Source organism: Bombina bombina, chromosome 2, assembly GCF_027579735.1.
Source record: "Bombina bombina isolate aBomBom1 chromosome 2, aBomBom1.pri, whole genome shotgun sequence".
Taxonomy (NCBI): Eukaryota; Metazoa; Chordata; class Amphibia; order Anura; family Bombinatoridae; genus Bombina; species Bombina bombina.
The window spans coordinates 347,996,167-348,068,255 of NC_069500.1; the positions used below are offsets into that span (position 1 = coordinate 347,996,167).

The following is a 72,089-nucleotide window of genomic DNA, read 5'->3' on the forward strand; positions in this document are numbered from 1 at the left end:
TTATTATTTTAGAATGTTATCTCTTCCACTCCCCAATGGTGGTATCATTTCTTCTGCTGACTGTGTTTACATAGCTTGTCAATGGCCTATAGAAAAATGTCAGTATAGGTAGGGATACCACAGGCAAAATTAGCTATTTAAAATGCTGATATAAAGACAAAGGGGCTATTTGTAAACAATTTAATACACTCCAGCAGGTAAAATAAATCATTGAGCATACATTAAAGGGAAGAAAAATTTAGGATAAACTGACCCTTTATGGACCAGTTGTATATGCACTTCTTGCTAGCTTCAAAATCAAAATAAACAACTTTAACTTAACTTTTTTCTCATGCAAAAAATATTTTTAATATGTTTAGATAATGTTCTTTTGTTAGAGTTTATAGCCCTTTAAACTGAATATAGTAACCCAAGTAAATCCCTTTTTATGTAAAGGCACATTATATAGCTGGGTAAAACTACAGTAGAATGGTTACTATTCACCATGTTTTCTTGTGCCTGCAGCTCACATTAAAGTCATTCTCTTATTTTAACCCTTTAGTAAGTGAAGCTCTGTATCTTCACACTGGGCAATGCCATCTTGAAGTTTAAAGGGACATTGTACTCAATTTTTTTCTTTCTTAAATGTTTTGTAGATGATCCATTTATATAGCCCATCTGGTAGTTTTTTTGTAAAAATGTATAGTTTTCTTATTTTTTTAATAACATTGGGCTGATTCCTAACCAAACCCCACAGTGTCAGATGTATACACACGTTTACAGACTCCTGCTGGTTCCTGTTTATGTTATCTGTATTTTCATATGCAGGGAAGTGGTGGGGGGAGGGTCTTCTCTTCTTAGTTTTCCCAGCCCCTTTACTGGGTGTTTCAGCCAAACCTCATCAACAGTGCTAAACTGGGAGCTTCTAAGTGTGCATATTCTTCATTATAGTAGTGTCTATTACCTGCAGTTATATGAAAATAGGTGTATACTGTCCCTTTAAGCATTCTCGCACCCTGTGACAGAAGTAATGAACATTGACAGATGAGTGATAGTGCTGTCTTTTTTACAAGCTGTCAGTTTAGAGTGTGCAATACGGAGTGGGAGCTGTATATTTTTGCAGTGACTTCATTGTTCTATATTATTCCTGAGTGCTTGTTTGTATATGCCACGTAAATTTTAAACTGTACAGATTCTGCTTTATATTGTGCAAGCTGACCCAAAGTGCAAGGTAACAGCTGTCAAATAGCCGCTAAAATCACTGGTCTGTCAGACATATTTCTTCTGTGACAGGATGCAACAATACGCATGGTACAAGATGGTAGTGCCCTGTATGAAGATGCTTTACCAACTGGCTTTTGTAATGAGTTAAAGGGACAGTGTACACAAAACAAAAATACAATATTTTGATAAAGTATTTTGCATATATAAAATCTGCCATTAACATGTATTAAAAACTCAGCAGCTAAAGTAGTTAAAGGGATACTCAAGTCAAAATAAACTTTTATGATTCATAAAGAGCATGCAGTTTTAAGACACTTTCCAATTTACTTCCATTATCAAATTTTGCATAATCTTTTTAAATTCACACTTCTTTGAGAACAAGATCCTACTGAGCATGGGCACAAGCTCACAGGGTATACATATACTAGTCTGTGATTGGCTGATGTCTGTCACATGATACAGGGGGCTGGAAAATGGGAGAAAAAATAAATTTGTCAGAAAAAAATCTACTGCTTATTTGAAATTCAGAGCAGGTGTTAAATAATTGTCTTTTTATTTTGCACTTGTTAATTATTTAACTCTACTGCATTGAGTGGTCCTTTAAAAAAAAAAAGAGCTACAGGTACAGAGGGAAAACAATAGTATGGTAAGTACTAACCATTTGCACCTGCTAAGCCACATTAGGTTCATTACTTTCCTTTAAAATAATCTTCCCAACTGTTTTTACAAAAATGTTCAAACAGTTAGAGATTGAGTTCTCTGGTAGACATTCCTACATATCTCTTTAGGCAAGGACATTTCAAGAAATAGATATATTTTTAGTTTTACAATTGGAGAGAGTGGTAATTTGTTTGGTGGTTTATTCCACAATAATCATAATTTCCATAACACAGATCCAAAGCCACCATACATTTTTGGGATTTCTAGCTCAAGATTTAAAGGGTAATGTATCTGTATCACAAAGCTACAGTGAAAAAATAAATATATATATATATATATATATATATATATATATATATATTCACTGTAGCTTTTATAGACATGCCTTTTATAATAAAGAATATGTCTATGGAAAATTGAATTCAGTTCAGTGGCAATAGTTACACAGATCAAAACTTAAACTTTTTTAAATCGAATGTTATATGACACCATCAAATATAAGGATTTCACCCTCAAAGTTTAAAGGGGTATCTGTATAACAATGCTACGGTCATTTACCTTTTTATAGTAAATAAGTCAATGGGAAATTGAATTCACGCCACACTAAAAAAGGTATTATAACAGTCAAAGGTTTTTTAAAGTTCCCAGGGACAAAAGTTAAGTAATAAATTGAACCATAATTTCAAAGATTAACATTTTAGCTAAGAGGTTGATCTACTGAAGTCATTCTTGATGCAGCCTTCTATATTAGATGAATATTTACACGATAGTAAATATAATGAGCATTTGAGATTATTAAGCGTTTGTTCTTTACATGGTTTATCTGTGATGCTTTCTAGTGATATTTTCTTGCGATAATCCATCACTTATTTAGCCTTTAACTCCTCTAACACTAGAATTATAATTATCCAACAAATATCTAGTTACTAGTTTTTAGCTAGTGTGAAGTTTAAGTTACACTTGATTAAGTTGAACAGATGTTTGCAGGGCCAGCGTTTTATATAAGGCAGAATAGGCAGCCGCCTTAGAGGGGCGCTGAGAGCGGTGCCAACTGCCGAGGATAAAATCTGCCGCCCTGAAGCGTGATGGATCATGACAGTGAGGGACAGACACAGAAAATGTATTTTTTTAATATGTATTATTATTATTTATGTTTGTATGTTGTTATTTATTTCATTATCGGTGATTCGCCATGCCCGGGGCTCTGGCTGGCTCCCGCCTCCCTGCATGGCAGTACGTACAGTGTATACTTCCTGTCCCCCCTGGGCTGGCCCGGTGTTCTGTCGAGAACTCCAAATCCTTGAAAACTCCAATCTAACGTCACTTCCGGTAAGTCTTCTATGTTAATATCTGTTAATATCTGTTTTGCCTCTGTCTGGGGGGTGCACCGCCGATCCTCTTGCATACACCCCAAGTAAACCTTGGAGAATGATGCTTAAAAAGGGGGCTTCGCCCACCTTGAACCCCCAAGCGGAGGCAAAATAGATAGTGTAGATAGGCGATTACAGTGCCCATCTGATTAGTTGTGAGTCCTATCACTCACTGGATACGGACCAATCAGATGTATGGATTCACCAGAAGTGACGTCAGATTGGAGTTTTCGATGTATTGGAGTTCTCGACAAAACACCGGCTATTGCTTTTTGCTTATAGCCTATTGGAGGGCCGCGGCGCACATCAGAGAGTGGGAGGAGGCGGAGCTCACTTGCCGCTGCCTAATTAGAGTCAGAGTCCCTGTCAGACACTTATGACTCACTTGACGGAGACTGTCTGGAGGGAGAAATCGTGTGGGAAACGATGAGCCGCCTGACTCCACGTGACAGACTGAGACTCACACGTCTGCACCATAAGAGCCACGTGAGGTGAGTTATTGCTGCCCATTTGCCCAAGATGGAGCCAGCCCGGCCCAGCCCAGCCCGCAGATGACCGAGTGAGAGAGACGAGTAAGGTAGGAATGGTGGGGGTCTCTGAGGAGGCAGGAGCGGTCTGCGGGCATATTTATCAGTAATCAGTGATTTGTATAGAAGATCATTTGCTGCACTGCAGCTGCACTTTATAAAGTTTGTAAGCACAGACATCTGAGACAATCTAACTATGCAAGTGTTATTAATAGAGGAAGCCCAGTTCCACCCCAGTTGCCTGGTTGTTATTAATCTTAAGACTTGTCACTTTTGAGAGCTTTGCTTGGTGCGGTGATATTTGCAGAGGGAGCTGTGAAATTGATTCTGCTATAACGTGTATGTATTATATTAACCTCTCGGAATCCAAGAGGTTAATATATAAGGACATGTTATGCTAAGCATCCTAATGTCCAGGGTGGAAAATAACCCAGTTTACCAGGCAAGTTAAAATAAATTAGTCCATCAGAAAATGAATCTAGTGGAGAAAATACTAGTACTGGACTAGTGGAAATTTTCCACCCTATTATAATTATAAATCCATACAGAAATTAATTAAGTATTGTAAAATGTTTAAAAGTTTTGTGCACACCTTTTGAGACAAAATTATATTGTGCTTTTCTGTGACAAAACCTTTTTTTTTTTTTTTTTTTTTTTTTTAATAGTTTTTATTGAGGGACCAACAATACAAATGCAAAATTCAGTTTGCTCAGTATAACAAAAGTCATAAATTGATACAGAGATGTACAGTACCATACATAACCTCAAATATAACCAATTTGATTTAAAAAAAAAAAAAAAGATTTCACGCATATTGGTTAGAGAGCAAACACCAAACCTCCACCTTTTTTTACCTCAGGAATGGCTGCGGCCACTTTTGGGCCCCAATGCACTTAAAGTAACAATCAGAGGATTTTTGAAAGCTTTAGGCCACTTTTGGGCCTATATTTAACCTTGTCCTTCACACCGCTACCAGGACCTTGGGTAGGTCCAGAAAACTGGTACAAGAATGGAAGGGGTGCACAACTTTTTAACAAATTATGGACTAATAACAGTGGATGCGATGATAACTCATATAACGCTAGGAAACACATACAGAAAGATACAATTGGCTCTTCCACGCTAGGGCCCGGAGAGCCTTCTGTATAATAATATATGGATGAGCTATGATAATGGCTCTACGGGAGGGGCAAGGGCAACAAACTCTGCTAACAAATTGAATGTGAAGGGTAAATAGTCTATCCCGTACCCCATAGTGGGGAGGAGGGGGGAAAGGGGAGGGGGGGTAATGTGGGGGGCGAATGAAAAACTAGTAATGGAGTTCCCATTATCAAACTTATTACCTAGTCTGACCTGTGTCCTCTGTGTATGCTTTCATTATTCAAAAAACATGTATCCTATGCGTATTAGCAGTAATCACAAAATTTGTTTAACAACATTATAGGTTTGCTTATCCTGGATGTGAATAACTTAAGCTGCAGAGATGCGTCTTACCTGTCAGTAATACATTGCTATTTACATAGTTCTACATTTCAATATCAGTACAATGGACAACTAGTACAATTTGGCGTATAAGCACTTACAAATAGGCTATTGACAAATAATGGTTATTGTTCTGTACAGATATATTTAGCATCTACTTGCTCTACCTTACTAATAGACTCTCACTGTAAGTCAGACTATCAAGCATGGGGACACTCATTAACATATGTGTTACCAACAATCAAATTACAACAGGATATGCAGTATGACTCACAGCACAACCAGACAACAGCACTGTAAATCAACATGCATCATAAAACTTGTTCACCAAACATATACAACAATCAAGACGATATTAATGTAACAGTCAGAGCAAGGGGACAGAGTGATGGCAATATTTTTCATCCAAGCTGCTATAAACATAGGAGTGAGACTAACAGTGTATGACAAAGTATCTCAGTTATCAAAAAGGAGTTGCAAACAGTGTGCAGTGTAAACAGCAGTAGTTCCCACATTTAAAATTCTTTTCCATCGTCTATTCAGCATAAATAGGGCTTTTACAGTACTGGTAAGGAAGAGCATAAGTTAATATGTTCGTGTACACTGAAGATTGGTCCCCCTAATTTGCAGGGATAAATTTTAAGCTTAATACCAATCGCCTGGTTTAATGGCTGTAATATACAGAAGAGCTGGAGTCATGAGAACGGATCAGCCAAATATCAGCTTAAATGAATATGGACACTGTGGTTAGAGTAATAGACATCTGATGTGCAAATATGTAATTGCTGGGTCCTGAACCCATCTATGTATAGCATAGGGCTGAGATGCAGTAGTACTAGTTGAGGTAGACTCAAAACTATATGTAGAGGGTTATCCTAACCTGAACAGTCCACCCCATGAGTCCCTCACTCTGCTGTGTACTTATGTATCACTAGGACCTAGTATATAGAGGGGGGAAAGGAAAGAAAAGGTTCCAATCAATGTTACACAATGTAGACTCACATCCTGGACAGTAATGATGGTTTCTAGCTTTGGTATATTTATAATAGGAGCTATCCACTCATGCAAGAACAGGCAATCGCCTCTAGGGAAGGGCCATGAGACACACCTATACACATAGCAACATAGAACTAATAAAATATAGCATACTGTACCATGATAAAAGTAAAACATGAAATACTGTGGAGAGCCAACAAAAAAAAAAAAAAAAAAAAAACATAACTGTAGTTAGTTAACCAAGCACTCTACCCAAAATCATCACGGATAAGTCTCACAGTTCTGCACATGGAATCAGTCACAAAGTCCACCTATTCTTCCGATAACATTCTTCATAAGTCAATAGAGGTGCTGAGTAGAACTTGCTGCATATAATGGGTATTTTTCAACATCCTTGGTCATCATGAATGCAGAGTCCTCATTTATAACTATGATAAGTCTCGATTGTGGGAACTTCTGCTAATGCAGGTCTGTCCCTATGAATAAGTCACCACGTTCATCCAATGCCAGACCGGGGGCCATGGGAGTAGTGACAGCTCATCTCTGCAACCTGATGTATAAGCCTGATCCGCCAGCTTACCTCAGTAATCCGCTGAGGCCCATGCAGAGCATCCCACCTCAATGCTGAAATTTGTTGTGTACTCACACGGTCTCTTTGTAGGACTGCAGCAGCCAGCGGCACCAAGGAGAAGCGATCCTGAGAGTGTGCACGCATCACACCACATTGCGGTACTTGCCCCACCACATGGTCCGCCCTGTGATTCTCAGCTGCACTTGTATACTCTGCTGACAGTGGTAAATAGATCTCGTACGAGAGGGCCTCTGCCTTAGGGCTCGTGTCTACTGGGGGCAATAGAGAGAGGTGCGCTTGGAGTGCTGTGGATGCTGTAGCACTCTGCGGGTCATGTACTCCTTTATGTTCCCCTTCAAACTCATTACTGCGTGTATGTGCTGTTCGGATTGAGCCGATTAAAGCATCAAGCCTCTCACATAACCGCTTCCCATGATCCTCTAGCAGTGCTCTTAGCGTAGTAAAGGTTATTTGTGTATCCATATTGGGGAATACTGTAACCCAAAGTAGATGATGCAGTACAACGGAGGCCCAAGATTTGATAAGTACTTTTAATTGCGGCGATCGTTATCAATGCTGAGTGCGTTAACAATCTAAGATGGCGCCTCAGTGTGCGGCAACCAGCTCCGGTGTCACTGTTCAGTTCAGCGCAGATCATTCAATTCCCTTCCCTAAATGTTTGCAGCATGTCCGGGGTTCCTCCTTGCAACATCACCCTTTAATGCAGATATATGTTCGGTATCTAAATGTTAATAGATCCCTCTTGAGTAATGCTTACACGGAGCTTCCAGATCGTGCGACCATCTCTGTTGCTCGACAAAACCTTTTTGTGGAAGTGTTTTTATGTTTATTATAACAGTAAACTATATTGGTGCTTCTCAGAATAAAAGTGAGGAGACTTCCTATTAAACTTTAAAATAAAGTATGAGGTTTATAAAAATCAGTCCCAGAGTGCATAATTGGAAATTAAATAAAGTAGTTAATTAAATTAATGTGTAAGAGGGAATTCCTTTTATTTATTGGCTTTCTATCAAGGTTTGTGCAATTTAGATTAATATTAATGAACTACTTATCATATTTCTAATACAGTATTGCATTTAACTAACTAGACACGAGTGATCTGTGATAAAGTTCAGTGCTGACTCTGGAGATCAGTGTATAATGTAACATGAAGTTTAGAAGATTTATTAAACACCTGCAGATTACTACATTTCTTGCTTCGAAAATTCAATTTTTTAACCCCATTGGGTGCTAGAGAGTATTATAGCCTATAATGTAACAATGCTGCTCATAAATAAAATGTACTTGGTATAGGAGTGGTCTGGAGCAGGGCAGGGATGTTGGTGGTATTGTCTGTTTTTTTTTTATGGTGTTGTGGTGGTGGGGGGGGGGGGGGGCTTCAAAATGCACCTTCGCCTGTGTAGACAAAAATTCTTGCACCGGCCCTGGATGTTCGCATTTATTCATTTATACCTGTATTCATGTCTATGGTTTTGCAAATATGGGTTACAGTTTCAATTTACAAAATCTAACACACTGAGGATATAATTGATATTACACAGAGAAAAAATATAAATAGACTGTAATAAAACAAAAAGTAGGTTCCACCGAGATTTGAACTCGGATCGCTGGATTCAAAGTCCAGAGTGCTAACCATTACACCATGGAACCATAAGTTGTTGCATATAATACTAATTTAAAATACAAAAGAACCTATAATTAGTGCTCTCTAGATCTTACATTAATGATATATAAGTCACAGCTATTATCTACTTACTATGACAAACTGAAGGATAATTTAAAACTTTTTTATGTGATTTTGGTTGCATCATGCATTTATCACACGGATACATTTCTTTAAGTAAAACAATTACTAACGAGTTTATGCATATTATGTGATTGTCTATATAGAACGTAGATCATAAGAAAGAAAAACAATATAGTAAATAATTAACTACAATCTACACATTTATACAATAGACTAGCAATGTAAAAAAAATGTGACATAATCTAAAGTGTAAATATCTGCTATCTTGTACTCCGAGATTTCCACAATACTGGGCTAGATTACAAGTGGTGCTCTGACTTTTGCTTTCACTTGCACGCTAACTGCGCTAAAAGTAAACTTTTAACGCTGGCAGGTTAGTGCTCGTATTACAATTGAAAGTAGGAGTGTGAGAGTGAAAATCAAATATTCAATAACTTCAGGACTTTGGATATTGGGACCGCATTAACTTCTTCTCCCCTAGACGTCAATGGGGCGCGCATTAGGCTAACAGTGCTAGAGTTGAAGGTAGTTAGCAATACTTGACATTCCAACATTCTTTATACAGAAGAAAATTTTCTTTTTATTTTTCAAATATATATATATATATATATATATATATACATACAGTATCTCACAAAAGTGAGTACACCCCTCACATTTTTGTAAATATTGTATTATATCTTTTCATGTGACAACACTGAAGAAATTACACTTTGCTACAATGTAAAGTAGTGAGTGTACAGCCTGCATGTACAACAGTGTAAATTTGCTGCCCCCTAAAAAAATAACTCAGCACACAGCCATTAATGTCTAAACTGTTGGCAACAAAGTGAGTAATGTGGAAATGTCCAAATTGGGCCCAAAGTGTCAATATTTTGTGTGGCCACCATTATTTTCCAGCACTGCCTTAATCCTCTTGGGCATGAAGTTCACCAGAGCTTCACAGGTTGCCACTGGAGTCCTCTTCCACTCCTCTATGATGACATCATGGAGCTGGTGGATGTTAGAGACCTTGCGCTCCCCCACCTTCCGTTTGAGGATGCCCCACAGATGCTCAATAGGATTTTGGTCTGGAGACATGCTTGGCCAGTCCATCACCTTTACCCTCAGCTTCTTTAGCAAGGCAGTGGTCATCTTGGTGGTGTGTTTGTGGTCGTTATCATGTTGGAATACTGCCCTGCGGCCCAGTCTCCGAAGGGAGGGGATTGTGCTCTGCTTCAGTATGTCACAGTACATGTTGGCATTTATTGTTCCCTCAATGAACTGTTGCTCTCCAGTGCAGGCAGCACTCATGCAGGACCAGACCATGACACTCCCACCACCATGCTTGTCTGTAGGCAATACACATTTGTCTTTGTACTCCTCACCTGGTTGCCGCCACACACACTTGATACCATCTGAACCAAATAAGTTTATCTTGGTCTCATTGGACCACAGGACATGGTTCAAGTAATCCATATCCTTAGTCCACTTGTCTTCAGCAAACTGTTTGCAGGGTTTGTTGTGCATCATCTTTAGAAAACCAATGCAGACCAATTTGATGCAGTGTGCGGTGTATGGTCTAAAGACCAACAGGCTGACCCCCACCCCTTCAACCTCTGCAGCAATGCTGGCAGCACTCATACGTCTATTTTCCAAAGATAACCTCTGGATATGAAGCTGAGGACAAGCACTCATCTTCTTTGGTTGACCATGGCGACGCCTGTTCTGAGTGGAACCTGTCCTGTGAAACGGCTGTATGGTCTTTCCCACCATGCTGAAGCTCAGTTTCAGGGTCTTGGCAATCTTCTTATAGCCTAGGCCATCTTTATGTAGAGCAACAATTCTTTTTTTCAGATCCTCAGAGAGTTATTTGCCATGAGGTACCATGTTGAACTTCCAGTGACCAGTATGAGAGAGTGTGAGAGCTATATCACCAAATTTAACACACCTGCTCCCCATTCACACCTGAGACCTTGTAGTCACATGACACTGGGGAGGGAAAATGGCTAATTGGGCCCAATTTGGACATTTCCACTTAGGGGTGTACTCACTTTTGTTGCCAACAGTTTAGACATTAATGGCTGTGTGTTGAGTTATTTTGAGGAGACAGCAAATGTACACTGTTATACAGCCTGTACACTCACTACTTTACATTGTAGCAAAGTGTCATTTCTTCAGTGTTGTCACTTCAAAAGATATAATAAAAACTTTACAAAAATGTGAGGGGTGTGCTCACTTTTGTGAGATACTGTATATATATATATATATATATATATATATATATATATATATCGCTGTGAAATCTATTGGTGCTCTACAAATAACCGATAATAATAATAATACACAGTATTGTTTAAAAGTCTTAGGCTGCCACCAGCTTTGTTGTTTTAGCAAAGTTTTAATGACCATCCATATTTATTTTTCAGTTTCTTTATTAAGATACAAACAGAAAATACAGGAAATATGTACACAAAATATATAAAAATCTAAATTTTCACAACAAAATGGCTTCTTTAAGCAACAGTTAGTATTTAGTGTGACCTCCCTTGGCACTAAGCACATCTTGAACTCTTTTGGGGAGACTGTCCTGAAGTTTTCTGAAGTAATCTTCTGGTATATTATACCAGCCTTCTTTCAGCACTTACCAGAGTTCTTCTTTAGATTTAGGTTTTTATTTCTTTCTCTGTCTAGGTGATCCCATACTGCCTCTATAATATTCAGGTCTGGACTCTGTGGAGGCCAGTCCATGACTGTCAGTGTTTTATCCTGAAGTCCTGAAGTTTTCTGAAGTAATCTTCTGGTATATTATACCAGCCTTCTTTCAGCACTTCCCAGAGTTCTTATTTAGATTTAGGTTTTTATTTCTTTCTCTGTTCAGGTGATCCCATATTGCATTTATAATATTCAGGCCTGGACTCCCTGGAGGCCAGTCCATGACTGTCAGTGTTTTATCAGCTGTTTTTCTCTTTAAATATGATTTCACTGCATTAGCAGTGTGCTTGGATCGTTATCATGCTGAAAAACAAAACCATTTCCAATAAGGGGCTTTCCAGAAGAAATGGCATGATGAATTAAAAAAAGTCTGTACTTTTCAATATTCATGATCTCTTCAATTCGGATAACATCACCAACAACACAGTCAGAAATGCAGCCCCAAACCAGGACAGATCCTCCACTATGTTTCAATGAAAGGCTGCAAGCACTCATTCTTTCATCTCTCTTCAACTCTTCTTCTCACATATTGTTGATGATTGGACCCAAAAATTTCAAACTTGGATTTGTCACTCAATAATACTCTTTCCACTGATCTTCATTTCAATCTTTGTGAGCTTTAGCATATCTTAGCCTTTTCAACCTATTCCACTTCTAAAAAACGTGGTTTCTTGACTGCTACCCTTCCACAAAGACCATTCCTGATCAAGCTTCTTTGGACTGTAGAAGGGTCAACTTGGCATCCAGATGAAGCTGCCAGATGCTGAGCCAGGCCCTTGCTGGAATTGTTCTCGTCACTCAAAGAAGAAAAGAAGAAACTCTGAGAAACTTCTCACCAGGTTTTGAAAGTGTTCTTGGCCTCCCAGTCCTTTTTTTGTCCTTGACCTCTCCTGATTCTTCAAATTTCTTTATAACAGCTTGATTACCACATATTGAGTATTTAGTTTGTTTGCTAATTTCCCTGTGAGAGTGGCCTTGCTGATGCAAAATTCTGTGGTCTTTGGCATTTTGAATGGAATGATGTGATTGAAAGTTGGTCTTATTAGCAAGCTTCCAATTAATTAAACTCATTCCAGATGTGTATGTAATTATCAAGCATGTCTTGCACAAACCTGGTTTAATAGACCCTTTTCACAGCAATCATTTTGACAGGAAATAGTAGGACAAATACATGTGTTAGCAATTACATTAATTAGGGTTCCATTCCTTTTGGGTATACGAGAGACAGGTTCCTGCTATTGCTCAAGTGTGAGGGGAGGTCACACTAAATACTTGCCACTTTAGCCTATAGAAGCTGTTTTTTCTGAAATGTTTCTGTTTTTCTAATACTGCATACAAATATCCTGTATTTTCTAGTTGTATTCTAATAAAGATACTGAGAAATAATTATATATGATTGTTATACCATTGCTAAAACAACAAATCTAATGGTGGCCTAAGACTTTTGCACAGTACTGTATATATGATTATTTTTTGTTAAAAATATATATCTACACCTGTAGTGTATCTCACTACCTCAAGCTAAATCTCTCCAAAATGGAGCTCCTTATTTTCCCCCCTTCTTCCAAAACCTCCACCCCAATCTTTCTATAACTGTTGACAACTCCATCATTACCCCTACACCGCATGCCCGATGTCTTGGACTCACATTTGACTCAGATCTTTCTTTCACTCCTCACATTCAGTCCTTGGCTAAAGCCTGCCACTTCCAAATTAAAACATCTCTAAAATTAGACATTTCCTTACACAAGATACAACTAAGATTTTAATCCATTCTCTCTCATCCGTTCCTGCCTCGATTAATGCAAGCAGGGCCGGATTTACATCTCAGGTGGCTGTAGGCACAAAAACCTGAAGCGCCCCCCCCCCCCACCCCACCCCCCCACCCCCAGAAAAAAAGTGGAAAAAATGAGGACTTTTTTTTATTATTATTTAGGACAACTAAAAATAAATATTAGATGTAAAATTACATTTTCCCTTTTATGGAGATACACAAATACACACACCAATTGCAATATTTGTTGTAATGGAAGCTACACCAAAAATCAATATTCACTTGACTCAAATGGCCATACAATTTCTATTATGTATAACAAAAACAAATCATGTTAAACTTTTAATGCAAAATATTCTAAAGAAAACCCTATTTAAAGGGACATAAAATGTGACAGTTTGTTGGGCATTTTATAATTGCACTAGTGCTTGCACAGAAGTGTGTTAGCCACTTGCAAAAGAGTTAAACACATAGTCAATGTCAGTTCTGAGACAGCAATACACATCTGTGCAGACCCAGATGGGCTCATAGGACATGTTTATTGACAAGCCATTAGTGTATTGCTTTTCTGGAGATGACTTTGACTATGTGCTTAACATTTTGTTGGAGTTAAACACAGTTTTGTGTAAACAATAGCAATATTACAACTAGCAGCATGCAAGCTCATCACCATCAACAACCTGTGCAGCCAGTGGAAGAAAATATAAAATGTAGGTATTTTTTTCCACTACATGAAAAAAATCTTGTAAACTCTGATATTTTTGGTACAAATACACAGATACAGATGTTACATTTATTTTGTTCTGAAATATAAATATCATATGATGTTGCTCTCAAAGGAAAACATGGAATGTTGTAGATTATATGTAATCCAGGGGTCTAAAAATGTGTTTAAAATTAGAATTTAGAAATTCAATTTATGGGAGGGGTTTAGTTTTAATCTTTGCCCCTCTCTCCTTCATGGCTCCCTCAACTGCTGTAACATATTCCCAATGAAACACTCGACTTTGTAGGCACATGGCAGAACAATTCTTACTAAAATAAATGCCCTCATAAAAAAAAAAAAATTTTTTTTTTTTTTTTTTTATTACTGACAGGCAGGCGCCCCTCACTGCAAGGCGCCTGTAGGCACATGCCTACTGTGCCTAATGGGAAATCCGGCCCTGAATGCAACTCTGTTCTCTCTGGTCTCCCCAGCTGCCGCCTAGCTCCTTTACAATCCATAATGAATGCATCTGCCAGGCTCATCTTCCTTACACGCCGCTCTTCATCTGCTGCACCTCTCTGCCAATCCCTTCACTGGCTTCCTCTTTCCTCTAGGATTAAACACACAATTCTCACTCTGACATACACAGCCCTCAACTGCACTGCTCCCCTCTATATCTCAGACCTTGTCTCCAGATACTCTCCCTCCCGTCCCCTTCACTCTGCTCATGACCTCCTCCTCTCTTGTTACCTCCTCACACTCCCATTTACAGGACTTCTCCAGACTGGCTCCCATCTTGTGGAACTCTCTGCCTCGCTCCACAAGACTCTCCCCTAGTTTTGAAAGCTTCAAGCGCTCCCAAAAGACTGTTCAGAGATGCATACAACCTACACTAACCTTTGTTTATATCAGTTCCTCTTCTCCATTGCTATCCCCTGAACCCCCTTAGCATGTAAGCCTAAGAGTCTAGCTGTTTGTAGATCACCTTCTTAAGCGCTAACTACAACAGTGTGACTCTTGGCAGGGCCCCCTACCCATTTGATTCCTTTAAATGTTTTTTTGTACTCCGCCATTGTTTATAGCGTTGCGGAATCTGTTGGCGCTCTACAAACAACTGATAATAATAATAATAATACCTATATCTCAATATGAATATATGCAGATGTGTGTATATATATATATATATATATATATATATATATACTGATCTACATAAAATTTTATATTTAAAAATACATATGTAAAGAACATTGGAATGTAAAGTATTTATTTTCAAAATACAATAAAGCACATTAAAAATTATTAAAATTGATTACAAATATATATTTCATGCTTCAAGGTATTTAAATGGAAAGAGCTCAAAAGTGTATATATGTGTATATACATGTGTATTTATATGTGCATACATATATACACATATAAGCAAATAAATACACATGTATACATACACACACATATACATGTATATATATATATATATATATATATATATACACATATACAAATTTAGACATAATAGATACATTATAGCCCTTGCCCGTCAAATACCTTGTCATATACCATGTCCCTTTTAACCCTTACAATAAGGTTTTATTAATATTTGTATGATTTTTTTATCAGAATGTGTATATATGTGTGTTATAGTTTATTTTAATGTGTGATGTGTTTTGTGCAACAATGTTTTAACCCTTACACGCTAGGTCTTCAAGCTTGCTAATCTGTTAGGCGCAAATGTTGTTAGTGCTTGAAGGCACCCGTTTACTTTCAACTCCTAATATGCGCACTAGTTAGCGAGGTCCCGATATTGCTTATTGCATCTCACAATAATATTAGAGCCCCACTTGTAAACTAGCCCACTATAGGGTAAATCAGGAGTGGTGTGTGAACTTTTATGTAACTTAGGAAACAGCTTCTGAATCATCTACAATCAAAACTTTACTATCTGTAATCAATTTGGTAAAATTTGACATCCTACTCAAAAATTGCCTCTAGTGCATCTAAGAAGTATTTCAAATTGCATAACAGACAGTGATTAAAAATTGAAATTATTGTGCTGAATGAGTCACTGTCCCCGTCAGCTTTTGAGAAATAGATACTTAAATAACAGTTGCAAATCTTGTTCCATTTAAACAGCTTTAAAATGTCATGCAAACAATATTTAAATCTGCTTAATTATTTCACTTTCATATGCATTACAGAAATGAGTAGTTCAGAGAGGCCCCATTGTGCAGTACAGAAATAAAATTACTTTTTTGCCACTTGTAATGGCTGGTTATTTATGACACAGCGACAAATGGGCAAATTTGCGCGTTTGCAGGCACGTGATAAATTAGCGTTCCACTTGTAATCTAGCCCTACATGAGATTGGGGTGGGGGGGTTGTAATGTTAGGTGGTAGTGTTTTTCTTTCACAAAAGAGCTGATCATTTTAGGTAAATGCCCTCAAAAGTACCTTTTGCTATGCAGCCCCAAACCAGGAAAGACCCTCCACTACGTTTCAGTGAAGGCCGCAAGCACTCATTCTTCCATCTCTCTTCAATTCTTCTTCTCACATATTGTTGATGATTGGACCCAAAAATGTTAAACTTGGATTTGTCACTCCATATTACACTTTTCCACTGATCTTCATTCCAACTTTCTAATTTACTTAGCTTATCAGCCGGCCCATTTTTGGTTGAGAACCAGGGTTAAATGTAGCCACCAATAAGCAAATGCTATCCAGGGTGCTAAGCATAAAATGGTACTGCTCGTAAGCTTTACATTCCTGCTTAGAAAAATTGATAAAAGGAGTAAATTAGAATGTTGCTTTAAATTGCATGCTCTATCTGAATCATGAAATAAATAAATTGGGTTTAGTATCCCTTTAATTTGGTTTAAGTTAGGGGGTGGTAGGTTAGGGGTTTTAGATGTTTATTACTTTGCAGTGTGGGGGGATGGTGGTTTAGGGGTTAATAGTTTATTTAGGTGCTTTGCGTTGGGGGGTGGTGGTTTAGGGGTTAATAGTTTATTTAGGTACTATGCGATGTGGGGGGATGGCGGGGGGTTATAAGGCTAGGGGCTTATGTTAGGGTATTAGTTTTTTTAAAAAATGTCTTTTCCTTTTCATGAGTAGTGTGTTTTTTTCCACTTTTTTTTCTCTATTGATTTCTATGGGGGAACACATGCACGTGAAGTCTCCGCTTGCGATTTTTGCGCTTTTAGGGCTACCGCTAGCGCAAAATAATAATTTTTTCAACTTTTTGCGGCACTTGTAAGCTAACCCTAAATGTTTTAGAGTTTCTTTTCTAGTTTACATAACCAGTAAATTGTCTAAGCTAAAAAGTAATTTGACCAGTATATATATATATATATATTTTAATGTAGACAATTCCTCCTAATACATAGGAAATCCCTTATGGTTTTAGTAGCCCTTATGATTGCAGATAAATGTCCAGTTATAAATATAAACATTTAATTTGCTGTGAAATAATCACCACAGTCACTGTGTTGTATAAACACAGATCTAAAACTTCAAATAAAATGTGATATGTCACCATAAATTATTGGGATTTCTAGCTCTAGATATAAAGGATACTGTATCTGTATCACAAATCTACAGTATATATATATATATATATATATATATATATATATATATATATATATATATATATATATATATATATACAGTTGTGCTCATAAGTTTACATACCCTGGCAGAATTTTTGATTTCTTGGCTTTTTTTCAGAGAATATGAATGATAACACAAAAACTTTTCTTTCACTCATGGTTAGTGTTTGGCTGAAGAAATTTATTATCATTCAACTGTGTTTACTCTTTTTAAACTATAATGACAACAGAATCTACCCACATGACCCTGATCAAAAGTTTACACACCCTGGTGATTTTGGCCTGATAACATGCACACAAGTTGACACAAAGGGGTTCAAATGGCTATTAAAGGTAACGATCCTCACCTGTGATCTGTTTGCTTGTAATTAGTGTGTGTGCAAAAAAGGTCAATGAGTTTCTGGACTCCTGACAGACCCTTGCATCTTTTAAACAGTGCTATACTGACGTTTCTGGATTCTGAGTCATGGGGAAAGAAAAGAATTACCAAAGAATCTGTGCGAAAAAGGTAGTTGAACTGTATAAAACAGGAAAGGGATATAAAAAGCTATCCAATGAATTGAGAATGCAAATCAGCAGTGTTCAAACTCTAATCAAGAAGTGGAAAATGAGGCGTTCTGTTTGATAACATCTTGCATTCATCTTGCCATCAATTCTGACCAAATGTCCTGTGCCTTTGTAGCTCACACATCCCCAAAACATCAGCGATCCACCTCCGTGTTTCACAGTAGGAATGGTGTACCTTTCATCATAGGCCTTGTTGACTCCTCTCCAAATGTAGCGTTTATGGTTGTGGCCAAAAAGCTAAATTTTGGTCTCATCACTCCAAATGACTTTGTGCCAGAAGGTTTGAGGCTTGTCTCTGTGCTGTTTGGCGTATTGAAAGAGGGATACTTTGTGGCATTTGTGTAGTAATGGCTTTCTTCTGGTGATTCAACCATGCAGCCCATCTTTCTTCAAGTGCCTCCTTATTGTGCATCTTGAAACAGCCACAGCACATGTCCTGTATTTCACCTGAAGCTATTTGTGGGTTTGTCTTTGCATCCCGAACAATTTTCCTGGCAGTTGTGGCTGAAAGTTTAGTTGGTCTACCTGACCGTGGTTTGCTTTTAACAGAACCCCTCATTTTCCACTTCTTTATAAGAGTTTGAACACTGCTGATTTGCATTCTCAATTCCTTGGATATCTTTTTATATCCCTTTCCTGTTTTATACAGTTCAACTACCTTTCCCCGCAGATCCTTTGACAATTATTTTGCTTTCCCCATGGCTCATAATCCAGAATCGTCAGTGCAGCACTAGATGAAAGATGCAAGGGTCTGTCAGGAGTCCAGAAACTCATTCGGCTAGATTTAGAGTTTTGTCGGTAACGACCCGCGTAGCTAACGCATGCTTTTTTTTCCCCGCACCTTTTAAATACCGCTGGTATTTAGAGTTCACAGAATGGCTGCGTTTTCAGTGCGTTAGGCTCCAAAAAAGGAGCGTAGAGCATAATTTACCGCCACTGCAACTCTCGATACCAGCGGTGCTAACGGACGCGGCCAGCTTCAAAAACGTGCTCATGCACGATTCCCCCATAGGAAACAATGGGGCAGTTTGAGCTGAAAAAAACCTAACACCTGCAAAAAAGCAGCGTTAAGCTCCTAACGCAGCCCCATTGTTTCCTATGGGGAAACACTTCCTAAGTCTGCACCTTACACCCTAACATGTACCCCGAGTCTAAACACCCCTAGCCTTACACTTATTAACCCCTAATCTGCCGCCCCCGCTATCGTTGACCCCTGCATATTATTATTAACCCCTAATCTGCCGCTCCGTACACCGCCGCAACCTACATGTAACAGGTGTGTGAAAGTTCATTAGTAACACTGCTTTCAACAAGTCTATTGTGAGCATAAGTCATGAATAGATTTTCCAATATATTAAAAGTATGGTTACCAAATAAAAACTTGAGTGAGTGTTTCATTTTTAAATATATGTAATAACTCATGGCTTAGGGTTTTACATATATTTTATTATGATTTTAATATACTAGTCAGTTGTCTTGAAAATATGTAGAACTATTTACCCCTGGCAACATATGGTAGTTCAAATTTAATCAGACATGACTTTAAAAATAACAAATACCTTCATTGCAATGAATAAACAAAATAAGCAGTTAAAGCTTAGAAAATATGAACTGGAAAAAATAAATACTCAGCTTACCGAGATTTAAGTAACAAGCAGAGGAATATTGAAGAAAAAGCTCACAGTCAGAGAGGCACAATCCTTTGCTTGGGAGAGAGAGCACTAAGCAGAGACGCGGCAGCAGCTGCTGGAAGCAGGGTGTGTGAGACACAGCTGATGAGGCTTGTGGGAGAGAGAGCACAAGGCAGAGACGCTGCAGCAGAGGTTGAGAGCAGCGTGTGAGAGACACAGTGGATGTGGCTCGTGGGAGTGACGTCACCCGGTAGTCAGCTGGAACTGAAAGTCCACTACAGAACAGGAGAGAGTAGCAGGCAAATTTCCCCAGAATCCACAGGAGAGAAACTAGCTTCACAGGTGCAAAAGGGATTAGCTCACAGGAAGTTAATCCAGGCTGGATACATCAATACCAAGCATTGGTGTGATGTATCCAGTGTAATTTATATGCACCTGAGGAAACCGCCCCTTAAAGGGGTATAATGTTACAGGACCCCCCCCTTAAGAGCAACCACTCCGTGGGTCAAGGTCTGGGACGATCCGGGAATCTTCTGTGGAAAAGAGAGACCAACCTGGGAGCGGAGAGATTAACAGAAGGTTCCCAAGAATCCTCCTCAGAAGGGTACCCCTTCCAATGTACCAGGTACTGAAGACGACCAGAAACCTTCCTGGAGTCAAGGATGGCAGCAACCTCATATTCCACATCCGGAGCTATAGGCAACACAGGAACAGAAGGGTCCAAAGGATTCCGAAGTGAACTGTAGGGTTTGAGGAGTGAGACGTGAAACGTGGGGTGTACTTTAAGAGAGGGGGGCAATTGGAGAGTAACAGCATTCTCATTTACTATTTTAATGATGGGGAAAGGACCAATAAAAAGTTTATGAAACTTCTTGCTGGGCACGGAGATCCGTAAGTTCCTCGTAGAGAGCCAAACAAGATCTCCAAGAACATATGAAGGAGGAGGACGATGCCTGAGGTCGTAGTATTTCTTCTGCCTCTGTTGGGCAATTTTGATAGTGTCATAAAGTTGAGAGAATGTTTCGAGCATAGTGTTAGTAAGATCATCAATGACTGGGCAGTCAGTGGTGACTTCGGGGTGTAGGTGAAAGCTCGGATGGTAGCCATAATTAGCAAAGAAAGGAGTAGCTTTTATCGTTGAATGGTAAGTATTATTATGTGCGAATTCTGCTAGAGGAAGTAATTTTGTCCAGTTGTTTTGTTGTTGGTTGGTGTAACATCTTATATATTCCTCCAACCAATGGTTTGTACGCTCCGTTTGTCCATTGGTTTGGGGATGGAATGCGGTAGAAAGCCGTTGTTCAATGTTAAGGGATGAACATAATTGTTTCCAAACCTTAGAGGTAAATTGTGAACCTCTGTCAGATGTTATAGTGTTCGGTAAGCCGTGTAGGCAGATGACATGTTTTATAAGGATATTTACAGTTTCCAGGGCAGTTGGTAACTTATAATAAGGCACAAAGTGTGCCATTTTAGTGAAGAGATCAACGATAACGATTATTGTGTTATTCTTTTCAGATACAGGTAGATCAACAATATAATCTATAGCAATGTCTTTCCACGGTCTGTCTGGAACTGGTAGGGAGAGAAGAAACCCTGTGGGTTTATTCCTATCTGTTTTACAGGTTGTGCAAACTGAACATGATTTAATGTAGTTTCTTATTTCTGTGTTTATGTGGGGCCACCAGTAGGATCTTGTAACTAAGTCATAAGTTTTGTTCATACCAGGGTGACCTGAAAGGGGAGATTCATGACAAGAGGAGAGAACTTGTTCCCTTAGTGAAGGGGGTACATAGAGTTTTGTGTCATGGTAGTATAACCCATTCTCTCCTTGTGTTAAGTTGTATAGCACTTTAGAAGTATCAGTTAGTTGCTTCTCTTTTAATTCAGTGGTTGAGATGGCTAAAGTCCCCACTATGTTATCTAATGGAACTAGGGGTTTACACATCTGAATCTTAGGAGGAGGAGAAGGAAGCCTAGAAAGTATGTCGGCCTTGGTATTCTTCAAAGCTGATCTATAGGTTATGATGTAATTAAATCTTGAGAAAAATAAACTCCACCTCACTTGTCTAGATGTTAATGTGCGAGATGTTTTTAGGTACTCTAAGTTGCGATGATCAGTGAAAATAATTATAGGCTCTATTGTACCTTCTAAAAGGTGTCTCCAAGTTTCAAGAGAGCTTTTAACAGCCAAGAGCTCTTTTTCACCGATATGGTAGTTTATTTCAGAGGTTGTTAACACTCTTGAATAATATGCTACAGGGTGTGTCCTATTTGTTTTGGGATTCTTTTGGGACAATACAGCTCCTATAGCATAGAATGAGGCATCAACCTCTAGTATGTACTGTTTTTGTGGATCAGGGTATGCTAGAATAGGTGCTGTAGTAAAGGAATTTTTTAGAACATTGAAGGAGTGATTTGCGTCTTTGTTCCATTCAAAAGGAACATTGGCTTTTGTCAAGTTAGTTAGGGGTTTAACTATTGCTGAAAAGTTTTTAATAAATTTTCTATAGAAGTTAGAAAATCCCAAAAACTTTTGTATATGTTTTCTGGTTTTTGGTATAGGCCAATCAAGAATGGTTTGGATCTTTGTTTTCTCCATATATATCCCTTTAGATGATATATGATACCCAAGGAAAGTGATTTCAGGGGAATGAAAGGTACACTTTTCAGGTTTCACATACAGGTGATGAGCTAACAGTCTTGAGAGGACTATCCTAACATGTTTTATATGTTCTTTTTCATTATCTGAAAATATAAGGATGTCATCCAAGTAGATAACTAGAAAAGTGTCAAGGAGATCACGGAACACATCGTTGATGAACCTCTGGAATGTGGCGGGTGCATTGCACAATCCAAAGGGCATTACGGTATATTCATATAACCCGTACCTAGTACGGAAAGCAGTCAACCACTCATCCCCAGAACGCACTCTTATTAAATTATAAGCTCCTCTTAGATCAAGCTTAGTGTAAATGGATGAGCCATGTAATCTTTCGATTAATTCAGGGATGAGTGGAAGAGGATAACGATCTTTTTTTGTTATTTTATTCAATTCGCGGTAGTCAACGATTGGCCGTATGGTTTTATCTTTATTGGTTACGAAAAATATTCCTGCCCCTGCAGGGGAGGTGGAGGGTCTAATGAATCCCTTCCTGAGATTCTCATTGATATATTCTTTTAACGTATCAAGCTCAGGTTTAGAAAGTGGGAATATGTGTCCATATGGAACTTTTGACCCAGGGATTAGATCTATGGGGCAATCATACTCCCGATGGGGTGGCAAGGTTTCTGCCTCCTGTTTGTCAAATACTTGTTTTAAATCTGAATAAACAGGAGGGATGTTAGTTTCCAAGACAGATAGAAGAGGTTGTATAGGGTAACATGTGGTGGTACAATATTGTGAATTAAATTCAAGTGTTTTTTCTGACCAATGTACGAGGGGCTGATGTTTATTCAATCAGTGTAGACCTAATACAACAGGAAAAATGGGTGAAGGAATAACGTCAAAAGAAATGAACTCTTGGTGTATGTCATGAGTAGTGACTAATAAGGGAATTGTTTGGTGTGTGATGGGTCCTGACTCTAATTGTCTTCCATCAATTAATTGTACAGAAACAGGTTTTTTCTTTGCAATAATGGGTATTTTATTTTCTTGTACAACTTTTATATCTATATAACTAGCGTAGGCTCCCGAATCCAAAACGGCCTTAAGACTGTGTCGGTTTTGTCCCCACTGTAAAGAGATAGTAATAATGAAATATGCAGGATTTTGTGCTGTTAAAGATAGTAAATGATCTGAGGTAAAATTTGTCTTACCTGATCTTTGTATCTTTAAAGAAGGACAGTCAGAAACAGAATGCTCCTTTGCGGCACAATAGAGGCAAAGTCCCAGTTCTTTTCTGCGTGACTTTTCCTCAGGGGACAGGGGTCCTCTAATGAACCCTATCTCCATGGCTTCATCCTGACTCTTATGGGAGGGTGTATAAGCTTTAGGGGTGGTAACCTTGGTATAGGAGTCTGGGGAATATCTTTCCTGTTTCCTTTCCCTAATTCTTCTATCTATTTTTATAGTTAAAGACATAAGTGAGTCAAGTGTTTCTGGGAGATCTAGTCTAGCAAGCTCATCCTTAATATTTTCAGACAACCCTATTCTAAATTGATTTTTTAGGGAAACCTGATTCCATTGGGAATCCCTTTGCCAAATCTTAAATTCAGAGATATATTCCTCAACAGGCCTCTTATGTTGCTTTAAGTTACGCAACTTAAAATCTGCTGTGAGTTGCCTGTTGGGGTCCTCATATAAATCTGACATGGCCTTGAAGAAATCATCAATTGAATTTAGAATAGGGTCGTTATTTTCTAAGAATAAATCTGCCCATTGTCTGGGCTCACCTCTTAGGAAAGAAATGACAGTTAGTACTTTTATACGGTCATTAGGAAATGTTTTTGGCTTAAGTGTGAGAAATAATTTACAGGCATTATGAAACTGCCTAAATGATTTCCTATCCCCAGAGAATTTTTCAGGAGGTGGAATTGGGGGGTCAGGAGTGTTAGTGTCAGGGGGTTTAGCTGCACTTAACCCTTCTTTAATAATATTCCTAAGTGTCAGGTTTTCTACCTGAAGTTCTCTAAGTCCCTGACTTAAAAGGTCAACTTTGTTGGATAATTCCTGGAAGTGAGCGTTTATGTCACCTGGATTCATCATCGTAGTTAAGTCAGCTGGATAAGTTTGGCTTGGTATTCTGTAACAGGTGTGTGAAAGTTCATTAGTAACACTGCTTTCAACAAGTCTATTGTGAGCATAAGTCATGAATAGATTTTCCAATATATTAAAAGTATGGTTACCAAATAAAAACTTGAGTGAGTGTTTCATTTTTAAATATATGTAATAACTCATGGCTTAGGGTTTTACATATATTTTATTATGATTTTAATATACTAGTCAGTTGTCTTGAAAATATGTAGAACTATTTACCCCTGGCAACATATGGTAGTTCAAATTTAATCAGACATGACTTTAAAAATAACAAATACCTTCATTGCAATGAATAAACAAAATAAGCAGTTAAAGCTTAGAAAATATGAACTGGAAAAAATAAATACTCAGCTTACCGAGATTTAAGTAACAAGCAGAGGAATATTGAAGAAAAAGCTCACAGTCAGAGAGGCACAATCCTTTGCTTGGGAGAGAGAGCACTAAGCAGAGACGCGGCAGCAGCTGCTGGAAGCAGGGTGTGTGAGACACAGCTGATGAGGCTTGTGGGAGAGAGAGCACAAGGCAGAGACGCTGCAGCAGAGGTTGAGAGCAGCGTGTGAGAGACACAGTGGATGTGGCTCGTGGGAGTGACGTCACCCGGTAGTCAGCTGGAACTGAAAGTCCACTACAGAACAGGAGAGAGTAGCAGGCAAATTTCCCCAGAATCCACAGGAGAGAAACTAGCTTCACAGGTGCAAAAGGGATTAGCTCACAGGAAGTTAATCCAGGCTGGATACATCAATACCAAGCATTGGTGTGATGTATCCAGTGTAATTTATATGCACCTGAGGAAACCGCCCCTTAAAGGGGTATAATGTTACACTACATTATCCCTATGTACCCCTAATCTGCTGCCCATAACACCGCCAACCCCTATATTATATTAATTAACCCCTAATCTGCCCCCCACAACGTCGCCTCCACCTACCTACAATTATTAACCCCTAATCTGCCGACCGGACCTCACCGCTACTATAATAAATGTATTAACCCCTAATCCGCCTCACTAACCCTATAATAAATAGTATTAACCCCTAATCTGCTCTCCCTAAAATCGCCGACACCTAACTTCAAGTATTAACCCCTAATCTGCCGACCGGACCTCACCGCTACTCTAATACATTTTTTAACCCCTAAAGCTAAGTCTAACCCTAACCCTAACACCCCCCTAAGTTAAATATAATTTAAATCTAATGATATAAATTAACTCTTATTAAATAAATTATTCCTATTTAAAGCTAAATACTTACCTGTAAAATAAACCCTAATGTAGCTACAATATAAATAATAATTATATTGTAGCTATTTTAGGATTTATATTTATTTTACAGGCAACTTTGTATTTATTTTAACCAGGTACAATAGCTATTAAATAGTTAAGAACTACCTAGTTAAAATAATTACAAAATTACCTGTAAAATAAATCCTAACCTAAGTTACAATTAAACCTAACACTACACTATCAATAAATTAATTAAATAAAATACCTACAATTATCTACAATTAAACCTAACACTACACTATCAATAAATAAATTAAATAAAATATCTACAAATAAATACAATTAAATAAACTAACTAAAGTACAAAAAATAAAAAAAGCTAAGTTACAAAAAATAAAAAAATTAATTACAAACATAATAAAAATATTACAACAATTTTAAGCTAATTACACCTACTCTAAGCCCCCTAATAAAATAACAAAGCCCCCCAAAATAAAAAAAAATGCCCTACCCTATTCTAAAATTAAAATAGAAAAGCTCTTTTACCTTACCAGCCCTTAAAAGTGCCTTTTGTGGGGCATACCCCAAAGAATTCAGCTCTTTTGCCTGTAAAAAAAAACATACAATACCCCCCCAACATTACAACCCACCACCCACATACCCCTAATCTAACCCAAACTCCCCTTAAATAAACCTAACACTAAGCCCCTGAAGATCTTCCTACCTTGTCTTCACCATGCCAGGTATCACCGATCGCTGCAGGCTCCGAAGTCTTCATCCAAGCCCAAGCGGGGGCTGGCTGGTATGTGGGTGGTGGGTTGTAATGTTGGGGGGGTATTGTATGTTTTTTTTACAGGCAAAAGAGCTGAATTCTTTGGGGTATGCCCCGCAAAAAGCCCTTTTAAGGGCTGGTAAGGTAAAAGAGCTTTTCTATTTTAATTTTAGAATAGGGTAGGGCATTTTTTTTATTTTGGGGGGCTTTGTTATTTTATTAGGGGGCTTAGAGTAGGTGTAATTAGCTTAAAATTGTTGTAATATTTTTATTATGTTTGTAATTAATTTTTTTATTTTTGTAACTTAGCTTTTTTTATTTTTTGTACTTTAGTTAGTTTATTTAATTGTATTTATTTGTAGGTATTTTATTTAATTTATTTATTGATAGTGTAGTGTTAGGTTTAATTGTAGATAATTGTAGGTATTTTATTTAATTAATTTATTGATAGTGTAGTGTTAGGTTTAATTGTAACTTAGGTTAGGATTTATTTTACAGGTAATTTTGTAATTATTTTAACTAGGTAGCTATTAAATAGTTATTAACTATTTAATAGCTATTGTACCTGGTTAAAATAAATACAAAGTTGCCTGTAAAATAAATATAAACCCTAAAATAGCTACAATATAATTATAATTTATATTGTAGCTACATTAGGGTTTATTTTACAGGTAAGTATTTAGCTTTAAATAGGAATAATTTATTTAATAAGAGTTAATTTATTTCATTAGATTTAAATTATATTTAATTTAGGGGGGTGTTAGGGTTAGCTTTAGGGGTTAATACATTTATTAGAGTAGCGGTGAGGTCCGGTCGGCAGATCAGGGGTTAATACTTGAAGTTAGTTGTCGGCGATGTTAGGGAGGGCAGATTAGGGGTTAATACTATTTATTATAGGGTTATTGAGGCGGGAGTGAGGCGGATTAGGGGTTAATACATTTATTATAGTGGCGGTGAGGTCCGGTCGGCAGATTAGGGGTTAATAATTGTAGGTAGGTGGAGGCGACATTGGGGGCGGCAGATTAGGGGTTAATAAATATAATATAGGGGTCGGCGGTGTTAGGGGCAGCAGATTAGGGGTACATAGGGATAACGTAGGTGGCGGCGGTGTGCGGTCGGCAGATTAGGGGTTAAAAAATTTTAATAGAGTGGCGGCGAGGTGGGGGGACCTCGGTTTAGGGGTACATAGGTAGTTTATGGGTGTTAGTGTACTTTAGAGCACAGTAGTTAAGAGCTTTATGAACCGGCGTTAGCCCAGAAAGCTCTTAACTCCTGTTTTTTTTCTGCGGCTGGAGTCTTGTCGTTAGATTTCTAACGCTCACTTCAGCCACGACTCTAAATACCGGCGTTAGAAAGATCCCATTGAAAAGATAGGATACGCAATTGACGTAAGGGGATCTGCGGTATGGAAAAGTCACGGCTGCAAAGTGAGCGTTAGACCCTTTCCTGACTGACTCCAAATACCAGCGGGCGGTAAAAACCAGCTTTAGGAGCCTCTAACGCTGGTTTTGACGGCTACCGCCAAACTCTAAATCTAGGTGATTGACTTTTTATACACACACGCTAATTACAAGAAAATAGATCACAGGTGAGGATGGTTACCATTAATAGCCATTCAAACCCCTTTGTGTCAACGTGTGTGCATGTTATCAGGCCAAAATCACTAGGATATGTAAACTTTTGATCAGGGTCATTTGGGTAGTTTCTGTTGTCATTATGATTTAAAAAGAGTAAACACAGTTGATTGATAATAAATGGCTTCAGCCAAACACTAACCATGAGTGAAAGAAAAGTTTTTGTGTTATCATTCATATTCTCTGAAAAATAGTCAACAAAAATCATAAATTCTGCCAGGGTATGTAAACTTATGAGCACAACTGTATATATATATATATATATATATATATATATATATATATATATATATATATATATATAGACACGCATATACCTTTTTATAGAAAAGAAGATGTTCATGAGAAATTTAATTAAATTCAAGGGTAATAGTTACACAGATCAAAACTTAATTATAGGGATTTCTCCCTCAAGATTTAAAGGGTATCTGTATAACAATGCCCACAGTCATATGCATTTTTAAAGGAAATGTGCCCATGGGAAATTGAATTCATGTCACTCTAAAAATATTTTAATGTTATAACAGCTTTTTTCACGTTCCCAGGGACAATAGCTAGGTAATAAACTGAAGAATAATTTCAAAGATTAATATTTTACCCAAGAAGTAGATCTACTGAAGTCATTCTTGATGGCGCCTTCTATATTGGATGAATATTTATACCAGACATCTTCAAACTTGGCCCTCCAGAGGTTTTGGAACTACATTTCCCATGATGTTCAGTCATCTGATATGCTGGCTGAGCATTATGGGAAATGTCATTCCAAAACCTTGGTAGGGCCAATTTTGAGGGTCTCTGATTTTTGAGGTGATTAAGTGTTTCTTCTTTACATGGTTTATCTGTGATGCTTTCTATTGATATTTTATAGTTATAATCCATCACTTATTTTGCCTTTAATTCCTCTAATAGGATTATTATTAAATAACTAATATCTAAGTACTAGTTTTTAGCTAGTGTGAAGTTAAAGTAACACTTGATTAAGTTGAACAGATGTTCACATTTATTAATTTATACCTGTGCCTCCAAATACAAATGATGCCTGAAAATGTATTCATGTCTATGGTTTGGCAGATAGGGGTTGCAGTTTCAATTTACAAAATCTTAACCACAGAGAATAACATTGGTATTACAGAGAAAAAATATAAATAGACTGTAATAAAACAAAAAATAGGTTCCACCGAGATTTGAACTCGGATCGCTGGATTCAAAGTCCAGAGTGCTAACCATTACACCATGGAACCATATGAGTATAGCAAATAATGCTGATTTAAATTACAAAACAACCTATAATTAGTGTTTTCTAGGTCTTACATTAATCACATATAAGTCACAGCTATTATCTACTTACTATGACAAACTGAAGAATATTTTCAAACTTTTTAATGTTATTTTGGTCACATCATGCATCTATCACACGGATAAAAAATTTTTTAAGAAAAACAATTACTAGTTTATGCATATTATGTGATTGTCTATGTAGAACGTAGATCATAGGAAAGAAAAAACAATATAGTAAACAATTAAATACAATCTACACATATACAATAGAATAGCATTGTAAAAAACAAGTGACGTAATCTAAAGTGTAAATATCTGATATCTTGTACTCAGAGATTACCACAATACTGGGCTAGATTACAAGTGGTGCTCTAACTTTTACTTTCACTTGCACGCTAACTGCGCTAAAAGTAACCTTTTAACGTAGGCAGGTTGGTGCTCGTATTACAATTTAAAGTAAGAAGTTAGCGTGAGAGGGAAAATCCAATGCACGGTAACTTCAGGACTTTGGATATTGCAACCGCATTAACTTCTTCTCCCCTAGACTTAAATGGGATGCGGATTAGGCTAACAGTACTAAAGCCGAAGGTAGTTATGAATAATTTACATTCCAATATTCTTTACACAGAAGAAAATGTTCTTTTTATTTTTTTATATATATATATTTCCAAAAGGCAGACACTCTCACATAGTGGTCAGCCACCAGGGTGTCCAGCTTGAAACAATTGTATAAATCTGAAATAATCCCCAAAATAGGCAGAAATGGGAAGTGGCACTCACTGGATTTGTAATTCAAAGAAAAAAAAAAATATTTCACAAACTTTCCTGTTAATAGGAGAGTTTGTGAAATAAAAAGTTTTTTTCTTAGAATTACAAATCCAGTGAGTGCCTCTTCCCATTTCTGCCTATTTTTGGGATTCTTTTGGATATATATATATATATACTCCAAAGAAATAACTTGCACCCGATTTCTTCAATAAGGATGTTACCACTTTATTTATCCTTATTGAAGAAACTGGGTGCAAATTATTTCTTTGGAATATGTTTGGAGACTCTGCACCGGCCATTGTTACCTTACAGGGAGTGCTAAGGTTGTGTAAGATATATATATATATATATATATATATATATATATATATATATATATATACACACACACACAGTATATATATATATATATATATATATATATATATATATATAAACTATTTTTTGTAAAATATATATCTACACCTGTACCTATATATCTATATGAATACATACAGGTATAGCTATATATACAGATATATCTAGAAATATATATCCTATTATATAAAAGGCCAAGTGTGTTTGTCCGAAGCTGTCATGCGCAGTAGAGACAGCACGAGGACAAACACACCTGGCCTTTGAGTCCTACTCCCTAGCTGATCTGCGGCAGAAGTGGGCGTGACCGAGCATGAGTGGGGGCATGGCCGATGTGAAGGGGCGTGGCCGGACGTGAATGGCCGTGCCAGGGGCGTGGTCGGGCACTGTCGCGAGATAGAGAGGGGGGAGAGATAGAGAGGGGAGAGAGATAGAGAGGAGGGGAGAGAGAGAGGAGGGGAGAGGGAGAGAGAGAGGAGAGCGAAGAGAGAGGGGGGGAGAGAGAGGAGGGGAGAGAGAGAGAGGACGGGAGAAAGAGAGGAGATAGAGGAGAGGGAGAGAGAGAGCTCAAAAGAGAGGGGGAGAGAGAGCGCAAAAGAGATGGGGGAGTGAGAGAGCTCAAAAGAGAGAGGGAGAGAGAGCGCAAAAGAGATGGAGGAGAGAGAGAGAGCAAAAGAGAGGGGGGGAGAGAGCGCAAAGAGAGGGGGGGGGAGAGGGCAAAAGCGAGGGGGAGAGAGAGAGCGCAAAAGGGAGGGGGAGAGAGAGAGAGCGCAAAAGAGAGGGGGAGAGAGAGCAAAAGAGATGGGGGAGAGAGCGCAAAAGAGAGAGGGGAGAGAGCACAAAAGAGAGGGGGAGAGAGAGAGCACAAAAGAGAGGGGGGAAGAGAGAGAGAGCACAAAAGAGAGGGTGAGAGGGGAGAGAGAGAGGGAGAGAGAGAGAGAGAGAGAGAGAGAGGAGGGGAGAGAGAGGAGAGGGGGGAGAGAGAGAGAGAGAGAGAGAGAGAGAGGAGGGGAGAGAGAGAGGAGGGGAGAGAGGAGAGGAGGGGAGAGAGAGAGAGAGAGAGAGAGAGGAGAGAGGGGGGAGAGAGAGGAGGGATGGAGAGAGAGGAGGGGGAGAGAGAGCGCAAAAGAGAGGTGGGAGAGAGAGCGCAAAAGAGGGGGGAGAGAGAGAGCGCAAAAGAGAGGGGGGAGAGAGAGGGAAGAGAGCGCAAAAGAGATGGGGGAGAGAGAGAGCGCAAAAGAGATGGGGGAGAGAGAAAGCACAAAAGAAATGGGGGAGAGAGAGAGAACAAAAGAGAGGGGGAGAGAGAAAGCGCAAAAGAGAGGGGGAGAGAGAAAGAGCGCAAAAGAGAGGGGGAGAGAGAAAGAGCGCAAAAGAGAGGGGGAGAGAGAGAGCGCAAAAGAGAGGGGGAGAGAGAGAGCACAACTGAGAGGGGGGAGAGAGAGAGAGTGCAAAAGAGAGGGGGGGAGAGAGAGCTCAAAAGAGAGGGGAGAGAGAGAGAAAGAGCACAAAAGAGAAGGGGGAGAGAGCACAAAAGAGAGGGGGAGAGAGAAAGCTCAAAAGAGAGGGGAGAGAGAAAAAGAGCTCAAAGGAGAGGGGGAGAGAAAGAGCAAAAGATAGAGGGGAGAGAGAGAGAGCAAAAGAGAGGGGGAGGGAGAGAGCGCAAAGGGTGGGACCGCTGTACTGCAAAAAATGGCCCGTGTGAACGGGCTTTAGGACTAGTATAAAAATAAAAATAAAATTTTCTTCTATGTGGAGTACATTGGAATGCAAAGTATTTATAATCAAAACACAATAAAGCACATTAAAAATTATTAAAATTGATTAAAATTATATGTCAAGCTTTAAGATATGTAACTGGAAAGGGCTCAAAAGTGTATACATGTATATATGAATATATACGTGTGTTTATGTGTATATTTGTATAAATTTAACCCTTAAAATACATTTTATTAATATTTGTATGATTTTTTTTATCAGAAGGCGTATATATGTGTGTAATAATTTATTTTATGTTTTGTGATGTGATGTGTTTTGTGCAACTATTTTTTTTAACCCTTACAAGCTGGGGGCCTGATCCGATATGCAGTGTTGCCCGCAAAAGCAGACAATGCCAGATTTTGCGCAATTTTGGTATCACATATACGGTGTAGCATACAAGTTACGCGTGTATATTTCACCCTTCGGCCGTATTTTTTTTACCCATAGACTAACATAGAACTACGCGCAATTTGGTATCCAATATACAGCGTAAGGACTTACGCGTGCAGAATTCAGAAAATCTACTCCATTCTCGTCTCGCCACAAATTGCAGCTGCAGGAACCCTTGCACTGATTAAAAAACCAACGTAACTCCCTGGAAGCCTTAACAAACACATACATTTAAGCAGCATCTCAAGGTTAAAGGGACAGTATACTATGATATTGCTTTTTTAAGGTTTATTTGTGTATTTGAAATAGTTTCAAGCCACAACATAATCAAATGGATTGAGCTTGTAGGTACTTTATCACATTGTGGACATATACTTACTTATTTACTTTAAATTGGATTACCTTCATCTCTTTAGAACCCACTGGAGTGTAATTTATTCTAATGCTAACACAGCTTGGCACTGATGCCAAAATATATGAAGGAGCAGTCAAGTCCAAAACCTTCTTTTAAATAGGGCATGTTATTTCAAACTACTTTCATATTTAATTAGAACACTTGCTTTGTTCTCTTGGTATTCTTAGTTGAAAGCAAAACCTAGGATGGCTCATATGGTCATTTCTAACACCTTCTTGAAGGTTGCCTCTTTGCAATTGTGTCAAACCAATCACAGATACCTTAACCTCTCACCTGCAGACTTAAAACACCTAATAATGCCCACCCTATCAATAACATCACTACTATATATACCAATGTGTCAATTTATATTGGATGGGAGATACATTGATTTACATCTTACAAATGAATATTACTATATGTGCCCTTCAGAAACAACAATAGTGGATGTGAGTTATAGTACAAGAATATGTCATAAACAGGATAATATTACCTTTTTTGGGCTATTTCCACACAGGCCTTATTATATGTATTAACAATATTAGTGTACTAAAACACACCTCACATGGATGTGGATGACAATTATATGGTAAATAACAGAAGACAAGATTTATGGTGAACTATAAGAATATTTATTTATTTTTTGGCTTCTTGGATGAGAGAGCTGAGGTGGCTGTAGTGGATTGCCTTGTTCTCCTGGTTTGAGAGGATTCTTCGGTTTCTGCTGGTGTGCTGGTCACAGATGATAGGCTGGAGGCAGTGTCCTGCTGGTGTGTAAAGTGCTCAACCAACACACCCGAGAGTTGATTTTGTTCCCGCCATCTATTGTCCATCTGCATATCAGACAGAATTCTCATCATCTGCGACTGGTTTTTTACAATTCCATTTAATGATGCTGCCATGTCCCTCTGCAGCTCTATGCTACGCTTGAGTAACCTCTCTTGGCTCCTGTGAAACCTCTGTTGGTCTCTTTGTCTGCTCTTGCAGCTTGTTATGAGCTTTCTCTGGAGTGAAATGAATTCCTCACCCAGGGGAGAATACAGTGCATCCACAAGCTCTTCTGCAGCAGGGTTTCTAGGTACTTGAGGTGCAGGTCCAGCTGCATCTGCTGGTGCTGGTGGGACATCTTCAGCTGCATCTGCTGGTGCTGGTGGGACATCTTCAGCTGCATCTGCTGGTGCTGGTGGGACATCTTCAGCTGCATCTGGTGGTGCTGGTGGGACATCTTCAGCAGCATCTGCTGGTGCTTGAGTAATTCCAGCTATATGCTCATCTGCAGATGGTGGAGCTCTCCCAAGGGAAGAGGATGGTGGAGCTCTCCCAAGGGAAAAGGATGGTAGAGCTCTCAGGGTGGATTGGTAGTCCCATTGATGACCAGTGTGTGACCACTCAGCCTGTCCAGTTTGCAATTCTTGTGACATACCTTGTCTGTAAAATCCATGACTGCCCTGATATTGTGTTTGGGGGGGGGGGGGGGGTAAAGACATGGACCTTTTGTGGCATCACTTCCGGGTCCTCTACTGAAGCCATCCAACCCTGCTCATGCCTGGGAGCATAATGTTCACGTTGTTGCCTGAAGAATGGTGGAGGTGGCTGCATGCCTGTGACTGGTGGTGGTGGTGGAGGTGGCTGCATGCCTGTGACTGGTGGTGGTGGTGGAGGTGGCGGCATGCCTGTTTGCATCCTGGTGACAGGAGGTTCTGTGGAGGAGTCAAATGATGAGAGGGATTAGTATAGTCATATATATGTCCATGTGGGCATACAATGTACATTGATACATGCTAGGGCCTATACTCATTCTCATGTCAAACTCTATAACATGCATGTGCACAACGTGATTTGTGATATGAGGGATTTTAATCTGCACAGTATACAGGTATGTGTTTCATACAATAGTTATGTGTACATGTCAATGATGGAAAATATGTGTTCTTTAAGTGACACTATGGTCACACAATTTACTTTAGCCTGATGTAGGCACAGAACCTGCTTTCTGAGCTAAAAGTATTGTGATGGCTATAGTCTCCATTTACTGAAAACTCTACATGTGGCTTGTGGCCCGTGTTACTCTGAGACATGTTAGTATTGCACTATTCTACCTCATATCATGAATTGCATTGTGTTAAGTAGCATTAATGTGAAATATAATTGTAGATGTTTTTGTTAGTAGGCCAAATACCATGCTCCTCATTGTGTACATGAATGTGTGACATTAAAGGATGTTATATCTCAAATACATATCATACTGGTGTGTGAGATGTTACTCACCAGCATGATGTGCTGTGGTTGCAACCCCTGAGTCATGAGCTCCTGGAAGTCCACGGACTGCTGTGATACTCAGGGACCTGCGTATCATCTCCTGCCAGGTGTTGTATTCTGTGTTCAGGGGTGGACCACCGCCTGTTCCCCTCTGGTGCATGGCTTCCTGCCCCATCTTCTCTTTCACCCGCCTCTTACAGTAATTCCACCTTTTTTTAAGGCCCTCAACAGTCCTCCTCTGCGGGCCACACTGTTGACGACATCCTCTACCGCCAACCATGCCGTTTTACGCCTTCTGGCAATGCCTTTGCCCTTCTCCTGGCCAAAGAGGGCACTGTGGTTGTCCATGATGGCCTGGACTAGGGCAACATTCTCATCAAATGAGAAGTTAGGACATCTCATCCTCTGTGGACACCTGGCTTCCTCCCTGCGATGTCCCTGGTGTGGGTTCCTCCCTATCCTCTCCCTCCCCTTTCTGTCCCCATGTGCACCCTCTGTCCCTCTCCTTGATGTGCCTCGTCTCTGGGGCTCTCGGGCATCTCCCCTCCCATCATCCCTTCTAGCTCTCCCTCTCCCCACTCCACTTACTCCCTGACAGGGACCCCGCTGCTCCTCCTCTCCTCTACAATACTCCTCTCCCTACCACTCCTCTCCCCTGCTCCCCTCCGCCCTACCTTTCCCTGCCATCCTCACACTACACACACTCATACACTCACACTCACTCCCAGTTCAATCACACACAATCACAACCAAACACTCAGCCTATCACACTGTAAAATTGAAATAAAATGTGTGAGGTGTTAGAAAAAAAAAGTGTTGTGTATTTTGTATATGTATGCATGCAAAATGTGTGCAATATGTAAAAATATGTATAAGTGTACAAGCTTAACCAACCAACAATGTGACCTAACTAACTCCTCTGATTGCGCCTCTCTCTCTCTACTCTGACTAATCCTCCACTCCACTGTATTGTGCTGTAGCTCAACGAACCATCCAAACACACTGAAGAAAATGGCGGCTGCGCATGTGTTTATATATGACTTTTGAATAGCGTAATTACGTGGCGCATTTTTAGATGGAGTCGCGGGTTATTTTTTTCGAGTGTTAGCCTAATTTGCATAAAACAACTCTTTATTGAGACTTTACGTGGACAAAATACAGGCGTAAGTTACTTGCGACGAATAAAATGTGTATTTGTGCACTTTTCGGAAGAACGTCAGTTTGTCCTACTTACGCCACTTTAGCATCTAACGGCGCAGTATATGTAATACCCCGATGTGCGCGGGTTCCCTCGCTTGTGCCGAAAACTACGCCGTATATCGGATCGCGCCCTAGGTTTTCAGGCTTGCTAATCTGTTGAGCGCAAATTTTGTTTGTGCTCAAAGGCACCCGTTTACTTTCAACTTCTAATATGCACACTAGTTAGTGAGGTACCGATATTGCTTATCGCATGCCTCACTAATATTAGCATGCCAATTGTAACCTAGCCCACTATAGGGAATACAAGGAGGGGTGTATGTGCTTTTATGTAACTTAGGAAACAGCTTCTGAATCATCTACAATCAAAACTGTACTATCCTTTTATGTAATCAATTTGGTCAAATTTGATATCCAACACAAAAAATGCCTCTAGTGCATCTCAGAAGTATTCCAAATTGCATAACAGACAGTGATTCAAAATTTAAATTATTGTGCTGAATGAGCCACTGTCCCAGTCAGCCTTTGAGAAATAGATACTTAAATAACAGTTGAAAATCTTGTTCCATTTAAACAGCTTTAATTTTATTTTAATGCAAACAATATTTAAATCTGCTTAATTACTTCACTTTCATATGCATTACAGAAATAATTTTTTTTTTAGTTCAAAATCTCTTAACTTAGTTAACTAGTGTAGAACTTGGCATCTGGATTGCCCAGTGAACATCATGTATAAGTTCTGCTAGTTTCCTTAAAAACATTTCCATCTTTATCATAGGAGCATATGAGTCATCTAATTTTTCAGTTTCTTTTACAGCTTTGATTTCTAAAAGAAATCCTGAGTTACAACTTTATAAAGAGGTTTGTATTTGCTAAGGGAGCTGAGATCGAGGTTGAAGAACTTCCCCCATCCAGCTCCCTTGCAGCTACCAGTGCATCCTGGTTCAGCCCCTTTGTGATGTCACCATGTAGGATGGTGATGTTACTGACACTCTAATGAAGCCTGAAAGTGACACACACTAGGTCACCAACTATCCCCAGCCTGTAGTGCGGGAGATTGTCCAAAACAGCATTTGATCGGTGATCCCACTGTATGATGAGCATAGCTAATCATGCATATTGAAGTGGTTAATACTAATACCCTATACTGCACCCTCACAGATACCTGGGTGTGAGAATATAGATATTTATACAGTAATATAATATATATAATGTATATATATATATATATATATATATATATATATATATATATATATATAAAAACAAAACACCAAGGGCAATATTTATCATGAGGCAAATGCCTCGATTGTTCAACTGATATTTATGAAGCAGCAGTTTGAACCGCTGCTTTATAAACCCTCTCACCAACTTGGATTTGGGGGATGAAAATCACCCCAGATTCATTTGACTGGGGTGATTGACAAACCCTACTCTCGCACAATTGGTTGCGTGAGGGTAGGGGAGCGGCAATGGTAAATATGGGGAACATATGCACCACACAGTCTGCAATGGAATGAAGACAGGTTCACAACGTGTGAATGCTGTGTGATAAATTTTGCCAAAAGGATAGCCAGCATTCACTGAATACATAGAGTTAGATTAGAATCATTAAATGAAGAATTTGTTATATTTGGTTAAATAGTGAAAATCCCTAACCTACAGCCACGCATGCTAGTCTTCAACAAAACATAATGATACAAAAAAGGTGTTACAGGCATGTTTTGTAATTCTCCCTTGACATACACAAAACATGGAGGTAGACTAAACTCTCAAACTGGAGTGGATATATATTCCATGCAAAACTGAAAGCTCTGGGGTGGGTTAACTGAGTCACTGGATGAAAACCCAGGTCTCTGTGAGGGCTAGGTAAGATTAATTAATTTTCTGCCATGTTTTAGATGTCCCAACCATCCTGGATCTTTTAGGATTGTCACTGTTTGTGAGGTCTGCTGATTGTCCGTTCTTCAGCTCCACATGCACGGCACATATTCCAGTTTTTAGGGGCTGTCCTGTCCTGGAAAGCTTTCTGGGAAAGGATAGGAGGAATGATGTTTTATATCTTTTGCTCCTGTGAAGGTGTTTTGGAGTACCCCTGTAAAAAATGTGATCTATGACATTTATATCTAGAAAATGAGATAAATTTCATACAACAGTTGTATAAGGATATAGATGGTAGCAAGGGAAACAGCAAATAAGAGTTTTATTATTCATCTTTTTAAATACCATAATTAAACAAATATAAACATTTTTATATAAACCTAGAAAGTCTATATACAAATTAGATCATCTACAATTCGACTAAGAAGTAATATTAATCCTCATAAAAAGCAAATTGTGATTGTGCACTTGTTAACTAAAAAAAAATAAGTAAACAGAACAGCGAACTAAAAATATCTAAACAGGAAGTGTCAAACAACACTTATCTGAAGGATATGTAGCAGCAACATCTTCCTTCCTTAACAGTCAAAAACAAAAACATTGAAACTATGAAAATACAACAATTTCCATAAAATATTATATATATAAATTGATAAAAGTTCATAATAATGGTGACGTTAGGATTTTGGGAGATAACTAACTTGTATATAGGATCCTAAACAAAAGCAAAATAAATAACCTCTAAGTTGCACCAAAATCAAGTAGATAGAACATTTAAGATAAAGCATAATATAGGAGAAAAACAGTAAAACAAAGAATGGTGGAATATTTATACTGAATTCAATATTCCAATATTAACCAGGGATATCTAGTTCCTATGTTTAATATACAGAATACCCCCCACACAAACATACACGCACACAAGAGATAGAAAGTCTGGCACTCACAAGAATGCAGCATAGATTAAAAGCAAAATTTAAGAGCTAGCTACAGCATTTCTGCAAATGGTGATAGGCCCAGGACTATGTCAAGGACTTTACCTAGCTGGGTCTCTAACCTACAGCCACACAATGCATGCCTTCAACTAAACTGAGGTATGAACAATATTGGGAAGACCTAAAAAAAATAGCAGTAAAGGGACACTAAACCCATTTTTTTTTCTTTTATGATTCAGATAAGAGCATGCACATTTTCTTAGTTTTCTTGTTATCTTTATTTGAAAACCAGGAATATAAGCATAGGAGCTGGGCCATTTTTGGTTCAGCTTCTGGGTAGCGCTTGCTGATTGGTGGCTAAAATGTAGCAGCCAATAAGCAAGCGCTATCCAGGGTTCTGAACCTAAAACGGGCCGGCGTGTAATCTTTACATTCCTGCTTTTCAAATAAAGATAGCAAGAGAACGAAGAAAATTTGATAATAGGAGTCAATTTGAAAGTTGCTTAAAACTGCATGCTTTATCTGTATCATAAAATAAAAAATTTGGGTTTAGTATCTCTTTAATAAATCAAAGGTTACAAGTTTACATAAATTCCAAGGTAGTCAATAAGAACAACGTAAGAAAAATATCAAGTTGTATTGAGATCACTAGTGGTCAAAATGATTGAATATTAGAATATGCAGTCTATTACTCATAATCAACCATGGGTTTTATATGAATGAACAGATTATATAAGAAGAGATTACTAACTTAACATATCAACATAATTCAGGCCACAGCAGCCATATTAGAATATAGAACAGTTATGTAGCCCTGGGAAGCGAAAAAAAAGAAAAGAAAAGAAAAAGAAAATAGGGAAAATAGTAGTAATGTAGTTTACATAGTACTCAATCATCTCAAACCCACTCTTTTCATCAACCACCATCTCCAAGCACTATCCTTCCATGATGAGATCTGTTCTATAGCAGATGTCTTTCCTCAAGGTGGTAGCAGAAATATCTGTCTGTCTGTAATACATTTCTATCTACTTGTCCTTAATTTGTGTACATCATGCTAGTGCCAAACTTCAGCATTAAGTTTGGCCTTGTCCCATAGCATAAAATGCAAATTCTTTTATACTTTAAATTCACTCTATAACATTAATCACCTGGGGCCAACTAGGAGGGACTTTTTTTTTTTAACCAATTTCTCACTATGGTCAGCTTTAACTAGGAGGGGCTTCTTTTAAGCAATTTATTGCTATCGTCAACTTTAACTCCAGCAGGATGTCTATGCACAAGACAGGGGCCAAACAAACCCCTAGAACCCATGGTGAAAGTTTCATCTGTGGTGTAAAATCAACAGCAGGAGCCCATATCTGGCACCAATTCTCAACTCTATTCCAGAACAGTTGAAAATCATATGTTTTACATGTTATTTTAATTAATCCTTGAAACATCATTTTATTATTAATTTAATTAAAGGGACATTAAAGAGCTGGGTACAACTATAGTAGCATGGTTACTACTCATTGTAGTACCTGCACCTCTCTTTAAAACCATTCTCTTATTTTAACTCATTACAGAACCAGTTGCTAAAGCTCTGCATTTTATACCGGGTGCCGCCATCTTGTAGCGAGTGTATAGTGTCACATCCTGTGACATAAGCAGTGCACTTTCCAAGATCGGTGATGTTACTGACTTTTTGACAGCTGTACCTTGTACATCAGTTTAGCGCATATAATAGAGAGCAGAAGTGTTAGATATTTGCAGTTTTTTTGCATAGTTGAATAGTTACACAACAAATATATGGGTCAATATAGCAGCCCCCAGTGTCAACTATCTGATAATGGTAGGGGCTTAAAATAAGAGAACAACTTTGAAGAGAACTGCAGACACAGAAGGAAGAACAATACCATAGTGAGTAGAAACTATTACAACTACTGTAGTTGTACTATACTATTGTAGTAGCTGCTTAATGTCCCTTTAATAGTATATAATTTAATTAATGTGTTACGTACTTATTATTGTGTACTCTAGACATTCTCTAGAGCTTCACTCACTTTTCATTTCACTCTAATACCTAAATGGATAATTTCTTCAAAACAATATATAACTATTAATTGACAGACAGCAAGAAGCTGAGCTGTCAAAAAAAACAAAAACCCTCTGCTCTGTTCTGAAACCTGTAACTACTCACAATACTTTAAATATTGTTTGACAGATTAGGGTTGCAGTTACTATTCTAAGAAATAATATCTCTCCAATAAAGCTGGGTATGGGGGGCGGAGCGCGGCCATGCAGGAACATGGCCGCACTTTGATACAGCTGCCGTTACATATTCCCACTCACTGGCTCCTAATATGGAGACTAAAGGGCAGTTGAGGGTTTAATTACCAAATTTTTTATTTCTAACCGAGGGGCGTATGGTCTGAGCTGTTACTGCATCCTAGACATGCCTAAAGGAGAAGAGAAGCATTTCCGCACCACAGGCCCACTCCGGCGATCACCCGACTGGTGATCTCAGGCCCCTAGGTACAACGCAAGACCCCGCGACTTACCTGTCTGAGCGGATCTGTCGCAACGAGGTGACCGGAGCAACGGACATAGGCCTGGGGCAGAACGTTCGGGCGGACTCCCGCGAGCAGCCGCACGCCACCACGATACCCACGTGGCGTCTTTCCTTACCGACTAGCGGCTGCTTGCGCACAGACGCCCGGCTGTGAACGACCTCATCAGACCCATCTAAACGCAGGTACCAACTCCCATAAGGTCTCCGACGCCACACCAGTGTAGTTGCTGCTATAGGACTTGGGCCCACAAGGCGAGTCACGGCAAATCAGGGGTAAATGATCCTTCAGGCCTGTACACCATCCCATTGCCACATATAAACACAGGCCAGGTCAGTGGACGTGGAAGGTCCCAAATTGCCCTGCAATTGCCCTGCACAGACATTTCATCACCTGTTAGCCCATTTACCAGTACATGCCACTTATACTGAAAGTAAAGGGATAACCCACTACACTAATGGCGTCTAAGCAGAAGCTGAAAGCAGACAAAAAGTCCTCCATCTCTGCCACTGCTACTATGTCCTCATTCTTCCATAAACAAGAAAATGAGATACCTGATACTGCCAAGGGAACTCCAGTTGGCTGATACACCCATAATACAAGATCAGGACCCTGCTTCACAGTCACAGCAGCTCAATTTGATACAGCAGACCATCTCACAGCTCCCCTCAAAATCTGACCTTTGCAGATCTAAAATCTTTCATTAAAACGGAGATGTCTTCCTTAAAAAAGAACATTGGTGAACTTGGGGCTAGAATAGAATGCTTGGAAGAGGGTCAAGGACACCTTAAATACCATGAAGTCCAATGCTAACCACCAAATGATTAGCAGACCTCACGTTGCAAGCACTCCAACTTAAAGTAGAGGACCTCGACAACAGATGGTCGCAGAAGCAATTTGAGGATAAGAGGAGTCCCTGAAGAAGCAACCCATGACTGCCTTGCCTCCTACCTGCTACAATTATTCGAATACATTGCCCCTGCCCTTAAACTTACTGAAACATCAATGGAACGCGCACACAGAGCGCTGAGACCAGTTCCGAAACCACCTAACCCTCCCAGGGACATTATTGTTAAATTTGCACATTATCTAGAAAGGAGGAGATTTGGAGACAAGTACGCCTACAAAAGGAGATTAAATTCCAGACTTATAGTATTCAAATATTCCAGGGATATTAGCCCGGCAACAATCGAAAGAAGAAGAGGAAACGCTTTATTACCCAAGTCCTACAAGAAAGGCGAGGTGAAATATAGATGGGGGTTCCCATTCAGCCTCATAGTCCAGCATGATGGCAAAACCACACGTCTACAAAGATACCGAGGATTTGGAAGCTTTTTCAAAAGGTCTTAACATTCACTTCCCTCAACCAAACCCTAAAGATTCAGATTCACCCTCCATAAGCAGCCAAGCAGACCCCAAACCGCAAAGACCACAGTGGTCCCAAGCTAACAAAAAGAAAAAATTGATCCCACTACCATCCTAGGCCCCCTTCATCACCGCGCTCGTGGGCGCCTGCCTACTACACAGAAATGCAGGCACAGAAGACACTGAACTTTTCTCTCAGGACATGATAAGTATAATATGGCACAGTTGTATGCTCTGGTGGGGGGTTGGGACCTGGGACAGATGCTGGACTGGCTTGAAATGATGCTCACTTGTTTTGTAATTGTTTTTTGCTCATAAAAGGGACTTAGTTTCACTCCTTCCCCTTTTTTTTTCCACCCCCTCCCCTCCCATGCCTTGCCCTCCTAGCTACCTGCCTACTACCTATAAAACTTTTCCATGGTATGTGAATTGCAACTGTTATGACATCTTCTTGTGCATTGAATTGTGGGGCTACTGTAATGTAAGAGATACTTGTTGGAGGGTGGACATTGGGTAATGTTTAACCGTTACTGTAAAAGAATTTGTTTTAAACGCACTTCTTCCTTCCCCTACGACATAAGTTACTAACTCTTCCCACGCCAGCCATCAAAACTAAGCATTGGCTAGATTCGATATGAACCCCTGCCCCCCCCCCCCTAGTCTTATAGCCAGAGGAAAATTTATCTTCCACCTTTATGTCCCGGTCCTCCCGGGCCCGTAACCAGAACCGCTAATATTACACTAATGTAACCTGAGAGTCTCTGCGGTCCGTCCCCTTTCCTCGCACCTTGCCATCCAAGGCATGATCATATACCTACCCTTATATACGGACCGCTATATATAGGCAGCCTGGCCCGTAGGCCCTGAGGTATTAACTCTCACCTTCCCTTTGAATTGGACCTTCTCCTATAGTTTGCCCACAATTTCCCAAAATTCTTTTGAAGAGTCAAGTGTCAGTTGGGATGTGACACCCCTTATTTTCCAACACATGTTATTGTTGGTTCTTTCAATAACTCTTGTTCTTTTGTTAAATGTTTTTTGTTTCCAGAATTTGTATGCATTGTTTAAAGTTACATCAAAACTGCATGGCCAGTTGATTAGGCCGTGCTTGGATCCTCCCGGTCCGCCCTGCGCACAGACACTCATTTCCCTAAAGCAACAAATAGAAACCCTACTAGCCACACAATATACTAATCCATCCCAAAACATAGATAAGGCTAATCTAAAAACAAGATCTCCCATGCTAGCAATGACATAAACATATACTCCATCAATGCAAAAGGCCTGAACATACCTTCTAAGAGGTCGATAGCCTCCAAAGACTTCCACAGACTTGGGGCAGACCTTGTGTTCCTACAGGAAACCCTCCACCTTCACACGCACCTTTGGTAGATGCTTCTGGGCATCACATTGTAGTAACAAAAAAAATGGGGTGGGAATCTTACTTAGGAAAAATGTACCCTTCAACGTCAATACAAACGATTAGAGATAGAGAGGGCAGATACCTTCTTCTAACTGGCCTGCTATATGGGGAGACCTATCACACTGATCTCAATATATGCCCCCAACACCGCACAACATTCCTTCATGAAAAAATTCAAAAACCTAGTCTTAGATCACCAGAAGGGCATACTCATAATATGCGGAGACCTGAACACTGCACTCAACCCTAAGTTAGACTGCTCAACACTTCACTCCTCCACACCACTATCGAGGATCTCCAAAGTTAAATCACATTTAGAGAAAATTGTGGCCCAAGACGTATGGCGAACCTTGCACCCGCAGACTAAAGATTATACTTATTACTCATATCCACATGGAGTTTACACCAGAATTGACTATGTGTTTGCGGATGTTGGGGGCCTATCTCTATTTAATTCAGCCACGATATCCCCAATCACATGGTCTGACCATGCCTCCATAGTATGCTCAATGACATGGCCTTCTAAACCCATAAGAGACTTCCTTTGGAGGCTCGATGAGCACTTACTGACAGAACCGGGGGTGACCTCCAAACTGACAGAATCTCTCACAGAGTACTTCGCACATAACTCTCAACCTGAGACTCACGTCCACACTCTCTGGCACATAAGAGCGTCATTAGGGGGGACTTGATAGCCCTTAAGGCACACCTGAATAAAACCAAGAGAGAATACACAACCTCCCTGATATCACAAATACTTCACTTGGAAGGCCGTCACAAGAAATCCCCTACCGATAGAAACCTGCTAGATGAAATCACGGCACTCAGACAGGACTCTAGCTTCCCACCCTCGACAAGACACATAAGAGACAAGCTTTACTCACTCAACAAAAAAACTACGAAGGTAGAAATAAGTCAGGCAGACTTATTCGGGCCCAGATGGCTTCAGCAACAAATACTACTCAACCTTCCAAGACATTCTTACTCCCCACATGTAGAAATACTTTCAATCCATAGACGAAAGCAAATCATTCCCCCCTTCCGCACTGGAAGCCCACATAATTTTAATCCCCAAACCAAATAAACCCCAAGACCTACCCAGTAGCTTCCGGCCAATATCGTTACTGAACTCTGATGTTAAAAATATATGCTCGCATATTAGCACACAGAATGAACGGATGTCCTCCCGGACCTGATCCATTTGGACCAGGTCGGGTTCGTGCCTGGAAGGGAGGCGAAAGACAACACGGTCAGGGCCTTAAATTTGATTCACTATGCTAGAACTAAAAATATTCCCTCTGTGATATTATCCACCGACGCAGAGAAGGCCTTTGACCGTGTTGCCTGGGACTTCATGCGGGCCACATTGGCCCATATGGGACTAGGCACAATGATCCTCACGAGGATCTTTTCCTTATATTCCCGTCCTACGGCCAGATTGTTAGTTAAGGGGACACTATCCCCCCATTCCATATCAACAACGGCACACTACAAAGGCTGCCCCTTATCCCCCCTCTTATTTGCCTGTGTCATAGAAGCATTAGCAATTAAGATTAGGCAGAACCCTCAGATAACAGGCATCACATAAAAAAACACAAATACGTTGTGTCATTATTCGCCGATGACATGCTCCTCACTCTCTACCAACCCTGAACATTCGATACCCCCACCTTCTTAGTGAATTTGCTACTTAAACACCTATCTAACTTCGTTATTAATATGTCCAAATCAGAAATCTTAAATGTCAACATGAAGGGCTCTTCTCTGAAGCCACACGGGAGGTTTCCCCTTTCACCTGGTGCACATCATTCCCTGAAGTACTTGGGAATCCACCTTACCTCTTTGCACGACGATTTATTTCACCTCAATTACATCCCCATCAAGCACAACATAATACGAGATCTCTCCTCATCGGTTGCTAAAAAATTAACGTGGTTAGGACGCATCGAAACCATTAAAATGAACATATTCCCACGTATTTTATACCTCCTCCAGACACTACCGATTCCACTCCCTAAGACATATCTCCCTTCCCTTCAGAGAGCATTCAGCGACTTCATCTGGCATCGCAGACCGCCCAGAATTAGTAGACAAACCATGCTGATTTCCAAAACACAAGGGGGGCTGGGGGTCCCCCGACCTCGCCGCCTACCGCCAGGCGATCTTTTTACAAACGCATAGTAGACTGGAATATCCACTACAACCACAAAAGGTGGGTCACACTAGACATCTAACGATGGATAAACCTCACTTAGGAAGGCTGTGCTGGAGCAGCCCTCACTTATTCAAATCCATCAGTTCATCCAACCCAATAATCCAGGAAACCTTTCAGGTCTGGGAACACACGATCAATACAACTCACTTCATCTCGTCAATTCCTTCGCCCCTGACCTCTCTGATAGAAAATGGAGAATTCACTACTAGACCATACACCACACAAACCACCACAGAAGCCACAAACAGAGACCTCACAATACACTACCTAACTAGCAACGAAACCCTTCTCTCACGAAACGATTGATAACAAAATGGCCTTGAATGTTTTGCAGACTGGTTCACCTACGCACAGGTAACCCACTTTATCACCAAACACCAGGGATATAGGAATATGACCAGACCCCTGACCTCTTTCGAATCCCTTTCCATCCAAGAACCCCCCATATACGACACACACTTTCTATTATATATAAGATCCTGACTCACACCCCTCCAGGCCATATCCCCCCTTACCTTGAAAGTTGGGAGAGGGACCTAGGAGTCATTATATTACCCCACACAAGTAGACTAATGTTCCAGGGCACAAAAAAATCCTCTATCTCAGCCTTAATACAAGAAGTTAATTTTAAACTCTTGCATAGATTGTACCTAACCCCGAGTAAGCTACATTGTCTTTTCCCTACCCACAGCAACAAATGTTGGCCTGCGGCCAATGTTAATAGTGATACGCCCACATGTGGTGGTGGTGTAACAGCATTCAGAACTTTTGGAGGAATGTTATCTCTGAAATGGAGACCATATTAACAACTCAATTCCCGATTGACCCCCTGATATGGTTATTACACAAGCCCCTACCACACTTAAATATAAACCTTACTTACACCTACTTAATATTATGACCAATGGGGTCAAAGGTATTGATAGCTAAGAACTGGAGGAGTAGGGAAGCCCCTTCTATGAGCATGTGGTCCGCAAAAGTTACGGAAATACTAGAACTTGAGGAATACTACTTCCTCAAAAATGACAAAATGGACTCCTATGCGGAATTCTCCCAACTTCGGGCCACCTACATCCAAAACAAACACAAGGGTCCCAGATAGTCCCCCAAAAAACAGTCAGGATATTTTCTATACATCACTTCTGCATAATATGCTAGCAAAGGGATCCAAAAACACTTTTATTCTGTGCGCGGGCGGAGCGGGGGTGTTCAACCACTGTTCATGTAAATTGTATTGTATTTAATTTTTAATTTCTAAAAAAGGATAATCAGGGCAAAATACCCCTTGCGCAGTTACCTCCCAGTTCCTTGCGATCCTACAACAGGACTCTATCACAGACTCTTTAACCGATATCTGATATTGCAGAACACTTCGAATGGACATTCTGGGAGGGCCTGCCATTTTGTGCCGGTAGGCACCTCGCATTTTGACTTTATCCTTAAAAATAACAGCTGTTGTTGTAATTGGCGATCAGGAGCTGCGTCTCCAACCCTTTGTAACCTTATTTTCTTTCTTACAATAAAGCTGTTTCAAAAAAAAAAAAAAAAGCTGGGTATGAAGTACATTTTCTATCATATGCTACAAAAAGAGTTGTTTGTTGATAAAAAAAATAAAATAGAAACAGACATAATTTGTAACTCTGTTTATTTCAGTGTCTAGAATATGTACTACCTGAGCTATTGTTTGCGTTGCTACATTTCATCTACAGAAATCGTTTGTTTTTTTACATGTCGTTAACGATTGTTATTTATATAATAAGATTGTGAATTTATGAAAAAAATAAGTACATTAAAAGAGTTTTCATGCATTATAAGGAGATATGTTGCCATAGTTTAGGAATTTAAAAGTGAACCCCCAGTATTTTTTGTGCACACAGTACTTTAAATTTAAGGCCAGATTACAGCATTTGCGTGCTAACCCAATGAGTGTAAAAAGCAGGACTTAGAATCAGAGGCGGCTCTAGACTTTGCAAGGCCTTATGCAAAACTTAAACATGACACCCCATTGACGCCAATAATGAAAAAAATGCAAGCAATAGAAATGAACTGTATAAATTGAATATATTATGACAACCCTTAAATCCTATTCACAGTTTCTAAAATTTTATTAGTCTCATAACCAATAATTCTTTAGTCAAATATCTATAGACAAACATAAGGTATAGATAAAATGTGTGCAGCTGCACGTGTGTAAATATGAAATAAATCTGTCAACAAAGGTTTTAAAGAAAAATAAATCAGTTTACAACATATTATTCCCCCCCAGTCCCCCTGTAATAAATTATGCCCCCCCCCACACAGGCATACACATTATGCCCCACCAGACCCCCTTCAATAAATTATGCTCCCAGCAATAAATTATGCCCCCCAGGACATTATGCCACCCAACAATGAATTATGCCCCCACAGCCCCTTCAATTCATTATGCCTCAGCCCCCCTGTAATACATTATGCCCCCAGTCCCCTGTAATAAATTATACCCCCAGCCCCCTGTAATAAACCATGCCCCCAGCCCCCCTGTAATAAATTATACCCCATCCCCCTGTAATAAATGATGCCCCCACAGCCCCCTTCAATAAATTATGCCCTCAGCCCCCCTGTAATTAATCATGCCCCAGCCCTCCCTTCAATAAATTATGCCCCAGCCCCCCTGTAAGAAATTATGCCCCAGCACCCCTGTAATAAATTATTCCTCCAGCCCCCCTGTAATAAATTATGCCTCCAGCCCCCTGTAATAAATTATGCCCCCAGCCCCCTGTAATAAATTATGCCCCCAGCCCCCTGTAATAAATTATGCCCCCAGACCCCCATTGTAAGACATTATGCCCCCAGACCCCCTGTAAGAAATTATGCCCCCAGACCCGCTGTAAGAAATTATGCCCCAGCCCCCCTGTAAGAAATTATGCCCCCAGACCCCCTGTAAGAAATTATGCCCCCGGCCCCCCAGTAAGAAATTATGCCTGCAGCCCATGAAATAAATTATTTACCCAGTCCCCCTGTAACAAATTATGCCCCCAGCCCCCAGCAATAAATGATTCATAAATGATTCCCCAAGCCCCCTGCAATAAAATTATGCCCCAGCCATAAATTATGCCCCCAGCCCCCTGCAAAAAATGATTCCCCCAGCCCCCCTGTAATAAAATGATGCCCCCAGCCATAAATTATGCCCCCTGCCCCCAGAAATAAAATGATGCCCCCAGCCCCCCTGCAATAAATGATGCCCCTGCAATAAAATGATGCCCCCTGCAATAAATGATGCCCCCAGCAATAAAATGATGCCTCCAGCACCCCTGCAATAAATGATGCCCCCAGCCACCCTGCAATAAAATGATGCCCTAAGCCCCCCTGCAATAAAATGATGCCTCCAGCCCCCTGCAATAAAAAAGATGCCCTTAGCCCCCTGAAATAAAATGATGCCCACACCCACCATGCAATAAAATGATGCTCCCAGCCCCCCTGCAATAAAATTATGCCTCCAGCAATAAAATGATGCCCCCAGCCCCCATGCAATAAAATGATGCTCCCAGCACCCTGCATAAAATGATGCCCTTAGACCCCTGCAATAAAATGATGCCCGCACCCCCATGCAATAAAATTATGCCCCTAGCCCCCCTGAAATAAATGATGCCCCAGCAATAAAATTATGCCTTCTGCAATAAAATGATGCCCCCGTAAATTATGTGATTATTAAAGATATCAGCTCTTTTACCTGTAAAAAAAAATACAAACAACCCCCAACAGTAAAACCCACCACCCATCCAACCAACCCCCCCCAAATAAAATAACTATCTAAATAACCTAAGCTACCCATTGCCCTGAACAGGGCATTTGTATGGGCATTACCCTTAAAAGGGCATTTAGCTCTTTTAACTGCCCATACCCTTATCTAAAAATAAAACCCACCGAAAAAAAACTTAAAAAAACCTAATACTAACCCCCGACGATCCACTTTATTGAAGTCCCGCTTGAAGGATCCATCCAGCCGACGAAGTCCTCATCCAGACGGCAAGAAGTCTTCATCAATATATATCTATACCTATATATATATATATATATATATATAGAGAGAGAGAGAGAGAGAGAGAGAGAGAGAGAGAGAGAGAGGAATATCTATTTATGAAAACTTAGAACATATTCTGCTATGTGCAGAACATTGGAATGTTAAATATTTATAATAAATACACTTTCTAAAACATGCATATTGCAGAAATATGCTTTTACATGTTTTCATCTTCTTGCAAAGGGCTCCAATGCGCACATACATATATATGTGTGTGTGTGTGTGAACATGTTTATTTATGTGTTTATATGTGTATCTTTGTAAATACATATCTATATATACACATATTAATACATATCTACACATATCTAGACATATATATATATATATATATATATATAATATATACATACACATAACTATACAAATTTTGACATGTAAATGTATGATGCCCCCAGTCCCCCTACAATAAAATGATGCCCCCAGCCCCCATGCAATAAATGATGCCCCAGCAATAAAATTATGCCTTCTGCAATAAAATGATGCCCCCGTGAAGTCTGTGATTATATTAGCCTTCAGAAAGAAAAAAACCTTTTACTTACCATCCATCCTTCCGACGGTGAACTCCTCCTTCAGCTTCAGATCCTCGTGCGTGGATGGGAGGGGTGACCCACGCAACATCACTTCTCATTGGCTGGCGGACGGAGAAGCTGACTGGATGAACTCTGTGAGATAACTGAGTCATCAAATCAGAGAGGGAGTTTGACAGAGCTCTTAAAGCTACCTGTCCACAGCAACCATTAAGGTCCCCTGTTACATCAAACGTAAATTAAAGCGTTAGGACAAAATTAGGCATCTGCGAGGCCCCTGTGAGCGCGACACCTTATGCGACCGCCTAATTTGCCTAATTAAAGAGCCGCCTCTGCTTAGAATATTGCACGTGCCATAACCTATTCCTCCATAGAAGGAAATAGAGCACAAAAAGTTGGAAAAAATACCCTAGTCATGTGCGATCACATATTCTTAAGTGTGCTAACCCGACATGAAAATTTGAATATTTAACATTTCAATGTTCTTCACATAACAGAATATGTTCTATTTAGTCATAAATACATATTTCTACATATATCTGTTTTTTTGGTTTAATATATATCTATACCTATATATATATATATATATATATATATATATATATATATATATATATATATATTTTTTTTTTTTTTAAAGGATGCCAGCTTGAGGTTTTCGTGTATTTGCTCACAAGTAATGATTGGGTCTCATTATAAATAATGTGGTGACCCAATCAGTGCGGGGTAATCTAAAAAATTTAAATAGAACAAACAAAGAATATGCAGTAGATTATATCCGGCACAAACTTATATCCAGCTAATTACTCCACATACTGTGTCACAATGAAAGAGACAGACCCAGATTGCGTTCAAAAGAAAAAAATATTTATATATCCTGGACCAGATACATCTGACAGTCAGCTTATATTACAGGGAGTGCAGAATTATTAGGCAAATTAGTATTTTGACCACATCATCCTCTTTATGCATGTTGTCTTACTCCAAGCTGTATAGGCTCGAAAGCCTACTACCAATTAAGCATATTAGGTGATGTGCATCTCTGTAATGAGAAGGGGTGTGGTCTAATGACATCAACACCCTATATCAGGTGTGCATAATTATTAGGCAACTTCCTTTCCTTTGGCAAAATGGGTCAAAAGAAGGACTTGACAGGCTCAGAAAAGTCAAAAATAGTGAGATATCTTGCAGAGGGATGCAGCACTCTTAAAATTGCAAAGCTTCTGAAGCGTGATCATCGAACAATCAAGCATTTCATTCAAAATAGTCAACAGGGTCGCAAGAAGCGTGTGGAAAAACCAAGGCGCAAAATAACTGCCCATGAACTGAGAAAAGTCAAGCGTGCAGCTGCCAAGATGCCACTTGCCACCAGTTTGGCCATATTTCAGAGCTGCAACATCACTGGAGTGCCCAAAAGCACAAGGTGTGCAATACTCAGAGACATGGCCAAGGTAAGAAAGGCTAAAAGACGACCACCACTGAACAAGACACACAAGCTGAAACGTCAAGACTGGGCCAAGAAATATCTCAAGACTGATTTTTCTAAGGTTTTATGGACTGATGAAATGAGAGTGAGTCTTGATGGGCCGGATGGATGGGCCCGTGGCTGGATTGGTAAAGGGCAGAGAGCTCCAGTCCGACTCAGACGCCAGCAAGGTGGAGGTGGAGTACTGGTTTGGGCTGCTATCATCAAAGATGAGCTTGTGGGGCCTTTTCGGGTTGAGGATGGAGTCAAGCTCAACTCCCAGTCCTACTGCCAGTTTCTGGAAGACACCTTCTTCAAGCAGTGGTACAGGAAGAAGTCTGCATCCTTCAAGAAAAACATGATTTTTATGCAGGACAATGCTCCATCACACGTGTCCAAGTACTCCACAGCGTGGCTGGCAAGAAAGGGTATAAAAGAAGAAAATCTAATAACATGGCCTCCTTGTTCACCTGATCTGAACCCATTGAGAACCTGTGGTCCATCATCAAATGTGAGATTTACAAGGAGGGAAAACAGTACACCTCTCTGAACAGTGTCTGGGAGGCTGTGGTTGCTGCTGCACGCAATGTTGATGGTGAACAGATCAAACACTGACAGAATCCATGGATGGCAGGCTTTTGAGTGTTCTTGCAAAGAAAGGTGGCTATATTGGTCACTGATTTGTTTTTGTTTTGTTTTTGAATGTCAGAAATGTATATTTGTGAATGTTGAGATGTTATATTGGTTTCACTGGTAAAAATAAATAATTGAAATGGGTATATATTTGTTTTTTGTTAAGTTGCCTAATAATTATGCACAGTAATAGTCACCTGCACACACAGATATCCCCCTAAAATAGCTATAACTAAAAACAAACTAAAAACTACTTCCAAAACTATTCAGCTTTGATATTAATGAGTTTTTTTGGGTTCATTGAGAACATGGTTGTTGTTCAATTATAAAATTAATCCTCAAAAATACAACTTGCCTAATAATTCTGCACTCCCTGTATACAAAAGCAGGAACTAGGACTAAGTGCTGAAAATGGGGTACCCCAAAGGCCAATTATTATAAACTTATAATTATACATGCAATACAAATTAGAATGCAAATTAAATGGCATATATAGGGTATCACAATAACCACATATTTATTCTCTTCAACGGACTGTAAACACATATTAATTAAATGTCCCGATCATGTAGTGCAATGAAGTTGCTTTAATATCACATAATCCTTAAACTCGTTTTCCCGTAAAAGAGAATAACCAAAATTAGGGAGTCTTAAGTATGACAGTTTGTCTCACCAAATATTAGATTTCCTCCTTAAATTCTTAACTCCGGTTACTTTACCAAACTTGGCTTGCACACTCCACCGGGTCCTCGTGCTGCAGTCGGCTATGATCGCCGTCAACCTTGTTTGTTGGATACTGCACACAGACCCTCCCTCCGGCTACGTTACCGAGCTTGGTTTGTGTAAATCACCGGATCCTCGTGCTGCAGTCGGCTCTTGACGCCGTCAACCTTGTTTGTTGGGCACAGCACACTGACCCTCCGTTAGGATGCAAACGACCTTCCTCATCTGTTGTTAACACAGGTTGGTGTTACCGGGCAGAACTATTTCCAGCGGTTATTGTAACCAATACATTAAGCAAACTTTTTGCAATAATTTGCAACAGAGTTCCAAGTTCCAGCGTCAAGGTGCTACTCCCACATTGGGTTTCTAGTTGGAGTAGCCGTTACATTACGCAACGTACGTTTCACCTGTTGTTTGGTATCAGGCTTTCTTAAGCGTCATGATTCTCTTAGGCAAAAGTACTGCCTTTTATTCTCTATGCAAAGTATAATGACCAATGGTGAAATGGGTAAACGCAGGCTGTCAGATGTATCAATATTTAACACTCACATTCTATATACAGAAAATATCACAAAGAGTGGGAACATTATTTACTACCTAATTTCATAATAAATCACTGATTACAAATTTCTACTTGTTACTAACTATTTCATCACACCTTGCTTATACTAATTTCAATATTATAGATATATTGCTTATATTATTACTAATTTATTTCCTTGCACAAAAAGTTGGAAAAATTACCCTAGTCATGTGCGATCACATATTCTCAAGTGTGCTAACCTGACATGAAAATTTGAATATTTAACATTTAGCAATTAGCCTAACATTTCAATGCTCTTCACATAACAGAATATGTTCTATTTATTCATAAATACATATTTCTACATATATCTGATTTTTTTTGGTTTAATATATAGTTATACCTATATATACATATATATATATATATATATATATATATAAATAAATAAAGAATTATATATAAGTATATATATATATATATATATATATATATATACACTGTGTGCAGAATTATTAGGCAAATGAGTATTTTGACCACATCATCCTCTTTATGCATGTTGTCTTACTCCAAGCTGTATAGGCTTGAAAGCCTGCTACCAATTAAGCATATTAGGTTATGTGAATCTCTGTAATGAGAAGGGGTGTGGTCTAATGACATCAACACCCTATATCAGGTGTGCATAATTATTAGGCAACTTCCTTTCCTTTGGCAAAATGGGTCAAAAGAAGGACTTGACAGGCTCAGAAAAGTCAAAAATAGTGAGATATCTTGCAGAGGGATGCAGCACTCTTAAAATTGCAAAGCTTCTGAAGCGTGATCATCGAACAATCAAGCGTTTCATTCAAAATAGTCAACAGGGTCGCAAGAAGCGTGTGGAAAAACCAAGGCGCAAAATAACTGCCCATGAACTGAGAAAAGTTAAGCGTGCAGCTGCCAAGATGCCACTTGCCACCAGTTTGGCCATATTTCAGAGCTGCAACATCACTGGAGTGCCCAAAAGCACAAGGTGTGCAATACTCAGAGACATGGCCAAGGTAAGAAAGGCTGAAAGATGACCACCACTGAACAAGACACACAAGCTGAAACGTCAAGACTGGGCCAAGAAATATCTCAAGACTGATTTTTCTAAGGTTTTATGGACTGATGAAATGAGAGTGAGTCTTGATGGGCCAGATGGATGGGCCCGTGGCTGGACTGGTAAAGGGCAGAGATCTCCAGTCCGACTCAGACGCCAGCAAGGTGGAGGTGGAGTACTGGTTTGGGCTGGTATCATCAAAGATGAGCTTGTGGGCCTTTTAGGGTTGAGGATGGAGTCAAGCTCAACTCCCAGTCCTACTGCCAGTTTCTGGAAGACACCTTCTTCAAGCAGTGGTACAGGAAGAAGTCTGCATCCTTCAAGAAAAACATAATTTTCATGCAGGACAATGCTCCATCACACGCGTCCAAGTACTCCACAGCGTGGCTGGCAAGAAAGGGTATAAAAGAAGAAAATCTAATGACATGGCCTCCTTGTTCACCTAATCTGAACCCCATTGAGAACCTGTGGTCCATCATCAAATGTGAGATTTACAAGGAGGGAAAACAGTACACCTCTCTGAACAGTGTCTGGGAGGCCGTGATTGCTGCTGCACGCAATGTTGATGGTGAACAGATCAAAACACTGACAGAATCCATGGATGGCAGGCTTTTGAGTGTCCTTGCAAAGAAAGGTGGCTATATTGTCACTGATTTGTTTTTTGTTTTGTTTTTGAATGTCAGAAATGTATAATTGTGAATGTTGAGATCTTATATTGGTTTCACTGGTAAAAATAAATAATTGAAATGGGTATATATTTGTTTTTTGTTAAGTTGCCTAATAATTATGCACAGTAATAGTCACCTGCACACACAGATATCCCCCTAAAATAGCTATAACTAAAAACAAACTAAAAACTACTTCCAAGACTATTCAGCTTTGATATTAATGAGTTTTTTGGGTTCATTGAGAACATGGTTGTTGTTCAATAATAAAATTAATCCTCAAAAATACAACTTGCCTAATAATTCTGCACTCCCTGTATATATATATATATATATATATATATATATATATATATATATATATATATATATATATATAGAGAGAGAGAGAGAGAGAGAGAGAGAGAGAAAGAGAGAGGTATATCAATTTAAAAAATACTTGGAATGTGAAATATTTATAATAAATACACTTAGAACACTTTATTAAACATGCATAGTGCAGAAATATGCTTTTACATGTTTTCATCTACTTGCAAAGGGCTCCAATGCACACATACACATACTGTATATATATATGTGTGTGTACAAATTTATTTATGTGTTTATATATGTGTATCTTCAAAATACATATCTACATATACACATATAAATGCATATGTACACATATCTAGACATATTTATTTATATACATATACATAAATGCACATAACTATACATATTTAGACATGTATATGTATGTATCTCAATCTTTTTTTTCCCTAACACCTGTTATATCTTTGAGTCCTTATAACTTTTTTGTGCTAAATTTTTTAAATTAATTTTTTACTAGATGGTGTTATTATGAGTGTAACTGTACTTTGTAATGTATTTTGATGTGTTTTGTGACACTTTTTTGTTTAGAGAAACGGTTAACCAGAGCTCTGAGGTTGCGTTAACCTGATGCGCGTTAACTTCAATTGCACTCAATCGATTGCATTTACTTTCAACTTGTAATACGAGCGAAAACACCAATGCGTGCAAACACCTGCAATAAACCCCTTTTCGCTTATGTGTAACTGTTAGCGATCCACTCGTAATCTAGCCCTTAAAGGAACATTAAACGCTTTGGGCGAGATTACATATGCAGCGTTGCCCACAAAAGCCGGCGTCACCAGTTTTTAGTCCGGTATTACTATCACATATAAGGCGCCGCATATAAATGTGGCACATAAATTTAACCCGTCGCCCGTTAATTTTACTCCCATAAACTAACATAGAACCGCGTCGAAAATCGGTATCATATATTCAGCGCTAGGACTTACTTTTACTTCATTTTCACCTCGCCACACATAGGCAGGCGCAGCAAGCCTTGTGCTGAATATATAAGTATCGTAACTCTTAATATCTACCTGTCAATCGTCATCCCCCCACCGCAATAACTAAATAAAATCTATTAACCCCTAATCCACCAACCCCCACATCGTAAAATATCTAATTAACCCCTAAACTGCCAACCCCCACAACGCAATAGACCTAATAAAGTGATTAACCCCTAATCCACCATCCCCCCACAATGCAATTAGCCTAATTACACTATTAACCCCTAAACCGCCAACCCCCACAATGTAAATATACCTAATTAACCTATCAACCCCTAAAACACCATCCCCCCACATCGCAATAAACCTAATTAACCTATTAACTCCTAAACCGCCATCCTCCCACAGCGCAAATAACTTATTTTATCACTAAGCCCCCTAACCTAGCACCCCCTAAATTGAGCCCAATTAGATCAAATAAAAAAATACTAAGTTAAAATTAAATTTAAAAAACCTAACATTATTTTAAAATAACAACTTAAGATTAAAGGGACAGTAAACCTAAAAAATAATGTAATATAATTCTGCACATAGTACAGACTTATATAACATTATTTTAGTGCTATTGTTTTAAAAGCTTTTTTTTCCCTTTGAATTTTTTAAAAATATGCCGCTTTTACAGACCCGCTCTCTGCTGAGCGGGTCTGTTTTTTTTACTCAGCACATCGGGCCAGTTGTATAGTCACAGCCCGGCCCGACCGCGCCATAACATTAAGTGCAGCTTGCTCCTGCTGTCAGACAGATGGCGGTTTAGGGGTTAATAGGGTAATTAGGTATATTGCGTTGTGGGGGAATGGCGGTTTAGGGGTTATTACATTTATTAGGTAGATTGTGATGTGGGTAAATGGCGGATTAGGGGTTAATAGTTTATTATGGTATATTGCGTTGTGGGGGATGGCGGTTTAGGGGTTAATCCCTTTTATTATTAGTTGCGAGGTGGGGGGATGGCGGATTAGGGGTTAATAGTTTATTAAGGTATATTCCATTGTGAGGGGTGGCTGTTTAGAGGTTAATACATTTATTAGTATTTGCGATGTGGGGTGATGGCGGGTAAAGGGGTTTTTATGTGTCGGGTTTATTTTTGGGAGGCGGGTTAGACTTTTACGAGCGATGTATGATTTTTTTGTGTTTTTATTACACGCTGGCAGTTTCTAAACTGCCGTAAATCACTGGTGACTCCAGAAATGTGTATTTCCATACACATTTCTGGACATTGCCAGTTTATCCGACTTCATAAACTGCCGGCGCGGTTTATGTGATTCCCCGATGTGTGAGGTGAATTTACGGGCGACGTGGGTTTCAGCAGTTGCGCTGAAGCCTGCGCCGCATATGTAATCTTGCCCTTTGCGATGGTAATATAAAATAATAAATTATATATATATATATATATATATAAATAAGTCTGCAATATTCTTTCATTATGTATTTTATCCCCCTTTCCTGTAATTCCATTCTGAAATTGTGAGCTTTTCAGTTCCTGTTAGAAATGGAAGTGCAGAACTCTTATATTTCACACAGCCATTGGCTGCACACTCTAGTGACCTATTTATAACTGTCCCTAATTGGCCACAGCAGAGAAGGTAACCTAAGTTACAACATGGCAGCTTCCATTGTTTTATAGACGCACAAAACATTACACTTATTCTGTCAATATTTAAACAACTAATGAAACTTTAAAAAATACAGCTACATGTTATTCTCAAACTAATATTTTCTTTAAATGCATCTGTCTACAGAATCTAGCATTTATTTAGTGTTTAATGTCCCTTAAATGTTATATAAATTCAGTATGTGTTATATATATGCAAATGAGCAACTACCTGTTTTAAATATTCTTTGTTTACATTGGCTGGCTTCTCTCGCTCTTTGCTAAGATGACATTTACTGCTTACTTTAAAAGAATCTTCAGCATCAGCATATAGAAGAGCCTTACTAGGGATGAAACCAGCTGTCTATGGTTTCTGTTCTATAAAGCAAGCCTTTGCACTGTACTGTGTTTAAGTGCTGTCATAAGCATTATAGGCAGCCATGTTACCATGGTTTTGTAATTTGAATAAATCTACAGTATGCATTAATTTGCATGCTCTGCCCACTATCATTCAATGACTGTTAAAGCTCAAAAAAGTAATATGAGAATCTATTAGAAAAAAACGAGTTTTCTTTATTTTGTTTGAAAATATAATGCTATGAATGCTTTCTTAACAAGGTTTACTCGATGATGCAAACAGATTTAGAATAATCTTTTTGCGGAATGCAGTTTATACAAAGCGGGTTAGACTTTTGGGTCAAAGTTTTGATCCTTTTTAAAAATGTTTAATAATGTAGGAATTCTGTTTAGGGGGTATAATTTTATTACAGGTAATGTAGATGATTCTGATCTGGGCTATTTCTTTGGTAAAGGGATGTAAAAGGCAATTTTTTATGCATCTGCAATTATACACTGCATTGAAAAATCTGAATACAAAAGACATGTATTAACCCATTCAGTGCCCGGGGCTTGAGAAACATTTCTACAGTTGGAAGCCAGACAGATTTACTTGATCTTGTAACCATTTTGACTTTATTCTAGAGTGTAGACTTACACATACACAGGAAAACTAGATATTGTTTTTTTTTTCAAAGGCAACTCAGTTTTTATAGGATGGATTAAGTTTAGATTAATCTATCATATTGCTTCCAAGAAAGTGATATTTGTGCTAAACTTAGTAATACTAACGCACGCAAATGTGTGCTGGTATTACAAGTTAGGTGCATTGCACGGAGGCTTTGCGCTCACGAGAGCGCGCTTCCATATGCTCCAATTGGAGCCTTGTTCTGATGCCATCATACACGGCGCAGCGAAGAGAAACAAATTTAAATATATATGTATATGCTTATATACATATATATTTATGTGTTCATATGGGTATATACACATCTTAGCGCATAGGGGCCGAATTATCAAGCTTTAAATGGAGCTTGATGCCCCTGTTTCTACGCGAGCCTTCAGGCTCGCCGAAAACAGCAGTTGTGAAGCTGCGGTCTCCGGCTCCGCCCAATCCTATACGGTTGGGCTGATTGACACCCCCTGCTAGCGGCCGATTCACAAGAACTGCTTGTGCAATGATAAATGCCGACAGCGTATGCTGTCGGCTTTAATCGATGTACGGCGGACATGATACGCTACATTGTATCATGTCCGCTCTCACTCTCATAAATCGGCCCCATAATTATTTATATAAGCATATACATATATATTTACAGAGAACACACAGTTCCCATGGACCGCAATGTAAAGGCACTTTTCAGTTCCGTTTTTTTTTTCTCTAACAACGTGCACCAGCCAAATTTAACCCCTTATTACTACTTTTTGGAGTAACTTTATTAAAAAATAAAGATGCTACTGTTTTTATCTTTTATTTAGGAACACTATTCTAAAATTTAGGGTCAATTGGGGGACATTTAGAAAATTACCAAAGATCTGATCTCTAGTTAATTTTCTGAGCGCTAATTGCTACTGCGAGCTTGCGGTAGCAATAACCAAATAAAAGGACTGGGAAGCGCAAAAAATAACGAGAAAAGGGAAAAAAGGCAATGTTTATATATTGTACAATGAGATATAAATAAAATATAAGTAAAATATAGGACACCGGTGTCTATTTTATTTAAAATAAATACATTAAGTAAAAAAACAATGTTACAATTTTTTTAAAACAATCAGTAAAAAAGAATCATTTGCTATTTGAAAATCTGTGCTTAGCAAATAATGCTAAGTTATAAGAGGCTGTTATTTTGGGCCTTAATATGTTTCCATGTAAGAGTGAGCCAAGTTCCACAATTAGCAATAAAAAGATTCTTTAGGATCATAAAATATCAAGCTGATGATGTATTTCTCCTGTGTACATACAATATTTTCAATATTTAAACCAATGGTTATATAGTACCTGTAAATCCAGGATGGCTGTGCTGTGTAACTGAATCTAGCTCCACAACGGTTTTACCAATTTGATACTTACATCAAATGTGGCCCGTCCTGCTAGACAAGGTGGAATTTTTTACCTCTCACATGACTTGGGTTTTTCAGTTGGTGTACCTCAAATTATTTAGAGGAGTCCTGATGTCAGCGGTACTTTTAGATGATAGTTTCCAATGTTTAAAGCGATGGGTGATTTAGTTCCACCAGTGTTCTTACCTCTCTGACGCTCTCAGCGTTCTGGGTGCCGTCCGTTAGACACGTGTTTTCGCGCTTGCTCATGGAGTTCCGTGACTCTCAAAGGAAACAGTTTGAATTTTCATTAGCGGTGAGGTAGATACTTTCAGTCTGATTGGTGTCAGAGATTTGATAGTGTGTGCACACATTCAATTCTGAAGTTGTCAGGTGATCTACGCATTTCGGCTAGAAAGCCTTTCTCAAGATTCTTCTTCTTCTCAAAATCTTTTGTGCTTCCCAGTCCTTTAATTTAGTTTGCATTTACACGTTATCTTGAGAAGATGTTTTAATTGGGAGCTGCAATCTTTTTTGGCCTCTATTGACTTTACCTGTGCTCCTAACACCGCCGACCCCTATATTATATATATTAATCCCTAATCTGCCGCCCCCAACGTCGCCGCCACCTACCTACAATTATTAACCCCTAATCTGCCGACCGGACCTCACCGCTACTATAATAAATGTATTAACCCCTAATCCGCCTCACTAACCCTATAATAAATAGTATTAACCCCTAATCTGCCCTCCCTAACATTGCGGACACCTAACTTCAAGTATTAACCCCTAATCTGCCGACCGGACCTCACCGCTACTCTAATAAATGTATTAACCCCTAAAGCTAAGTCTACACCCCCCTAAGTTAAATATAATTTAAATCTAACGAAAAAAATTAACTCTTATTAAATAAATTATTGCTATTCAAAGCTAAATACTTACCTGTAAAATAAACCCTAATATAGCTACAATATAAATTATAATTATATTATAGCTATTTTAGGATTTATATTTATTTTACAGGCAACTTTGTATTTATTTTAACCAGGTACAATAGCTATTAAATAGTTAATAACTATTTAATAGCTACCTAGTTAAAATAATTACAAAATTACCTGTAAAATAAATCCTAACCTAAGTTACAATTAAACCTAACACTACACTATCAATAAATTAATTAAATAAAATACCTACAATTAAATCTAACACTACACTATCAATAAATTAATTACATGAAATACCTACAAATAAATACAATTAAATAAACTAACTAAAGTACAAAAAATAAAAAAAACTAAGTTAAAAAAAAAATAAAAAAATTAATTACAAACATAATAAAAATATTACAACAATTTTAAGCTAATTACACCTACTCTAAGCCCCCTAATAAAATAACAAAGCCCCCAAAATAAAAAAATGCCCTACCCTATTCTAAAATTAAAATAGAAAAGCTCTTTTACCTTACCAGCCCCTAAAAGGGCCTTTTGTGGGGCATGCCCCAAAGAATTCAGCTCGTTTGCCTGTAAAAATAAACACAATACCTCCCCCCCAACATTACAACCCACCACCCACATACCCCTAATCTAACCCAAACCCCCCTTAAATAAACCTAACACTAAGCCCCTGAAGATCTTCCTACCTTATCTTCACCACACCGGGTATCTATCACCGATCCGTCCAGGCTCCGAAATCTTCATCCAAGCCCAAGCGGGGGTTGGAGATCCATCATCCAGCTGAAGTCTTCTATCAAGCGGCAAGAAGAAGTCCAGAAGAGGCTCCAAAGTCTTCATCCTATCCGGGCAGAAGAGGAGATCCAGAACGGCAACCATCTTCATCCAAGCGGCATCTTCTATCTTCATCCGATGACGAGCGGCTCCATCTTGAAGACCTCCGGCGCGGATCCATCCTCTTCTTCCGACGTCCTAAGTCCGAATGAAGGTTCCTTTAAATGACATCATCCAAGATGGCGTCCCTCGAATTCCTATTGGCTGATAGGATTCTATCAGCCAATCGGAATTAAGGTAGGAAAAATCTGATTGGCTGATGGAATCAGCCAATCAGATTCAAGTTCAATCCGATTGGCTAATCCAATCAGCCAATCAGATTGAGCTCGCATTCTATTGGCTGATCGGAACTGATTGGATCAGCCAATCGGATTGAACTTGAATCTGATTGGCTGATTCCATCAGCCAATCAGATTTTTCCTACCTTAATTCCGATTGGCTGATAGAATCCTATCAGCCAATCGGAATTCGAGGGACGCCATCTTGGATGACATCATTTAAAGGAACCTTCATTCGGACTTAAGACGTAGGAAGAAGAGGATGGATCCACGCCGGAGGTCTTCAAGATGGAGCCGCTCGTCATCGGATGAAGATAGAAGATGCCGCTTGGATGAAGATGATTGCCGGTCCGGATCTCTTCTTCTGCCCGGATAGGATGAAGACTTTGGAGCCTCTTCTGGACTTCTTCTTGCCTCTTGATAGAAGACTTCAGCCGGATGATGGATCTCCAGCCCCCGCTTGGGCTTGGATGAAGATTTCGGAGCCTGGACGGATCGGTGATAGATACCCGGTGTGGTGAAGATAAGGTAGGAAGATCTTCAGGGGCTTAGTGTTAGGTTTATTTAAGGGGGGTTTGGGTTAGATTAGGGGTATGTGGGTGGTGGGTTGTAATGTTGGGGGGGGTATTGTGTTTATTTTTACAGGCAAAAGAGCTGAATTATTTGGGGCATGCCCCGCAAAAGGCCCTTTTAAGGGCTGGTAAGGTAAAAGAGCTTTTCTATTTTAATTTTAGAATAGGGTAGGGCATTTTTTTATTTTGGGGGCTTTGTTATTTTATTAGGGGGCTTAGATTAGGTGTAATTAGCTTAAAATTGTTGTAATATTTTTATTATATTTGTAATTAATTTTTTTATTTTTTGTAACTTAGATTTTTTTATTTTTTGTACTTTAGTTAGTTTATTTAATTGTATTTATTTGTAGGTATTTCATGTAATTAATTTATTGATAGTGTAGTGTTAGGTTTAATTGTAACTTATGTTAGGATTTATTTTACAGGTAATTTTGTAATTATTTTAACTAGGTAGCTATTAAATAGTTATTAACTATTTAATAGCTATTGTACCTGGTTAAAATAAATACAAAGTTGCCTGTAAAATAAATATAAATCCTAAAATAGCTACAATATAATTATAATTTATATTGTAGCTATATTAGGGTTTATTTTACAGGTAAGTATTTAGCTTTAAATAGGAATAATTTATTTAATAAGAGTTCATTTATTTTGTTAGATTTAAATTATATTTAACTTAGGGGGGTGTTAGTGTTAGGGTTAGACTTAGCTTTAGGGGTTAATACATTTATTAGAGTAGCGGTGAGGTCCGGTCGGCAGATTAGGGGTTAATACTTGAAGTTAGGTGTCGGCGATGTTAGGGAGGGCAGATTAGGGGTTAATACTATTTATTATAGGGTTATTGAGGCGGGAGTGAGGCGGATTAGGGGTTAATAACTTTATTATAGTATCGGTGTGGTCCGGTCGGCAGATTAGGGGTTAATAATTGTAGGTAAGGTAGCAGCGACGTTGGTGGCGGCAGATTAGGGGTTAATAAATATAATATAGGGGTCGGCGGTGTTAGGGGCAGCAGATTAGGGGTACATAGGGATAACGTAGGTTGCGGCGGTGTGCGGTCGGCAGATTAGGGGTTAAAAAAATGTATTAGAGTGGCGGCGATGTGGGGGGACCTCGGTTTAGGGGTACATAGGTAGTTTATGGGTATTAGTGTACTTTAGAGCACAGTAGTTAAGAGCTTTATGAACCGGCGTTAGCCCAGAAAGCTCTTAACTCCTGACTTTTTTCTGCGGCTGGAGTTTTGTCGGTAGAGGCTCTACCGCTCACTTCAGCCAAGACTCTAAATACCGGAGTTAGAAAGATCCCATTGAAAAGATAGGATACGCAATTGGCGTAGTGGGATCTGCGGTATGGAAAAGTCGCGGCTGGAAAGTGAGCGTTAGACCCTTACCTACACGACTCTAAATACCAGCGGTAGCCCAAAACCAGCGTTAGGAGCCTCTAATGCTGGTTTCGACGGCTAACGCCAAACTCTAAATCTAGCCGTTAGTGTATTTTGAGTTTTTCAAATAAATATACACCAATCTGCTTATATCTTGTGTCTGTATGGTTACCATATACTGAATACATTAAAAAAAAAAAAAAAAGGACAGACTTTGTATAACATGATTACAATCGGGCTTAACTTTATATTTTAAAATTAACCTTTACTTGGCAAGTAGCCTGGTCAATAAAGTGACGGTTAATAACGTACAACATCTGATATGGTTTATTTACCATCTTAATATTTTCATGATTCAGATAGAGGGCCCCATTATATATGCAGCATCGCCCGCAAAAGCCAGCGACGCCGGTTTTTGCGCTGTTTTGGTATCACATATATGGTGAAGAATACAAGTTACGCCTGTATATTTCCCCCGTCGCTTGCAATTTTTACTCCCATAGGCTAATATGGGACCGCGTCGTAATTCGGTATCCAATATCCAGCGCAAGGCCTTACGTGGCGAAAATGGAGAAATCTTACTCCATTTTTACCTCGCCATAAAAGGCAGCCGTAGCAGGCCTTGCACTGAGTATGGGAGCACCGTAACTCCCGAAAATGCCTGGAAAAATAAACACCTGCGCAATGTCTATCTACCTGTCAACCGCAATCCCCCACCGCAATAACTAATAAACTCTATTAACCCCTAAACCGCCATAGCCCACACCGCAAGTAATAACTAAATTATTAACCCCTAAACCGCCATAGCCCACAACGCAAGTAATAACTAAATTATTAACCCCTAAACCGCCATAGCCCACAACGCAATTAACCTATTCAAGTATTAACCCCTAAACCACCAAAGCCCACATAGCCTATTAAATGTATTAACCCCTAATCTGCCGCCGCTAACGTTGCCGCCAATATAATAAAGTTATTAACCCCTAAACCTAAGTATAACCCTAACCCTAACACCCCCTAACTTAAATATTATTTAAATTAATCTAAATAAAATTACTATTATTAACTAAAGTATTCCTATTTAATACTAAATACGTACCTATAAAATAAACCCTAAGATAGCTACAATATAATTAATAATTACATTGTAGCTATTTTAGGATTTATTTGTATTTTACAGGCAACTTTGTATTTATTTTAACTAGGTACAATAGTTATTAAATAGTTATTAACTATTTAACCCCTTAAGGACCAAGGCCATTTTTCAATTTCTTTCCCTTAAGGACCAGGGCTATTTTTACATTTCTGCGGTGTTTGTGTTTAGCTGTAATTTTCCTCTTACTCATTTACTGTACCCACACATATTATATACCGTTTTTCTAATCACTAAATGGACTTTCTAAAGATACCATTATTTTCATCATATCTTATAATTTATTATTAAAAATATTATAAAATATGAGGAAAAAATGGAAAAAAACACACTTTTTCTAACTTTGACTCCCAAAATCTGTTACACATCTACAACCACCAAAAAACAACCATGCTAAATAGTTTCTAAATTTTGTCCTGAGTTAAGAAATACCCAATGTTAACATGTTCTTTGCTTTTTTTGCAAGTTATAGGGAAATAAATACAAGTAGCACTTTGCTATTTCAAAACCACTTTTTTTCAAAATGAGCGATAGTTACATTGGAACCCTGATATCTGTCAGGAATACCTGAATATCCCTTGACATGTATATATATTTTTTTAGAAGACATCCCAAAGTATTGATCTAGGCCCATTTTGGTATATTTCATGCCACCATTTCACCGCCAAATGCGATCAAATAAAAAAAATTGTTCACTTTTTCACAAACTTTAGGTTTCTCACAGAAATTATTTACAAACAACTTATGCAATTATGGCATAAATGGTTGTAAATGCTTCTCTGGGATCCCCTTTGTTCAGAAATAGCAGACTTATATGGCTTTGGCATTGCTTTTTGGTAATTAGAAGGCTGCTAAATGCCACTGAGCACCACACATGTTTTATGCCCAGCAGTGAATGGGTTAATTAGGGAGCATGTAGGGAGCTTGTAGAGTTAATTTTAGCTTAAGTGTAGTGTAGTAGACAACCCAAAGTATTGATCTAGGCCCATTTTGGTATATTTAATGCCACCATTTCACCGTCAAATGTGATCAAATTTAAAAAAAAATTTTTTTTCGCAATTTTAGGTTTCTCACTGAAATTATTTACAAACAGCTTGTGCAATTATGGCACAAATGGTTGTAAATGCTTCTCTGGGATCCCCTTTGTTCAGAAATAGCAGACATATATGACTTTGGCGTTGCTTTCTGGTAATTAGAAGGTCGCTAAATGCTGCTGCGCATCACACGTGTATTATGGCTAGCAGTGAAGGGGTTAATAAGGTAGTTTGTAGGGAGCTTGCAGGGTTAATTTTAGCTTTAGTGTAGAGATCAGCCTCCCACCTGACACATCAGACCCCCTGATCTCTCCCAAAAAGCTCCCTTCCCTCCCCCACAATTGTCCCCGCCATCTTAAGTACTGGCAGAAAGTCTGCCAGTACTAAAATAATTTTTTTTAGCATATTTACATATGCTGTGGTGTAGCATCCACCTTAGCCCCCAACCTCCCTGATCCCCCCCAAAACAGCTCTCTAAGCCTCCCCATCTGCCTTATTGGGGGCCATCTTGGGTACTGGCAGCTGCCCTAATGTCGTACAGGGTACGTCACTGGTCTTTTAAGACCAGATTGTGTGCGACGTACCCTGTACGACATGCATCGTTAAGGGGTTAATAACTACCTAGTTAAAATAACTACAAATTTACCTGTAAAATAAATCCTAACCTAAGTTACAATTACACCTAAAACTACACTATCATTAAATAAATGTAATTAATTAACTACAATTACCTAAAATTAAATACAATTAAATAAAATAAACTATAGTACAAAAAAACCCACTAAATTACAGAAAATAAAAAAAAATTACAAGAAGTTTAAACTAATTACACCTAATCTAAGCCCCTTAATAAAATTAAAAAAAACCCAAAATAATAAAATTCCCTACCCTATACTAAATTACAAATAGCCCTTAAAAGGGCCTTTTTGGGGGGCATTGCCCCAAAGTAATCAGCTCTTTTACCTGTAAAAAAAAGAAATACAACCCCCCCAACATTAAAACCCACCACCCACACACAACCTTACTCTAAAACCCACCCAATCCCCCCTTAAAAAAACCTAACACTACCCCCTTGAAGATCACCCTACCTTGAGCCGTATTCACCCAGCCAGGCAGAAGTCTTCATCCGATCCGGGCAGAAGTCTTCATCGAATCCGGGCAGAAGAGGTCCTCCAGCCGGGCAGAAGTCTTCATCTAAGCGGCATCTTTTATCTTCTTCCATCTGACGAGGAGCGGCTACATCTTGAAGACAACCAGCGCGGAGCATCCTCTTCTTACGACGTGCTAACGAAGAATGAAGGTTCCTTTAAATGACTTCATCCAAGATGGCGTCCCTTCAATTCTATCAGCCAATCGGAATTAAGGTAGGAAAAATCCTATTGGCTGATTCAATCAGCCAATAGGATTGAGCTTGCATTCTATTTGCTGATTGGAACAGCCAATAGAATGCGAGGTCAATTCTATTGGCTGATTGCATCAGCCAATAGGATTTTTCCTACCTTAATTCCGATTGGCTGATCCAATCTATCAGCCAATCGGAATTGAAGGGATGCCATCTTGGATGACATAATTTAAAGGAACCTTCATTCTTCATTAGGACATCGTAAGAAGAGGATGCTCCGCGCCGGTTGTCTTCAAGATGGAGCCGCTCCTCGTCGGATGGAAGAAGATAGAAGATGCCGCTTGGATGAAGACTTCTGCCCGGCTGGAGGACCTCTTCTGCCCGGATCGGATGAAGACTTCCGCCCGGCTGGGGGAAGACAGCTCAAGGTAGGGTGATCTTCAAGGGGGTACTGTTAGGTTTTTTTAAGGGGGGATTGGGTAGGTTTTAGAGTAAGGTTGGGTGTGTGGGTGGTGGGTTTTAATGTTGGGGGGGTTGTATTTCTTTTTTACAGGTAAAAGAGCTAATTACTTTGGGGCAATGCCCCACAAAAGGCCCTTTTAAGGGCTATTTGTAATTTAGTATAGGGTAGGGAATTTTATTATTTTGGGAGGCTTTTTTATTTTATTAGGGGGTCTAGATTAGGTGTAATTAGTTTAAACTTCTTGTAATTTTTTTATTTTCTGTCATTTAGTGTTTTGTTTTTGGGACTATAGTTTATTTTATTTAATTGTTATTAATTTTGGGTAATTGTAGTTAATTAATTTAATTTATTTAATGATAGTGTAGTGTTAGGTGTAATTGTAAATTAGGTTAGGATTTATTTTACAGGTAAATTTGTAGTTATTTTAACTAGGTAGTTATTAAATAGTTAATAACCATTTAATAACTATTGTACCTAGTTAAAATAAATACAAAGTTGCCTGTAAAATAAAAATAAATCCTAAAATAGCTACAATGTAATTATTAATTATATTGTAGCTATCTTAGGGTTTATTTTATAGGTAAGTATTTAGTTTTAAATAGGATTAATTTAGTTCATAATAGTAAATTTATTTAGATTTATTTAAATAATAGTTAAGTTAGGGGGGTGTTAGGGTTAGGGTTAGACTTAGGTTTAGGGGTTAATAACTTTATTATAGTGGCGGCGATGTTGGCGGCGGCAGATTAGGGGTTAATACATTTAATAGGCTATGTGGGCTATGGCGGTTTAGGGGTTAATACTAGAATAGGTTAATTGCATTGTGGTCTATGGCAGTTTAGGGGTTAATAATTTAGTTATTACTTGTGGTGTGGGTTTGATGGCGGATATAGGGGTTAATAGTTTAAATAGGCATATTGTGTTGTGGGGGGTTGTCGGTCTAGGGGTTAATACATTTATTAGTAGTAGTGAGAGGGGGGATTGCGGATATAGGGGTTTTACATGTCGGGCTATTTTTGGGAGGCGTGTTAGACGTGTTATTTTCTTTACTTTTCTTAGGCGCCGGCAGTTTCTAAAGTGCCGTAAGTCACTAGCGAGTCCAGAAATTTGTAGTTACGCTCATTTCTGGACATCACTAGTTTATCAGACTTATGGCACTTTATGAACTGCCGGCGGGGTATAGGATTTTGTGCCTACAGGCACCTGAGATGTAAATCCAGCCCTGTGTGTGGTGGGAGAGTTAGGGGCAATGCTTCACACTTATCTAAGTTGATCTTGTAACCTGATATTAGTGAAAACTCGTGTAAGGTCTGGTATAGAATGGCTAAGGAGATTAAGCGTCTAGTCAAGGTTAGTAGGACGTCATCCGCAACGAGTGAGAGCTTATATTCCGAGTCTTTCACTTTTACCCCTGAAATTTCTAGATTATTTCTTATACATGAAGCTAGTGGTTCCATACATAGGGCAAAACATACTGGTGATTGCTATTTAAAATATTTATGGTTTTAGATTGGAACCCTGCCGCCCTAATGACTGCCGTCGGTTCAGAGTATATCCCTTTATTGCCTTCCTAAAAGCCCCCCAAATCCCATTTCTGTCAGGATTGCAGTCATATAAGTCCAGTTCACCGTGTCAAACGCCTTCTCTGCATCCAGAGATAGGAGCACTGGAGCAGAGATTGCGTTCCAGTTCCCATCAGGTAATCCACCAAAACTATAGTTCTCCTTACATTATCTGGTGCTTCCCTATACGATGCAAAACCTACCTAGTCCGGGTGGACCAGAAGTGGGATACATTTCTTGGTAAGAATTTTAACGTCCTGATTAATCAGGGATATCGGTCTATAGCTCTGGCACTTCTCAGGGTTTTTGCCTGTCTTAGGAATTACTAAAATTTTAGCACTTAACAAATCTGTTGGTATCACTTTGCCCTGCATGACATCATTGCAGAATTTCTGCAGATGGGATACTAATTGTGATTAAAATATTTTATAATACTCTCCAGGAAAGCCATCCGGTTCTGCCACTTTATCCGGTTTCAAATCTTTAATTGCTGATAAAAAATTTCCCCCATTGTGATTTCTACATTCAATTCCTCACTGTCCTACTTGTGTAATTTATTGAGTTTGGCATTAGCCAAGAATTTCGTAAGCAATTCCTATGTATAGGGGGTTTGCTCCACTTTTTTAGTATCATAAAGAGTGTTGTAATATTCTGCAAATGTGTCAGCTATCTCTTGTGGATGGGAAGTGTGTTTACCATCCACTTTTTGTAATATTGGAATAGAGAAATTATTGATCCTTTCTCTCAATTTATGGGCTAAATATTTATCTGGTTTGTTGGAATACAAATAATAATGGGCCTTCAATGTCTGTAT

At 39.0% G+C, this 72,089-nt stretch overlaps 2 non-coding genes across 2 annotated transcripts; both read right to left on the reverse strand.

Moving 5' to 3' along the window:
- Positions 1-8,408: 8,408 nt before the first annotated feature.
- On the reverse strand, positions 8,409-8,480 carry TRNAQ-UUG (transfer RNA glutamine (anticodon UUG)). Its single transcript has one exon. It is a non-coding gene; the product is annotated as a tRNA-Gln (tRNA).
- Positions 8,481-29,113: 20,633 nt separating this feature from the next.
- TRNAQ-UUG (transfer RNA glutamine (anticodon UUG)) lies at positions 29,114-29,185 on the reverse strand. The gene has a single exon. It is a non-coding gene; the product is annotated as a tRNA-Gln (tRNA).
- Positions 29,186-72,089: the final 42,904 nt, after the last annotated feature.